This window comes from Callithrix jacchus, chromosome 5, assembly GCF_049354715.1.
Source record: "Callithrix jacchus isolate 240 chromosome 5, calJac240_pri, whole genome shotgun sequence".
NCBI classification, from domain to species: domain Eukaryota; kingdom Metazoa; phylum Chordata; class Mammalia; order Primates; family Cebidae; genus Callithrix; species Callithrix jacchus.
Window position 1 is genome coordinate 15,044,635 of NC_133506.1, and position 67,244 is coordinate 15,111,878.

The window sequence follows — 67,244 nt, forward strand, 5'->3', positions numbered from 1 at the left end:
CTTGAGGGTTGATTAGGTCATGAGGGTAGAGCCCTCATTAATAGGATTGGTGCCCTTGTGAGAGAGACCCTAAAGAGCTCTCTCATTCTCTTTCAACCATAAAGGAATATAACAGGAAGTAGGCGGTCTGCAACCTGCAAGGGGCCCTTGGCAAAACTTGACCATGCTGCCATCCAGATCTCGGGCTTCTAAGAACTCTGAAGCTGTAAGAAATTAATTTCTGTTGTTGACAAACCACTCGGTCTATGGTACTTTGTTATGGGAACCTGAACTTACTAAGAAAATGTTCCAGTATTTTTTGCATTTATCATAGCACTGCAGAGGAACTGTACTGGGGCCTGTTTAGAAGGAACACTGGAGGAATCCAAATGAATAGAATCTGGAAAGTATGCCACATGAAAAAAGGAATTAAGGTGAGACATAGTAAATAGTAGTCTCAGCTGCTGACAGCTTCCTTCATCTTCTGGAAAGTCACCACAAGCTATCATTTACCAGAGAATTTTCACACACCTGCCCAGAGTGTGTGTTCTCCCATTCTTTCTTTGTTCAACTCTTTATTTATCCTCTAAGTCTTTGCTAGAATGTTACTTTCTTGGAGAAATTGCCCCAGATCCACAGCTAAACTAGTCTCCTGCACTTTCATAGCATACTCCGTAATGGACCCTCACAATGCCTGTTCAAATTTAGCATTTAATTATTTTGTGATTCTTTACATCTTCCTCCATTCCCACTACACTATGACTTTTATGATATCAGAAACCATGAAATGTGTTTCAGTGTGAACCCAATTCCAATGTGTTCAGTGCTGTATCTTCTCAAACACCTAACATACCTCATTAGGATGGCAGCAAATTACCCATAGGAAGAAATAATCTTCTCATGCATAACGTTCTAAGTCAGAGAGATATAAACCTCAAAGGCAAATCTTTTAATACCAGTAAATCAAAGAACAGATGAGGAGAGTCATGAAACAAAAATAGCAGGTGTAGACTTTAGCAAATGGCCTGAAAAGAGTCCTGGGAAAAAGTTATTATTGTATAAGGAAACAAGGAAATTGAACCTGAAAACTTACTTCCTTACCAAGTTCACAAAACTAGCAAGTGACAGGGTGTATACTAGATTCCAAACAACTATTTGGTGAATGAATGAATGAATTCACAAGATAAGTTGCCACTATCAAGATGAGGTAGGACACATGTCCTCAGGACAGAGCTCATCATGGAACAAACATTTTTGAAAGTAGTAGGGCATTTTGATATATAATAATGCTCTTTTACTTTCAACAAAGTTATGTTTTATAACATCAATACATTGAATGTTATATTTGAATACCCTTTATTTCTTTCACTTGCCTGATTGCCTTGGCCAGAACTTCCAACACTGTGTTGACTAGGAGTGGTAAGAGAGGGCATCCTTGTCTTGTGCCAGCTTTTGAAGGGAATGCTTCCAGCTTTGCTCATTTAGTATGATACTGGCTGTGGGTTTGTCATAAATAGCTCTTATTATTTTGAGATACGTTCCATCAATACCTAGGTTATTGAGAGATTTTAGCATGAAGCAGTGTTGAATTCTATCAAAGGCCTTTTCTGCATCTATTGAGGTAATCTTGTGGTATTTGTCATTGATTTTGTTTATATGATGGATTACATTTATTGATTTGCATGTTGAACTAGCCTTGCATCCCAGGGTGAAGCTGACTGGATCGTGGTGGATAAGCTTTTTGATGTGCTGCTGAATTCAGGTTGCCAGTATTTTATTGAGGATTTTTGCATCGATGTCCATCAGGGATATTGGCCTGAAATTTTCTTTTTTAGTTGTATCTGTGCCAGGTTTTGGTATCAGGAAGATGCTGGCCTCATAAAATGAGTTAGGGAGGAGTCTCTCTTTTTCTGATTATTATTTGGAATCATTTCGGAAGGAATGGCACCAGCTCCTCTTTGTACCTCTGGTAAAATTTGGCTATGAATCTGTGTGGTCCTGGACTTTTTTGGTTGGTAGGCTATTAATTACTGCCTAAATTTCAGAATTTGTTATTGGTCTATTCAGGGATTTGACTTCTTTCTGGTTTAGTCTTAGGAGGTTGTATGTGTCCAGGAATTGGTCCATCTCTTCCAGATTTTCCAGTTTATTTGTGTAGAGGTCTTTATAGTATTCTCTGATGGTAGTTTGTATTTCTGTGGGATCAGACGTGCTATCCCCTTTATCATTTTTATTGTGTCTATTTGATTCTTCTCTCTTTTCTTATTTATTAGTCTGGCTAGCAGTCTATTTTGTTAATATTTTAAAAAATAACATCTCCTGGATTCATTGATTTTTTTGAAGGGTTTTTAATGTCTCTTCTTCAGTTCTGCTCTGATCTTAGTTATTTCTTGTCTTCTGCCAGCTTTTGAATTTGTATGCTCTCACTTCTCTGGTTCTTTAATTGTGATGTTGGGGTGTCAATTTTAGATCTTTCCTGCTTTCTCCTGTGGGCATTTAGTGGTATAAATTTCCCTGTAAACACTCTGTCCCAGAGATTCTGGTATGTTGTGATCTTTTCCATTTAGATCTTTCCTGCTTTATCCTGTGGGTATTTAGGACTATAAATTTCCCTCTAAACACTGTGTCCCAGAGATTCTGGTATGCTGTGTCTTTGTTCTCATTGGTTTCAAATAAGTTATTTATTTCAGCCTTAATTTCATTATGTACCCAACAGTCATTCAGGATCAGGTTGTTCCATTTCCATGTATTTGTGTGGTTTTGAGTGAGTTTCTTAATCCTGAGTTCTAATTTGATTGTACTGTGGTCTGAGAGACGGTTTGTTGATTTCCATTCTTTTGCATTGGCTGAGGAGTGTTTTACCTCCAATTATGTGGTCAATTTTAGAATAAGTGCAATGTGGTACTTAGAAGAATGTATATACTGTTGATATGGGGTGGAGAGTTCTATAGATGTCTATTAGGTCCACTTGGTCCACAGCTGAGTTCAAGTCCTGAATATCCTTGGTAATTTTCTGTCTTGTTGATCTAATATTGACAGCGGGGTGTTAAAATCTCCCATTATTATTGTGTGGGAGTCTGAGTCTCTTTGTAGACCTCTAAGAACTTGCTTTATGAATCTGGGTGCTCCTATATTGGATGCATATGTATTTAGCATAGTTAACTCTTCTTGTTGCATTGATCCCTTTACCATTATGTAATGCCCTTCCTTGTCTCTTTTAATCTTTGTTGGTTTTAAGTCTATTTTGTCAGAGACTAGGATTGCAACCCTGCTTTTTTTGCTTTCCATTTGCTTGTTAAATATTTCTCCATTCCTTTATTTTGAGCCTATGTGTGTCTTTCTGTGTGAGATGGGTCTCCTGAATACAGCACACTGATGTCTTGACTCTTTATCCAATTTGCCACTCTGCGTCTTTTAATTGGGGCATTTAGCTCATTTATATTTAAGGTTAATATTGTTATGTGTGAGTTTGATCCTGTCATTATGATGCTAGCTGGTTATTTTGCTGGTTACTTCATGCGATTTCTTCATAGTATCAATGTTCTTTACAATTTGAAATGTTTTTGCAGTGGCTGGTGCCAGTTTTTCCTTTCCATATTTAGTGCTTCCTTTAAGAGCTCTTGTAAGGCAGGTCTGGTGGTGGCAAAATCTCTAAGCATTTGCTTGTCTGTAAAGGATTTTATTTTTCCTTCTCTTCTGAAAATTAGTTTGGCTGGATATAAAATTCTGGGTTGAAAATTATTTTCTTTAAGAATGTTGAATATTGGCCCCCACTCTCTTCTGGCTTGTAGGGTTTCTGCAGATAGATGCTCTGTTAATCTGATGAGTTTCCCTTTGTGGGTAACCTAACCTTTCTGTCTGGCTGCCCTTAACATTTTTTTCTTCAGTTCAACCTTGGTGAATCTGATGATTATGTGTGTTGGGGTTGCTCTTCTCAAGGAGTACCTTTGTGGTGTTCTCTGTATTTCCTGAATTTGAATGTTGGCCTGCCTTGCTAGGTTGGGGAAGTTCTCCTGGATAATTTCCTCAAGAGTGTTTTCCAGCTTGGTTCCATTCTCCCTGTCACTGTCAGATACACCAACCAAAAGTAGGTTTGGTCTTTTCACATTGTCCCATATTTCTTGGAGGCTTTGTTAGTTCCTTTTCATTCTTTTTCTCTAATAATGTCTTCAAGCTTTATTTTATTAAGCTGATCTTCAATCTCTGATATCCTTTCTTCTGCTTGATCTATTCAGCTATTGATACTTGTGTATACCTCATGAAGTTCTTGTGCTGTGTTTTTCAGCTCCATCAGGTCATTTATGTTCTTCTCTGAACTGGTAATTCTAGTTAGCAATTCCTCTAACCTTTTTTCAAGGTCCTTAGCTTCCTTGCATTGGGTTAGAACATGCTCCTTTAGCTTGGAGAAGTTTGTTATTACCCACCTCCTGAAGCCTACTTCTGTTCATTCGTCAAACTCATTCTCCATCCAGTTTTGTTCCCTTTCTGGTGAGGAGTTGTGATCCTTTGGAGGAAAAGAGGCATTCTGGTTTTTTGAATTTTCAGCCTATTTGTGCTGTTTTCTTCTCATCTTTGTGGATTTATCTACCCTTGGTCTTCAATGTTGGTGACCTTTGGATGGAGTTTCTTTGTGGACAAGCTTTCTGTTGATGCTGATGCTGTTTCTTTCTGTTAGTTTTCCTTCTAACAGTCAGGTCTGCTGCCATCCCCTCTGCTTCAGGTCTCCTGCAGTTTGCTGGACGTCCACTCTAGATCCTGTTTGTCTGAGTATCACCAGCAGAGGCTGCAGAACAGCAAAGATTGCTGCCTGTTCCTTCCTCTGGAAGCTTCCTCCCAGATTCACACTGCCAGATGCCTGTGAGAACTCTCCTGTATGAGGTGTTTGTCAACCTCTTCTGGGATGTGTCTCCCAGTCAGGAGGCAGCAGGGTCAGGGACCCACTTCAGAAGGCAGTCTGTTCCTTAGCAGAGCTCAAGATCTATAATGGGAGATCCATTGTTCTCGTCAGCAGCAGGCAGGAACATTTAAGTCTGCTGAAGCAGTGCCCACAGCTGCTCCTTCCCCCAGGTGCCTTATTTATTTTTCTGTTGATGGACACTTAGGTTGCTTCCAAATTTTGGCAATTGTGAGCAGTACTGCAACAAACATGAAAGTATAGATATCTTTTAGATACACTGATTTCCTTTCTTTTGTGTATATATCCAGCAGTGGGATTTCAGGATCAAATGGTAGCTCTATTTCTAGTTTTCTGAAGAACTGCCAAACTGCTCTCCACAGTGGTTTTACTAATCTACATTCCCACCATCAGTGTAAGACAGTTTCCTTTTCTCTACATCCTCTCCAGCATTTGTTATTGCCTATAAAAAACCACAATGAGAAACCACTTCACACTCACTAGAATGGCTATAATCAAAATGACAGATAATAACAAGTGTTGGCAGGATGTGGAGAAATTGAAACCTTCATACATTATTGGTGGGAATGTAAAATGATGCAGCCAACATTATTTGAAGTCAGTCTGGCAGTCCTTCTAAAGGTTAAACATACAGTTGCCATATAAGCTGGCAATTCCACTCCTGGTTATATGCTCAGAAGAAATGAAAACATATGTCCACAAAATATTGTTCACAAATATTCATCTCAAGCATTATTCATAATAGCCATAATGTAGAAACAACCCAAATGTCCCTCAATTGATGAATGGATAAATAAATTGCATTATATCCATATAATCACATATTACAATTTTATTTAGCAGTAAAAGTAATGAAGTAGTGATGCATTCTATAATGTGGTTGAACACTGAAAACATGCAAAGTAAAAGTGAGGCATATATATATGTATATATACACACACACATATACATTATATATACACATACATATATATACATATATATATGTGTGTGTGTGTATATATATATGTGTGTGTATATATATATATATGAAGTGATTTGACTCATAGGAAAAGTCCAGAATAAGCAAATATATAGAAATTCAAGTAGAGTTTGCCTAGGGTTTGGGAAAGAATGGCTAATGATGCTAAATAGATACAGAAATTTCTTTGTGGGATGATTAAAATGTTCTAAAATTAGATAGTAGTATAAGTCTGTGAATATGTTAAGAATCACAAATATTCACTTGTGAATTTCATGGTATGTAAATTAAATCTTTTTTTTTTTTTTTTTTTCTGAGTTGGAGTCTCACTGTTTCGCCCAGGCTGGAGTGCAGTGGCATGATCTCGGCTCATTGCAACCTCTGCCTCCCGGGTTCAAGTGATTTTCCTGCCTCAGCCTCCCAAGTAGCTGGGATTACAGGCATCTGCAGCTACGCCTGGCTAATTTTTGTTTTTTAGTAGAGACGGGGTTTTGCCATGTTGGCCAGGCTGGTCTTGAACTCCTGACGTCAAGTGATCTGCCAGCCTTGGCCTCCCAAAATGCTGAGATTACAGGCATGCAGTACCATGCCTGGCCATGAATTAAATCTTGATAAAATGTTTAAAAATCAAAAGAGAAGAAACTGACATTTCTTTGCCCATCAAATTGCAAAACCCTACAACCGTATCAGTGGGCTTGTAGTTCCTAAATGTGTCATTCCTCCCTGCCTCAGCCTAGAAGCTCTCTGTCTATCCACATTCTTAGCCAGAGTTTTCCTCTTCTTGATCTGATAATACCATTTGCCTGGTTCTCAGAGACCCCAGGGTCCTAACTGTCTCTTTTTACTTTTCTGTCCCAGCAAATTGTGACCAACTACATAGTAATGATGGAATTTTATCTCAAGATTTCCAGACATTTTAATCCAAATTTCTGTTTAAAATATACTTGTCTGTTTGTAAAACATTAATAAAAAATCAAAATAAATATTTAATTTATACTATAAAGCAGATATATTGGAATAATCATTTGCATTCAGGTTAATTTCTTTTACATGAAATTTAAATGCATCTCCTTCTACCTTCTCTCTACAAATATTTAAAATGCTTGCAAATGAATCATTAGTTAAGACTTGCACTACCCTAGGGCTTCTAAACTGGCTTTTGTGCTACCTCTGGCCTATATATATTTATACAGTTATAATATCCAAGTGCATGGACTTCCAGCCCAGCTCCCCCTCAATTTGGAGCTGCATCAAGATCACACAGATGACTTGTTAAAACACTGATTGCTGGGCCCCACTCTCAGGGATTCTGATTCAGTTTTCTGCAGGCAGGGCCTGAGATTCCGACTAGTTCCCAGGCAATACTGATGTTGCTGTCCCCAACATCAGCGCTGTAGCCCCTTGATACTTTGTATCTTATACGACTGAGGCCTAAGTATAAGATACAGAGTATCAAGGGGCTACAGCGCTGATGCTGATACTCTGCATCTTACACTCTGGCCTCAGTCAAGGCTTACATTTATCCCTCAAAGGAAGCTTCTGTCAAGGCAGTTGTTTAATAATAAGTTCACAGATAGCAGTCCATCGTGTTTTAGTAATTGCACATTACTACATTACCTTTATATGATATGTTTTGACCTTTTGTTCTTTGACTTTTTCAAGTACAATAAGGAATGCCACTAATTATAAGATATTGTTTGCAATTTATGACAAAATATTGTCCTAATAATTCACTTTCAGGTTTTTAGTTCAGTTAATCTTAACACTATAAAACAATATTTTGGTTTATTTTTTTTAAGTTAATACATGTAATTATGGTTTCAAATAAGTGAAATTTTCTTGACTTTTTAATCAAAACAAATAATATAAATAAATTGAATGCTGACACATTTAATGAATTAAATGCTATAACTGCTAACCATAAAAGCCAGTAACCAATATCACACATATCATTATGGCCCTACTATTATTATAATATTATTTTAAAAGTAATTGTTTTTTATTTGAATTCATACAGGAAATTGTAGGAATAAAATGTCACATTAACAGTTTTATATACCAAGTTCTCTATAAACTTTATTTTTAAAAATGTTCTGTTTGAGAAAGAGGAAGAGGGGAAAGAAGATGTGAAAGGAGAAGGAAGGAAAGGAAAATCATTGACCCAGAGCAGTGCTTCTCAAGCGTCTCAAGTATTGATGTGCTTGGGATCTCATAAATATTTTTTGGGATTCTGGTCAAATGCAGATTCTGAGTTAGTAGGGTCTGGAGAGGGTCCACAATTCTAGCAAGCTTGCAGGGGATGCTGATGCAGCTTATCACAGGATCACATATTGCATAGCAAAAATCTAGATGATCACATGGCTTCAGAATCTCTGATGGACTCTCAGAAGGGAGATAAGAAAGCATAGCATTATTGGAATGGGAGTAGGCAATAAACAATGAAGTATGTTTTCTATAACCCATTGAAGAGCACATTTGCTTAAAATGAAAATATAAAGTTAAAATTATAGCAATCTTATTATCAGGATGGTTGAACACCTATTCTGATATTGCTCATCCATTCATTCATTCATTCATGCAACAAGCATTTACTAAGTAGCTGTGATATGTCAGGAATTACCATAATCCCCACCGTTAAGTTGACTGTAACATTGCATTGGATATAAGACAATAAAAATCTAAGGTATAGTGTGGTCTGCATTTTAGAAGTATGAGCAAAATGTCAAGCGAGTTTACAAGAAGGTGGAAAATATCTTGTCTAGGACTTGATTGAAGCCTTCACCATCAATGTGAACCTAAAGCCCTGAACTAATTTGATTCTTACTTAAATTGTGACAACTCTTACTGAAGAGATGATCACCTCCCAGATTCCACTTTCATAACAAATAAAGGCATCAAATTTAGAGTTGCAAATAATAGTACATGAAATTCCATAAGATTTGACAATTTCAAATAACTTGATGATTAACTCCAAGGTTTTAGATTCTCTGTGGAAGGCCATGATATTTATCATGCATATTATTTTATGCATTGACCTAAATAATTTTAATTAACCTCATAGGTATCTCCTTATGTATATCACTTTTGAAAATGTAGAGATATGGAAGAAATTAAGCTTCTCTTTTTATGGTAAAACTCAATTTCTGAAACATTGTTTTGATGACACTGGTTCAATCTCACACTTGAGAAAGCTCCACTGTTATTGTAATATTGTGCAGATGCAAGCAGAGAAAGGTGCTACTATATTTGGGAAAGAATAGGGAAGTTAATAATATTTTTAAAAGAAAAATAATTAAGACCTAAAGTCACTAGTCTCTGCTTCTCCTCTTGGTCCAGCGGGTTAAAAACAAAAAAAGAGTTCTGTTCTGCCATGGACATGTACACGTGCTCAAAGGAAGAGGAAAACCCCACCCATGCAGTGGGCCCGCAGTCTCAGTAGAGGTCCAAGAAGGATTTCAAAGGAGTTCATGTTATGAAAGGCAAATGACAACTGTGCCCATTTTTGCTGTTTCTAATTAAACAAATAATTTAACTTTGTGACTATGTTTCCCCTGAAATTACTCAAGAGCACAAGAGTATGTGTCAAATGCTCAAATTCAGACATCAAGGATGGCAGAACATCATCACGTCTGCAATACTCAAGTGGGTTTGTTACAGAGCCAAACATTTACAGTGGTTTTCACTATTATACACTTCTGAATTGACTAGTTTTGTACTAATGAGCTATAGCTGTATAAGAAATTATTCCAGAATTCAATGACATATAACAATATGTATTTATTTCTTGTTTTCATCCTCCATAAAAAACCAAGAGGCTCTCAAAGGCCAGTTTTCCTCATGGTGAAAGGCAGTAAAAGAATCAAAAATATATGCCCAACTACACAAGTAAATTTCAAGTGTTTATTCATATCTTCTTGTCTGCTGACATTCCATTGGCCAAAGGAAGTTCCATGGGACAGAAAATTTGCACTCACCAGGAAGCTGAAATGTGATAAGACTAATGGACCAACAATATGATGGGGAAATATCACAAGTAGAGGGCAGGAGTGGAGGGGAATAAATACTTTCTGAACACTAAACTCTACCCCAGTTCTTAACATATGCTTATGTTAAGAACTGATAGCTGCCTGAAGTCAAGAAGCAAAAAATTGTCAATTATAATAGAGAGATCACATAAATTACACTAATTATATAAATTTTCACAACATGACCAGCACTAAATCAGGACATTTAATTTTTCTGAATAAAAGTTCTACAGACCAAATGAAAGTAGTTTTAGCTATTAGAAAATTCATGATTAAAAAAAGAACATATGTATCTTATAACTTAGAAATAAACACACTTTTTAGAAAAATATGCCAGCTGATTTCTATTGCAAAAATAATATTCCAAAAATCAGATCACAAAAGTGATTGTATTTATGATGATATAAATATATAACTACATTTCAAAATATATTCTAATGAACATCTGTCCTCCAGCAAAACATGATATAGCAAGCCATTTTTAATTAGCTTGCCATCCAGTCATACTTTAAATTTTATAATTTTATAACCACTTTTAAATTTTGTAATACTGTAATTTTACTTTTATAAGTAAATAGCATCTGTTCTCAGTTTAAATGATATAACATTTATGCAGTTTGGATTTGAAGACTATTAAAGATTCAACTTAAAGAATCTAATAAAACTTTATTAGTAACACAAACTACTACTTAAAATACATTATTGCGGGGGAGGACTCAAGATGGCGCTGTGAGAACAACCCAGGATTGGAGTTCTCGTTGTGTCGGCGGAGAGGTGAGTCTGAGCTGCATTTCCAGACTGATATTTGTTGCTCACGGAACGGGGAAATTCCCAAGTGAAGAGGAGACGCGGGACGCCAGGCAGATATTCCGCCTGGTGAAGCCGGCAGCCGGGGTGGCGGCGGCCGGCCCTACCCAGCGCTCCCCACAGGGCGCACTTGTCCGGGTGCCCCGTTGCACCGGCAACTGGAGACGTGAGAGGGCTGGACTTGAGACTGAGCTAGACTTGAACAGTGGGCCAGCCCAGGGGATTGCAGGAACAGAGCGTTAGGATTGGCCCAGTGGGACGAACAAAACCGTGATTTCAAACAAGCCCCGTGCAGACGGCTGGAGACGCTCTGAGGGGGAGGGGCGGCCACCATTACCGAGGTAACCCGCCCCAACTGAGATACACGCCCATTGCTGACGCAGCCAGCCGTTGCCGAGGCAACCCGTCCCTACTGAGATACACGCCCACTGCTGAAGCAGCCTGCCATTACCGAGGCAACCCGCTACAACAGAGAGACTCCGCCGCAGGGCTTGGCGGAGAACAGCAGAACAGCGGAGCCAGGGCGAGCCTCACAACAGCAGGGCGGAGCCTCGGCAGGCAAACAGTGGCTAGTCTGCATCCTAGCTGGGCAGGACCTCAACGGACATCCAAAAATAAAGCCCAAACCCCTCAACACAGCATTTGAGAAAAAAAAGGGTTTTTTTAATGAGCTCTGTTGCAGCAGAATCAAACATAGCAGCCTAACAGCCCTGAATGAACAACAGAGATCACAGCTCAGCAATTAAACCCCTATAAAGTACAAACTGTCTCCTCAAGCAGCTCCCTGACCCCTCTATATCCAAAAGACTGACATTAGGCAGGCACCATCCTGGGACAAAGATAGCAGAAAAAGAAACTGGTAGCATCCCTCGCTGTGCCACAGCTGCTAGAGGTGCACCCCAGACAAGCAGGGTCTGGAGCGGACCTCAGCACTCGTACAGCGAAGGGGCTAGACTGGTAGAAGGAAAACCAAGCAACAGAAATACTTCATCATCAACATTCAGGGTGTCCACTCAGAGACCCAATTGAAAAGTCAGCAACTACGCAGACGACTAGCGGACAAATCCGCAAAGATGGGAAGAAACCAGCGCAAAAAGGAGGAAAACACCCGAAACCAGAACACCTCGCCTCCTAGAAAGGACCAAAACTCCTCACCAGCAAGGGAACAAAGCTGGACGGAGAATGAATGTGACGAAATGACGGAATTAGACTTCAGAAGATGGATAATGAGAAACTTTGGTGAGCTAAAAGATCATGTATTAAATCAATGCAAAGAAACTAAGAACCTTGAGAAAAGATTTGAAAAAAGATTTGAGGAAATGATAACAAGAATGGATAACTTAGAGAGGAATATGAATGAATTAAAGGAGCTGAGAAACACAATACGAGAACTTCGCGAAGCATGCACAAGTTTCAATAGCCGAATTGACCAAGCAGAAGAAAGAATATCGGAAGTCGAAGACCAACTCAATGAAATAAAACGAGAAACCAAGACTAGAGAAAAAAACGCAAAAAGGAATGAACAAAGTCTCCAAGAAATGTGGGACTATGTGAAAAGACCTAACCTACGTTTGATAGGTGTACCAGAATGTGACGAAGAGAATGAATCCAAGCTGGAAAATACTCTTCAGGACATCATCCAGGAAAATTTCCCCCACCTAGCAAGACAGGCCAACACTCAATTGCAGGAAATTCAGAGAACACCACAAAGATATTCCGCAAGAAGAGCAACCCCAAGGCACATAATCGTCAGATTCAATAGGGTTGAAATAAAGGAGAGAATACTAAGGGCAGCCAGAGAGAAAGGTCAGGTCACCCACAAAGGGAAGCCCATCAGACTCACAGCAGATCTCTCGGCAGAAACACTACAAGCCAGAAGAGAGTGGGGGCCAATATTCAACAATCTTAAAGAAAAGAACTTTCAACCCAGAATTTCATATCCAGCCAAACTGAGCTTCAGAAGTGAAGGAAAAATAAAATCCTTTGCGAACAAGCAAGTACTCAGAGATTTTGTCACCACCAGGCCTGCTTTACAAGAGCTCCTAAAAGAGGCACTACACATAGAAAGGAACAACCAGTACCAGCCATTCCAAAATCACACTGAATGCTAAAGAGCATCAACATAATGAAGAATCTACAACAACTAACAGGCAAAACAGCCACTTAGCATCAAAATGGCAGTATCAAATTCACACATAACAATATTAACCCTAAATGTAAATGGACTAAATGCACCAATCAAAAGACACAGACTGGCAAATTGGATAAAAATCCAAAACCCATCAGTGTGCTGTATCCAGGAAACCCATCTCACATGCAAGGATACACAAAGGCTCAAAATAAAGGGATGGAGGAAGATTTACCAAGCAAATGGAAAGCAAAAAAAAGCAGGAGTTGCAATTCTCATCTCCGATAAAATAGACTTTAAAGCAACAAAGATCAAAAGAGACAAAGAAGGCCATTACATAATGGTAAAAGGATCGATACAACAAGAAGAGCTAACGATCCTAAACATATATGGACCCAATGCAGGAGCACCCAGATACATAAGACAAGTTCTTAAGGACTTACAAAAGGACTTAGACTCTCACACAATAATAGTGGGAGACTTTAACACTCCACTGTCAATACTAGACAGATCTACCAGACAAAAAATCAACAAGGATATCCAGGGCTTGAACTCAGACCTGGAGCAAGCAAACCTGATAGACATTTACAGAACTCTCCACCCCAAATCCACAGAATACACAGTCTTCTCAGCACCACATCACACCTACTCTAAAATTGACCACATAATTGGAAGTAAAGCACTGCTCAACAAATGCAAAACAACTGAAATCATAACAAACAGCCTCTCAGACCATAGTGCAATCAAGTTAGAACTCAGAATTCAGAAACAGACCCAGAACCGCACAGCTGCATGGAAACTGAACAACTGGCTCTTGAATGTTGACTGGGTAAACAACGAAATGAAGGTAGAAATAAAGAAGTTCTTCGAAACCAATGAGAACGAAGACACAACGTGCCAGAACCTCTGGGACACATTTAAAGCAGTTTCTAGAGGAAAGTATATAGCAATAAGTGCCCATATGAGGAGAATGGAGAGATCCAAAATTGACACCCTATCGTCAAAATTGAAAGAGCTAGAGGACCAAGACCAAAAAAACTCAAAACCCAGCAGAAGACAAGAAATAACTAAGATCAGAGCTGAGCTGAAGGAGATTGAGACACGAAAAACCCTCCAAAAAATCAATAAATCCAAGAGCTGGTTTTTTGAAAAGATCAACAAAATAGACAGACCACTAGCCAGATTGATTAAAAATAAAAGAGAGAACAATCAAATAGATGCAATAAAAAATGATAAAGGGGAAATCACCACAGATTCCACAGAAATTCAAACCATCATCAGAGAATATTACAAACAACTCTATGCGCTTAAACTAGTAAACCTGGAAGAAATGGAAAAATTCCTGGATTCCTGTGTCCTCCCAAGCCTAAACCAGGAGGAAGCTGAAACTATGAATAGACCAATAACAAGGTCTGAAGTTGAGGCAGCAATTAAGAGCCTACCACACAAAAAAAGCCCAGGTCCAGACGGGTTCACAGCCGAATTCTACCAGACACACAAGGAAGAGCTGGCACCATTTCTTCTAAAACTATTTCAAACAATCCAAAAAGAGGGAATCCTACCCAAATCATTTTATGAGACCAACATCATTCTGATACCAAAACCTGGCAGAGACCCAACAAGAAAAGAAAACTTCAGGCCAATATCCATGATGAACATAGATGCAAAAATCTTCAATAAAATATTGGCAAGCCGATTGCAACAGCAAATCAAAAAACTTATTCATCATGATCAAGTAGGATTCATCCCGGGGATGCAAGGCTGGTTCAACATACGCAAGTCTATAAATGTAATTCACCACATAAACAGAACCAAAAACAAAAACCACATGATTATCTCAATTGATGCAGAGAAGGCATTCGACAAAATTCAACAGCCCTTTATGCTAAAAACCCTCAATAAACTCGGTATCGATGGAACGTATCTCAAAGTAATAAAAGCTATTTATGACAAACCAACAGCCAATATCATACTGAATGGGCAAAAACTGGAAGCATTCCCTTTGAAATCTGGCACTAGACAAGGATGCCCTCTTTCACCACTCCTATTCAATATAGTACTGGAAGTTCTAGCCAGAGCAATCAGGCAAGAAAAAGAAATAAAGGGTATTCACATAGGAAAGGTGGAAGCCAAATTGTCTCTATTTGCAGACGACATGATAGTATACCTAGAAGACCCCATCGCCTCAGCCCAAAAACTCCTGAAACTGATAAGCAACTTCAGCAAAGTCTCAGGATATAAAATCAATGTGCAAAAATCACAAGCATTCGTCTACACCAATAACAGACTTAAAGAAAGCCAAATCAAGAGCGAACTGCCATTCGCAATTGCTACAAAAAGAATAAAATACCTTGGAATACAACTCACAAGGAACGTAAGAGACCTCTTCAAGGAGAACTACAAACCACTGCTCAACGAAATCAGAGAGGACACAAACAGATGGAGAAACATTCCATGTTCATGGTTAGGAAGAATTAATATCGTGAAAATGGCTATACTGCCCAAAGTAATTTACAGAATCAACGCTATCCCCATCAAGCTACCATTGACTTTCTTCACAGAACTGGAAAAAACCACCATGAACTTCATATGGAACCAAAAGAAAGCCCGCATAGCCAAGTCAATTCTAAGCAAAAAGAACACAGAAGGGGGCATCACACTACCGGATTTCAAACTATACTACAAGGCTACAGTAATCAAAACAGCATGGTACTGGTACCAAAACAGAGATATAGACCAATGGAACAAAACAGAGGCACCGGAGGCAACACAACATACATACAACTATACAATCTTTGATAAACCTGACAAAAACAAGCAATGGGGCAAGGATTCCATGTTTAACAAATGGTGTTGGGAAAACTGGCTAGCCATGTGCAGAAAGCAGAAACTGGACCCCTTCCTGACACCTTACACTAAAATTAACTCCAGATGGATTAAAGACTTAAACATAAGACCTGGCACCATAAAAACCCTAGAAGAAAATCTAGGCAAAACTATCCAGGACATAGGAGTAGGCAAGGACTTCATGAACAAAACACCAAAAGCATTGGCAACAAAAGCCAAAATAGACAAATGGGACCTAATGAAACTCCACAGCTTCTGCACGGCAAAAGAAACAGTCACTAGAGTGGATCGGCAACCAACAGAATGGGAAAAAATTTTTGCAGTTTACCCATCTGACAAAGGGCTGATATCCAGAATTTACAAAGAACTCAAACAGATTTACAGGAAAAAAACAAACAAGCCCATTCAAAAGTGGGCAAAGGATATGAACAGATACTTTACGAAAGAAGACATATATGAGGTCAACAATCATATGAAAAAATGCTCATCGTCACTGATCATCAGAGAGATGCAAATCAAAACCACATTGAGATACCATCTCACGCCAGTTAGAATGGCGATCATTAAAAAATCTGGAGACAACAGATGCTGGAGAGGATGTGGAGAAAAAGGAACACTTTTACACTGTTGGTGGGAGTGTAAATTAGTTCAACCATTGTGGAAGACGGTGTGGCGATTCCTCAAGGCCTTAGAAATAGAAATTCCATTTGACCCAGCAATCCCATTACTGGGTATATATCCAAAAGACTATAAATCCTTCTACTATAAGGACACATGTACACGAATGTTCATTGCAGCACTGTTTACAATAGCAAAGACCTGGAATCAACCCAAATGCCCATTGATAATAGACTGGATTGGAAAAATGTGGCACATATACACCATGGAATATTATGCAGCAATCAGAAATGATGAGTTTGTGTCGTTTGTAGGGACATGGATGAATCTGGAGAACATCATCCTCAGCAAACTGACACAAGAACAGAAAATGAAACACCGCATATTCTCACTCATAGGTGGGTGATGAAAAATGAGAACACATGGACACAGAAAGGGGAGTACTAAACACTGGGGTCTATTGGGGGGATAAGGGGAGGGCCAGTGGGAGGGGGAGGTGGGGAGGGATAGCCTGGGGAGAAAAGCCAAATGTGGGTGAAGGGGAGAAGAAAAGAAAGCACACTGCCATGTGTGTACTTACGCAACTGTCTTGCATGCTCTGCTCATGTACCCCAAAACCTATAATCCAATAAAAAATAAAAAAAATAAAAAATAAAAAAAATAAAATAAAATAAAATTAAATTAAAAAAATAAATAAAAAATACATTATTGCATACCATATAAGTATGCAATAATGATTTTGAGTACTAATTTTAAAAGTCAGAGTCATTATTTACTCACTTATTCATTTCATAAATAAAAATATTTTGACATTGTTCTAGATAACAGGGATACAGGATACTAAAAACAGGAAAAAAAATTCCTGTCTTCTTGGAGATTATGTGACAGTTCAAGAGGATATTAAGTGAATACGGGGAACACAGATAGGAAGTGCTACAAGGGGAAGGAGTTGTAGTCGTAAATGATATGGTCAGAAAAGTTCTAACTGACAAAGTGACATTGGCGTGTGTGTGTGTGTGTGTGTGTGTGTCTATATATAATATAATATATATTAATAATGTATAAATACAATATTAGAGAGAGAGCTTTTAAGAAATTGGCTCACATAGTTATGGAGGTTGGTAAGTCTGAAATCCATAGGACATGTGGGCAGGCTGAAAATTCAGGTAAAAGTGGACGTGGCAGTCTTATTTGGAGGCAAGAAGCACAGGTGGTATTTTTATGTTAAAGCCTGGATAAATAATTCCTTCTTTCTTGGGAAGCCTCCATCTTTGTTCTTAAGATCTTCAACTGATAGGATGAGAACCACTTACATTATGGAAGGTAGTTTGCCTTACATGAAGTCTGTTCATTGTAAATGTTAATCACATCTACAAAATACCTTTACAGTAACACATAGACTAGTGTTTGGCCTAACAACTGCTTACCATAGCCCAGCCAAGTTAACACACACAATTAACAATTACAGATAGTGAAAAGAAAGATACAGGGTTGTAGCTGGAGGATGCTGGATTGTTTAATTAACATTTCATATGGGAAAGTTAAGCCTATTCAAAGATCAATGGGAATGATCCAGGCTAAATATTTAAGGGAGAAAGGGATAAATAATCCAAGTGAATAAAGAATGACTGGAAGAGATAAGATGCAAAAGCATCTTATCAAGGGATAGGACTTAATTTTAAGTGACATCATCTGATAAGGTATAAGGGAGAAGAGGGGTTAGACATTGAGAAGAGTGGAGCTTATTTGAAATGACCCTCATGGAGAGTAAAAAGAATGAGATGACCATAAATCATAACAACATGGCTAGGAAAATGGAGCTACTGAGACTGGTGGCCAGGAGTGTGTAATTCATAAAATAGCATAGCATGTCTGCCATGTGGATTTGTTCAAATGTAAACACAAAGATGGCAAATAAATGGGGTCAAAATTAAGATATTACAGTGTAGTAATGAACAAAGGAGCCAGTGCCAGCTGCGTTGCTGGCACAAATATTATTACAATAATACTGTTGGGAACATAAGATTTAAATTGAGAGAAATAAAAAAATGAGTGAATTGAAAGAAAGACTGGATAGGGGCCTATTGAGATAGAGAAAAATAACAGTCATTGTTGAAGTTGGATAGAAAATTGGGAAGGAGACAACACTGTGCTCAGGGTATGACTGGTAGCTCATGAAAGTTGAGCAGTTTGAAGTCCTGACAAAGTTCAAGGAGCGACCGTGGGAAGGGGAAGCTAAGGCAGCTTGGAAGAGATGAGAATAAGAAAAGATACGTGGATGCTAAAGAATTGGGATGAAGAAATCTATAGGCCAGTTGCCAAAGTCTTTGATAAATGAAGGGAGTAATCTGGGTAGATGAGAAAATCAGAGGGTGGAGAAGGTGCTATTCCAGGAGAGCATGGGTTCAAAGTGGCCGTGAGAAGCAAGGTGCACACCAGTACGCTTCCAAACTCAGAGGCACATAGAGCCAGCGAAAAGAAATGTCACTGCTTTAAGACGATTACAAGGAAAGAAGTGCTCTCTGAGGAATTACAGGTTACATTCAAGGCAAGGAGGTGGAAGAAACTCCACGGTGAAAAACCCTTTTCCAAACTTAAATGATGTTCTTCTCGAAGTTCCTGAGAGTTCATCTTTTCCTGCAACCCTATTCATACCTACCTCATTTAGTCCTCAGCCACCCTTTCTCACTCTCACATACAATCACATATTAATCTCTGTGAGCATCTTCATGATTCTGTCCAGTTTTATTTAGTATTAATATTTTCCCTTCACGTGCCCATCTGAAGACGTTGCCTTTTGTCTTGACCTAAGTACAGAAATAAGACCATGCCCTCAGTACAGTGATTCCACTAGAATTGCTGCTGATGATCCAGCGGCCTTCTACTGAGTTGATTTAGAAAAATAAAATAAATGCAGAGTCCAAAGGGCAAAGAGAAAACCAGGACCCACTCTGACTTTCACAGCTATTAGCATGTCTCTCAGAAAGGTCTGTTTGAACCAAATACCAAAACCCTGAGTTCTTTTGCACAGCTTGTAAGCAAATGTTAGCGTGTGGATTCGATTTACATCTTCCTTGCAAAGAAAGAAAATAGGTTATAAGGCAGAGGAGACAGAAGAACAAAGATTTATTTTGTAGAAATGGAATCACCACTGCCTGGTTAGAGATGGACTTGACTGATGAGTTTTCCGTGATGGCCTCCCAGCACTTAATCTTAGCCAAATATTAATGTACTGAATTTATTACGGTTGAGTTCTGAAATTAAAAATGACCATCTGTGGCACATGTGTGTGATACATAGAACAGTAATATATTGTAGGCCAGCCTACAATAAGCAAAGGATAAGCAAAGGATATTGTGATTGTGACAAGGTGGGCAAACTCACTCAGACACCAAGACAGCTTAGTGAATCTAGTGGACACTGGTGTTGGTCCTCTCTGCAGGTATCTGCTTTCTGAAACAATGCACACATATATGAGATATTTATTAATAATTCCTTCAACAGACCTCTATAACAGATGGTGTGCTCCAAATCTGGAAATGCAGTTTGCTTCACTGAAACAGAGCAATCAATTGAACACCACCAAATTATCTACAGGAAAAGATCACAAGTGTCAGACAAAAGAAAAAAGTGGTTTTTGTTGTTGTTTTATCTTGTGGATATCAACACTGTAATGAAGCTCAACATTGCAAAATTGGCCCTCTAGAATTTTCATGTGAATGTCAAATTAAGAAAGTGCGTATATACGTTTTTTGACCCCCAAAGTATGTATGTGTATATATATATGTCTACACACACAGACACACACACACATAAATATAGAGCATTTTCACCAGGAAATAGAATGCACCTGAAATTAGCTCTTCCTGCAAAATCCAAAGAGAACAAGATTTATATTTTAAGGCTAAAGATGAAAAAGCTTAATAGAAAACTTACTTTGTGACTTTTTATAGAGGGACCCCTTATAGAAATAAAAGGATGCATTTGACCAGAAGTGGGAACCACAAAGCATAGATAAATATACTTTTGAATGAGTTTATTCACACTTTGAATTATTTGGGTCCATAGAATAGAAAACAATTAGGTTACAATTAATTTTGTTATGCCATGTCCTATGTATCATAACAGAATTTAGGCTAATGTATATGTGGTCTTGGTTTGTGCATGCATGCCTGAGTTTAGTTCGTTTGGTGAATTGACAGCTAGACAAGATGGATAGTATCAGAGTTCTAGAGTATTGGGCACTTGATAATGCCTTCACAGTCCGAATACTGTCCTGTTAGTCACCTGGGTCTCCGCGTGGGAGTCTTATAAATACTCTGCAGAAGGAAAATTAGTAGACTAGAAGTCAAGTATTTCCTTATTACTAGCTGCCCAATGCCTTTAATATTGTCAAGTTAGTGATTTTGACACTCAGAATGTTCTGGAAAAGGTAAAAAGTAACAGATACCCAGAGAGAAGTGGCATGCAATGTCCACAGAGCAGAACAAAGCTGAATAGATTCAGTATTTTACATTATTCAGTATCCTTTCAATTATAAGTGATTTAAACCCAACTCAAATTGAGCAAATAATATGAACAGGCCACAAGAAATATAAATGACTAATGAAGCAATGAAAATACTTTATACTTTGAAAGAAATTAAAATTAAAACAATGAGCAATGAGGTAGATTTATTTCTAAAATGGGCAAGCTATTGATACAGGTTAAGAGGAATGATCATTTTTATGCAATATAGTATGAAATCTTTTCAGAGATCATTTTGTGTAGAAAATGATAAAACTTAGAAATGTGTCTTGATGTTTATTCATTCATTAAGCAAATAATTTATTGAGTGATTATTATGTGCCAAGCACTTTGTAAGATATCTACCTCCCACAGTGGATATGATCTATAAGACAAGATACACATTACAAAATAGAAATAGACATATTAATAAAGTAAACAATGCAAAACTGCAATTTTGGCAAGCACTGAGAGAGTTGGGTGGACTTAAAAGTGCCTATAATATAGATAAATTGGGCAGTACCAGAATTTTGGCAAAATTTCCTAGGGTGCAGTGTGCCTTAAATCATTGAGTAAGTAAATATTTACTAGCAAAGGAAGGAAAGTGGCAGGCAAATGTAATAATATGTACAAATAACATAAGGAAGGAAAAGCAATGATGCATATAAAGGCCAGTGTATCAGTCAGGGTAAGCCATGTTATATTGCAATAACAAGCCTAATATTTCAGTTATTATTTAAAGAGTTTTACAAATATTTAATATTCAAATAGTTTACTTAAATATTTAATAAGATCTAATAAAAATAATAAAAATTAGATCTAGTATGGGATAATACAATGAGGTGAATATAGTCAAAAATAATTTAATTGTGCATTTTAAAATAACTAAAAGAGCATAACTGAATTGTTTGTAATATAAAAGATAAAAACATGGGAGTATGGATTTCCATTTACCATGAAGTGTTTATTATGCATCGTGTGCCTGTATCAAACTATCTCATATACTCCATAAATAAATACATTTACTATGTATCTAAAAATAATAAGACTAGTCATGGGATCTCAACAAAGGACCCCAGGAAATGCACTGGTACTAAGTGTCCAGCTTGAAGAAAGCCAAACTCTCAATGAATAGACTAATCACATGTCCAGTGTGGCTGGACCTGAGTAGAGGAAATATGAGCCCAAGTGAGAAAACCTGTCTTTATCCTGTACCCAATGGGAAGTCATTGAAGGCTTTACACTTTCAAGAATTTTTCCTGAGGAGAAAAATTACATAGTTTATGTAATATTTAGTTTACAAGCTGGTTTATCATAATAGTGTTTATTCATTTTTTCAAATGGCCAATAAACCTCCATATTCAATAGCAAGTTCTTACTCAAAAGTCAGTTGCTGTATCTTTATAATAAAGATATAACTTTCTGGTTATAAAGCATATAACCAGAAGTAATGTACTTAGAAAAATGTGACATGAATAATATATATTACCCAAAAAAGTATGCAGTAAGATACACTACAAAATGAGATCTACTTAATTTATCTACTCAATAGTTGTAAAGTTCTGTATATTTAATATATGTGCATAAAAACTCTTAGAGGTACTATATAAATTAGATATATTTTATTAGTAATTATTTAAGCTAGAATCATGGTGTGCTTGGGTATTACATTTGTTGTTGATGTTTCATTTGTTATTACCTGTGCTTTATTTATGTCTAATTTTCTACAAATAATGTTATTCCTTATTAGTAGAAATTTTTTAACTGGCCAGGACTTTATTTGTCATCATTAAAAAATAAATTCTTGGGCCGGGCGCGGTGGCTCAAGGCTGTAATCCCAGCACTTTGGGAGGCCGAGGCGGGTGGATCACGAGGTTGAGAGATCGAGACCATCCTGGTCAACAAGGTGAAACACCGTCTCTATTAAAAATACAAAAAATTAGCTGGGCATGGTGGCGCGTGCCTGTAATCCCAGCTACTCAGGAGGCTGAAGTAGGAGAATTGCCTGAACCCAGGAGGCGGAGGTTGCGGTGAGCTGAGATCGCGCCATTGCACTCCAGCCTGGGTAACAAGAGCGAAACTCCGTCTCAAATAAATAAATAAATAAATTCTTTTTTTTTCTTTTCTTTTTCCATTAGTGAACATGACTACACTTCCTGTAGTCTCTTGTAAATTCCATGAAAGTTATCAGCATGTTTTTCTTGCTGTTTCATGTCATCTGAACACGCCGAAAATTGTGTATACATTACCACTAGTTCAGACGCAGTCTCTAGAAAGAGGAAGTTTAACATTTGTTCTCATCTTTTCAGTTGCCTCTTGACACGAGTGGCCCCATGACTCAGGTTCCGGATCCATAATTGCTACTCTGAGACAATGAAACGGCAAGTTTTTACCCAACCAAAGTATCCCAGTATTTTTCAGATCACAATTCTAGAGACTAGTCAAACATCCCAAACTTATCAAGGAATAATGACCTCAGGAGAATCTTCCCTGCATCCTCTTTTTGACAGTCTTTTGGTTATTGTGATAGTATGGCTGTAACCCCCAGTAATGATTCAAGAATAATACAGGATATTTGTCACTGATGCTTTAAGAAGAGCACATATATTGCTGAAAAACAGGCTGCCATATTGTACGCTCTTACTCCATCACTGGGCATTTTACAGCCGTAAATTCTGTGATTTTTCAAGAAAATAGGAGCAAACATGCAAACCATATTTCAGCTTTTTCAGCTTCCAAAAAAGTAAATAATCTATCTAATCAGACTTTGCACACATTGGCCAAATGTTGGCCTGAACTCTGAGTATATACCCGGACGGGTTGATACATCGATACAATTGGGTTACCGCAAACCAGGCTGTACATGAAAGGTCTAAAGAAGTTTAAAATTAGCCTAGGGTGGAAATATTCCACCAGAAAGAGTGTTGGTGAAGAAGAATATTCGCACTTCTTGCAGGGATTGTTTTATAGTTTTGTTGCAAATGTGTATGTTTTTGTTCTTTAAAGGGGAACAAGTTAAAAAATGAGATAAGAGTCTCATTACAATCCTTGAAAACCAGCATGTTGTTTATCTGAATTATCAATTTGTATGTTCCCGTCCATGGGTCCATTAATAAGTACCTTTTTAGCTCTCATGACTCTTAATGGCACTTTGGATATCAAGGGGAAGTTCTAATTAAGGTAATAATTTATAATAATAAATTTTTTTTATTACGTGTTTATTCTCTCAAGCTATAGCTGGTGCTTTTTCTCACCAAGAGGTCTCCTATTTTGGTCTAGTAAATGAAAGTAGAAGTTGAGATAAAATTAAGGTCAAAATATGAAAATATGACGAGTATTTACTGTGCAAGTGGCAGATTATACTTTATAAACAAAATCATCTTTGAAAGTACTGGCTAATTCCTCTTTGAGAGGTACAAGTAGATCTTTACTTATTCCTACAGCAGTAAAGCAGCAACCAGGAATTCTGGGAAATATTATGCAAATATTTCCCAAAAAGCACTAAAGAAGTAAAAGATAATTAAAATTGGAAAAATAAATGGTGGAAAAGGCAAGTCATCGATTACTATTTCTATTTTCTTCATCATAAGATAAGATAAAAAGAGCAGAGAAAAAACATCAAGAAAGGATTCAAGTCTGATTAACTCTACCAAATATTTAGTTGTTTAGAGGCTACTCTAAAAAAACATAGATGTTTTTCCTCAAGTGAGAAAAAAATCTATGAGAAACAAAGTTCTTTTACTAGAATCTCTAAAGGGTGATTAGTAATAGGTTGATCTCAGCAATGTGGTGGGGAGATTGTCAGCATCTCCTAGGGACATCAAGATAAATCTAGGTTGGGCTGATGTCAGATGCATTAAGAAGTACAAAAAGGGCTAAAACCTAGTTATGGTAGCAGAATTAGTCTTAGGGTATGGCCAGAGTCAGATATCAGGAGAACTCAAAGGGCACATCCAACTCTAGTGGGCAAATGAGAGCAACAGTTAGGTATGAATCAAGGCTCTTAGAAGTTATCAAAATGACGAATAACAGGAACCAGCACATATATATGGTCCTCAGTGGTTGTTGGAATTGAGATTCTGCTAAGAGTTAGGTCTCCGTCCGGATGAGCATAACTTCATATTTCTGTAAGGCACAACACTCCAAGTTTATCTGTCATCAAACACAGTGTTTACATTTAAATTTTTATTTCAATAGATATTTCTACCCAAGACAAGCGTAGAAGCACCCATTGTCTGAGCTTGTCAATTGCATGCCTGGTCTTTTCATGGCCTTACCACTGGCCTAAACTAGCTGAACTCTCCTGATTTATGTATTTATGTTCATAATTTTTAATAAATTACTTTAGCTTTGCATTTCTCATAACATCCTGTACATGTGTGTGTAAAATTATACTAAAAATCCCTTATGTGATAGTACCAGCAAATAATGTCAAGAAAGCTCAGATATTTATGCCAAATTTTTAGAAGATAACATCTAAATTCTCTATTTCTCTTAAAAACCTTACCATCAGTAATTAACCTAAAATCAGAGATTTCAAGCTGGAAGTTAAGAGGTTATCTGTGGCAGTTTTTTTTTTTAATGTCCACAAATTTTGGACACTCCTTCCCTCAAAAGTGGGATTACATCCCTCTTTCATCCATCTATATGGGCTTCTGACTCATGAAATGATCTAATGGTCTAAAGATGTATGCAAATGGTATAAAGATATGGCACAATTTCTGAGGCTATATTATAGTGGGTAATGCAGCTTCTGTCTTGAGTGCTGGGACATATGATTTTATTTATATCCATAAGCAGACATATAAAAACCTTAAATATCCCAAAGCAACTATAATGTGCAGAAGTTGATAACACATTAAAAAAAATCACATATACGTGCTCCAGTGGCTGCCCTAGGTGAGCTCTAAGACAAATGTGAGAAAAACCTGAGTGAGGTACCTTGGACATCCAGCCCAGTAAGCCTTCTTTATATGGTTGCAACTATAGTCAATATATAACTGCAACTGCATGAGACACCCCAAGTGAGAACTACCCAGGCAAACCTTTCTGAGTTCCTGACCCATAAAGAGCTAAGGCAAAATAAATTTCTTAGGCCTATAAGTTTAGGGGTAATTTTTATGTAGTGATAGATAACTAACTGATATACCATCTAATCCAAGTCCCTACTCTGGGATGAATCTTTTGGATTAAATGGCTCTAGTACAAGGTATCTTCCTTCACATTAGCCATGAACCAGTAGGTTTGGACAACACAAGTTTGTTCCTCGTGTTAGATCAAAATCTTCATTTCTCTAACTTTAAACCAATATTCTAGATTAGCATTCTCTGGCTTCTTAAATATGAAAGTTTACCATGTAGACAAAAACACTCTGCAAATATCTCCTTGCTCTTTTCTCCTGCAGAAAAACAATACTCTTTTACTTTCAGTCTTGCCTCAAAAGATAGAATTTTCAAAGTTCTGTGTGTCTTTTTCTGAACACATTCCAATTGGAGAAGCCATAAAAATATAATGCAAGGAGTTTGACACTTCATCCCATAAATCATCTCACAGAATTTGGTGAAATCTTTTTTTCTATTGCCTCTATTGTGCTAGACACAATATTTCATTAATGCAACCCAAGATTGTGCTAGTCTGTTTTCTGAACAGCCACATCATTCCATTGGCTTATTTTACAGTTGTCATCAAATGGAAATCTCAGACCTCTGCCATCTGTACTGTGGCCAAACAAGCTCACTCATGCAGCTGACTTTCTGAACCTAAACAGAACTTGAAACTTGTTTCTGCTTAATCTCATTTCAATGGTTTTGGCTCCGTGTATTTCTGTCAGTTGATCACTTTTATTCTTGAGTCTGTCACTTATAGTTTCAGCTATCGATGCATCCTTACTTCTAAAATTCTATCAAAATTATCCATAGAAATACTGAGTCAACTCAGACCTAAGAGTATAGCCAGTCAAAATCTATTAGAAAACTACAGGGCCACTTGCCAACAAATAGCAGGCATATGTTTAAGACACTACATATCAACACTTCTATCATTCCATCTACTATTTATGTATGATGTTCTTGAAAAAAAAATACTGTTATCTGCACTGATATAATTGAAACAACTGATAAGCATTTTATGCATGGCATTTTCTGTTCCCCAGAGATTCTAACAAAATGAGAAATCATATGAATTTGACGTGACTTGTCTTGAACAAATGTATGCTAGCTCCTAGAGATTAGCTATATTATTTTCCAAAGATTCATAAATCACATGCATGATAATCTATGCTAGAATATTGTACTAAGCTGAGAAAGAAAAGACAATAATCCCCATGATAAGTCATCATCACCATTTTTGAGAGACAGTACATAATTTTTACAGTTCAGACTTCTATAAGAAATCTTCTCTGATACTTAAACATTAGTATGTAGTTATCTTATACTAGTAGAGAATAAATATTTATTGAATGAATGAACTAATTATTACATGAATGAAGAAATACATGAATCATTCTATTATCCTGTTTTATTTTCTTCATTTCAACACATCACCGGATGGAGGTAATCTATTGTTCAATTCATTTGTAGTTCTATCTATCCCTGCTCATAAGTATAGAACTTGATCTATCTTTATAATGTATTCACACTGTCTACAGTATAGCCCAATGCATAATATACTCACTGCATGGAGATATGTTAAATTAAAGAAGAATATTTAATCCCACTAGGCTTAGGTCTCAAACTCTGTCATTACTCAATAGTTTCTTGCAGTATTCATTCTACTTCTTCCAGTTAGAAAAGCCTCTTCCTTAATGAAGAAGACTAATTCAGAATAGGAGTTCCATTTGTTCCGTCATTTGTTAATGTATTTCCAAGAAACACTTAATTTGCTCTTATTCTTATGCCAAATATTCTTTCCAAACTAGATGCTTTAAGTTTCCATGCAAGCAATTTATTTTGGAGGTGACCCCAGGCAGGAAATACTGGGAAGGAAATTCGGGAAACAAGACAGGCAAAGGAGGAACGAAGAGTTTAACTCTTCCATCTAGAACATTTAAGAATGCCTCCTTGTGTCTTCAGAACTGAAATAGTCATTCGGATAGACCTCAAGAGGTTGGTGGAGTGACAATTGATTCAGTGGCTTCACATTCAAGCATTTTCCCCACTTTTCCAAACCAAAGTTCTCCCCTTTGGCTCCCTAGAGAAGACTGACTTCTCCCCAGCAGACTGATGTAAAGTTAAGTGAAATGTCTGTGTACATCTTACTCTTATTTCAAATAGAAAGATTCTCATTGTAATCTTTTACATCTATTTATTTTCCCCATTTTGCCATTGACTCATTATTTGTCAAAAAATGCTTCTAGAATTAGTATATTAAAATTAGAATATTAATATATGATAAATGTATATCAAATGTTCTAAAAACTTGATAATTATAATTATCTTTGTTACTATTGTGTAAAGTATCAGACATTTAATGGCCTGAAATATAATTACTGTTCTTTTATTTTAAATAAAAAATAATTTCAAGGTAGTATATGCTCATTTTAATAAAAATGTCTGTGCATATGTGCATGTGTGTGTGTAAAAGTAATCAGTATAGATGGTAGAATTTTGATTGTTTTTCTACTTTTTTGTGATACTATAAAACTTATTTATTCACTATACACAGAACATGTTCCCTATAAAATATACCTGTAAATCACTAAAAAGTATAATCTGATAAACATCTTCTCAATTACAGTACCTACTAAATCAGTTGGGATAACAGCTCTTTGTCCACCTCAAAATAATCTAATTATAGCACCCAGTCTCCTTTAAATCTAATGCAAATTTAAATATTCATTTTGGGGTGATTTCCTAGTATATGTTTGGTGAGGCAGGGTAAACGATTTAATATAAATCTAGCATATGACAGTCAGTGCATAGTAAACCAGTTTATTACAGATTAAAATGAATCACTTTTTCATTATTTATAATGATGGTATCAAAGAAATGCTGGATACTTTTAAATGGCAGATAACCACACAATTACTTATCTTTGATAGTATATTGGGTTCTATAATTGCATTAAGATATGAATGATATAAAATATTGTTACAAATAATATACCTCAAACAAAACGAGGCCATATGGTAATGATTTACTAGATTGTGTTCTATAGACATTTATTGGATAAGGGAATTATCTATTTTTCTGTTATTCAGTACAATGTTTTGCCCACAGTAAGGGTTCAGTAAATGTTTGTTGAACATACTGACTAGGAAAGAGGCGAGAAGAGATGGGCCCTGTTAGCTGGATGTCAAAAATAATTGGAATTTACCTGAGAAGTAGAGTAGTTAAGGAAGATGTAAACTGCATGTGGTATACAAGTAAATAAATGCAGATACCAACACAGCAAATCATTAAGCAGAAATCTCTGGTACCAAAATAAACAGAGGCAGGATTTGCTGATAATGGCAACAATGGAACTGTTATATTGGACCATACTTTTTCCCACCCAATTCAGTTTGAGACAGACCAACAGAGACACTGTAAAAGACTATGACTGTCTTCCTTGATGTTCAGACATCCTAGTTTCCAATAATTTATTATAGACCTATTACCTGTGAATCAATATGAACATATGCATATTTAGGAATTAATTTCCAAAAGTACAACGTTGAATTTCCTTTTGTTTGTTCTAAAACCATACTTTAAAACTTGAAGGGATTTCAATTATTCCATGTAGTTTTTGATAAAATTCTTTTGTCTTTACTGACCAGAGTCAAAATATTCATACAGTATTCATACTACAGCACCTTCCACCTACTCTTTGGTCACTTGAGCTGCCCTTTTTTTGGTTCTTTTTCTGCTTTCTTGAAATGTAGTAAGCGGAACTGTACTGGGCATTCCAGCTGTCATTTGTTCTATCACTGTTGGAATGGCTTCTGCTATGCCGACGTCTTCCAGTCGGTCTGTTTCTAGGACTGCACAGTCTTCTATACGTGTAATCAAAAGACGGACTTCTTGATCTCCGTCTTTCATAACTTCGGCTTCTAAAACGTCTGTATCTGTCATAATAATCACGGCATGAAGAACCGTACATATTCCTCCCTTCCTTGGCTTTCATCTGATTTGGTGTCTTCCGATGCCTCTGGACAAACTGTACTTCATTCTGCCATCCACAAGTCCACTTTCTGCCCAGAAACGTAAAGGGTCTTCAGCATCACTGACATCCTCAAACTGAACAGAAGCAAATCATCTTGGACGGCGAGTGTAAGAAATCAAGTGAACACACACATCAACTATAGGACCATAAGGACCAAATTCACGCCGTAAATCTTCAGATGGTTTGCTGAGCCTGTTGGTGTGCCCGGCCGAGACACACCACTGCCATGTCCTGCTACCTGTGTCCCCCACAACACGTCTCTGGCACAGACAGCCAGAGGGCTCCACGATCGCCTGTTCTCGTGAGACTTCACTCCCCACTCCTACTCTGTGCAAAGCCCTTTTTTTCCTACTTTTAATGATCTATATGTCTGATTTTCTTTTTCTAAAATAAAATCAAATTATTTTGTGATGAGCACAAAATATTGGCAATTGATATAAGCAAATGTCTAAAACAAGATCAAGTAAAAGATATTTATGGATGCCTATTGGCAGCAAATATCCCTTACTTTATCAAAGAACATGCCACTCACTACTAATTACATTAACAATGCATTCTTACCATTTTTCCTATTAAAATAACCTTAGAGGATTATAAACTAGCACTATTTCACCGTCCATTTTAAGTAAAATTCAGGTTGCAATATTTAGTTTACCCCCACTTTTTCATATATGTTCTACATCTTTTGAATAAGGTAGACAGCAAAAAAGGTGCCAGGAATTTCTATTACCTTACTTCTGTACCCTAGTTTTGATCATTTATGCTGATTAAATACAAAAACTATAGAAATACTAGAGATTAGAAACATAATGAATTCACTTGATTCAAAATAATTGATATTAATAGTTATCACTGTTTTCATTACCACACCATCATAAATAAGCAACAACAATAAAATATCAGAAATTATAAGCAGATTATGTTGGTGGTAGATTATGTAGAATTCTTCCCAAGCATATCTTATGATATCTAGTTACTTTTTATAAGATGAGCAAAATAAATAAGATGGGCAGCTGGCAGGAAAAAAGACCTTTTTGGAAAGCAGTTCATTGAGTATCTACAACACAGATAATTGTGCTCTGACAATATCTTAAAGTTCCTCTCAAATTCCGGTATAAATGTATTTGTTGTTATAGAGTCTGAATTTGGTTGCATCTTGGATATACACAATACTGTGTGATCCGTTTCTTTGTTGTTTGTCACCCTTCACTTCAAAACACACGTATTTGGGGGTAAAATAGGAAGCATTTTAATTCACTATTCCACAGATAAACTGTTCCCCTTACTGAGTTTTCCACCTCTCAGTTCCTAACTTTACAAACTAGAGCTGAACATTTTTGTCATCTCTATATTCTTCCCCAGAAATGTATAGAATTGTTCTATCAATATGGTAGCTGTGATTTCAAATTAAATAAAATGAAAATTTCAGTGTAGCAATTGCCCTAGCTAGATTTCCAGTGCTCAATAGCAAACTATAACTAGTGGCTACCATAATTGGGGAACATTTTTTAAATTCAGCGAGTTCTATTGGATAGCGCTGAACCATATATCAAATGTTGTCCAGTTACTTGTTAAAAACTAATTTAAAACTAACATTTTAATAACAGTGTAGTTTTGCCATAACCTTTAATATTTGGCTTATAAGGTAGCTGATGTAATTTAAGGTAGAATTAAATGCAACTTGTTGCTAAAATATTCCATCCGGTTGCCACACTCCAGAAGTGATCTACATATATGGTCCCAATGAGGCTGCTTTACTGGGTAACCAGGGTTTGAATTAGCCCTGCAGCATTTATTACTGTGTAAGGAATCATTTCAAAATCTAATAGTATGGAAAGGCAATAGTCATTAATTATCTCTTATGGTCTCTATAGGCCAAGAATTCGCGAGCAGTTGAATTGAGCAGTTCTGACGACTCAGAATCTCTCATGAGGTTGCCGTCAGAGACCAGCTGGGGCTTAGTCATCTGAAGACTCAGTGGTGCTGGATAACCCATTTCTAAGGTGGCTCACACAAATGGCAAATTGATTCCTCTCCATGGGACTTCTTGAGTGTTTTCACAACATGGCTGGCTTCTGGAAGAGCTAGTGATCCAAAATATTAAAGCAAAAGCTGTAATATCTTCTATGACCTAGCTGTAAATGTCTCATACCATCGCTTCTACCAAATTCTATTGGTCAAACAGGTAAGCTCCAAGTGATTCAGTGTGGTGAGAAACATACAAGGACATGAGCATCAGAGCACAATTGTCAATGGAGGCTAGGTTGGAGGCTGGCTACTACCCTACACTCAGCCCACAGTGTTTCTTGCTAGGTGTAGGGGTTAAGCAGAAAGAGTGAAAAACGTTACCAATGAATTTAATCACAGTCTCTCATGCCTCAACATAGATTTGCCTAGTGATTCCCCAAAACGAAGCTCCATGTTTCATTCACCCTTCGAGCTTTCCTCAAATGATAAGGTACTGGAATACTTCCTACTCACCAGACTTCTCCACACGAAAACATTTACTACATAAGGACAGGAAACTTTACAAAATCAGACTTTTAATTATTTTGACCATAGTTGCAAAATGGAATGTCTTGGAGGTCTTTAAGAAAAAATGACTGATACCTAGGTCTCAACAGAAATTGTAACTTAATTCGTCTGCATCAGCCCAGGAATTAGAAAGCTAAAAAAGCTCCACAGGTGATTCCAATGTGCAGTGACAGTTCAGAACCACCGATTAGAGGAAGCCCCTTCTGAAAGTTCTCTTCGGCGACTCCTCTCCTTCTTTAAGTGCTTCATCATACTTCACAACCCTTCGTTTCCAAATTCTGGCTCTTGTTTTTCAACTCAATCCCTGAGAAAAGTCTTCACTTCCCACAAAAGTTGGAGACTATCTTTGTCCCTTACAGCATCTGGTTACCTCTGTTAACCCAAGATGCAGCTCATCCTTACAGAACCCTAAGGGGCAAAAACTGGTTCTAGTTTTAAGACCAGGAAAGAAAGTAAAATGTTTGAATACACTTCAGGATCTTGACTGTAGGATACTGCAAATAATTTTCTCATTATTTACCTAAGAAATAAGCACACCTTGTCAAAGGGAAAATTAATATTTACCTGAAACAACACAGTCTTATCTAACATAAGAAAACAAGTTCCTCCTGTTAACAAGAACTCACCCCTGCTCCTTGTGAAAAAATAAATAAATCGCCTCAGCATGATGATGTGAAGGCTCATCTGATCCTTTCAAGACCTGGCTTATTTTGCAAGAGAAACAACAGTCGTAGAAAAAGGCTCCTGTTTTAGCCATCTGTACTAGTGCTAGCAGTTCTACCTATGTGGTTCCAGACCCTCATAATCTTTGCTCTTATAAACAGGAGAGAGGTGTCTTACTTTATGACAGCACATCATCAGAGACACTCCATATGTCTACCTTCATAGGCATTTACAGAAAAAAAGGTCTAGATATCAGCAATTCTCTAAATTTTGCTTGCATATGAATTACCTGGGATCTTGTTAAAATGCAAATTCTGAGTCATGAGTGGGAACTGAAATTCTGCATTTTTAACAAGCTACGGGGAGACATCCACGTTGCCCGTTCACAGGACTCTGAGTATCAAGGATCTAGATATTATAGACAAATAAGAATAATGACTACAAAGCACTTTTCATCCCTTCCCTTTGGTCTCATGCTTGTCCACAGAATTAAAATGGTTTTATCTCACCCCTCCTCCCACTTTTTTACTCACAAAGTCTATAATATTTACAGAATTCTATTATACTTTTCACTTCATCTCCTTTTACTGTGGCAAAATGTCTTCTGAACTTCTTTGTGTTAGAAGAGTAGAGATGAGTTTGTGAAAGACTGGTAGAAAACATATCCTAAATCCCAAAAACAGGAATTAAATCTTCTTTACCAACCAGAATAAATATTTCACAAATATGTGTTCTTCTAGAAGTGTTATCATAAAACATATGGAACACAATACTTACAAAATGACTCATGCCTGAGAGTATTGTGGTTACATGTTAGTCTGTAGTTTACTGAGATGTATTGATTTGTTTTATTCTAGTAGTCAATCTGTTATTCAGGTCTTTAGGACACAGAAAAAAAAATATGCTCATTAGAAACATAGTACCTTCTACCTTTGGAATGAGGAGTGTATATGTAGTCTAATTCGCTATAGCGACCTAGAAATTATGTTCATTGTTTTACTATTTCTTTGAAGAATCCTTTGTCATGCTCCTCGGCCATGCCAGCATGTTATCTTCAGTGATAAACCCAACTAAAATATCTTCTTGAAGCTTCTTTGTACATTAATACCCATTCAAGAAATTACTGAAATATTTTGAATAGTAAATTCTTGAGTTAATCACAAGACAGTGAATAAAATTACACCATTCTTTTGTCTTTTAGACAGAAGTCTTTCAGTAGAGAAAGTCTACTGAAAGAAAGAGCAGAGCAAAATATTGAAAACAACTGAAAACATACAAAATGTGTCCTTATAATCTTGGCCACTTACTACAACCAGGTTAAGCTTTTTAAAAATCCACTTTTATCCCAAAATTATTTTAACTATAAAAAGGCACCAAATAATTATGACTCAGTATTTAACAAATTATATCATTCTTAGAACTGTTAGGCTAAAATTACTCCAAAATGTTTCCAATTAAAGTTTCTATAATTAATTCACATTTGAGCAGACAAAAACTTTACCCCAAAATTACTATAAAAGTAGTTCAGTACACAATGTATCACCCTGGAGCGGGGAAAAATGACTGCTTCTTTTGCCTCCATCAGGCAGTCTAATCCTACAATGCTTCCAAACCTTGCCCAGCCCAGAATAAATAAATGTATGAGATGGCATTGCAAGTTGGATGCCCAGTGTTCACGAAAGCTGACTCCTTCATAAGCATCACCCTTACCACAGTCTTTACCTTGGAAATTACATCGAAGTGGCTGTATCAATCCCTTCAAGCAGCATATGTTGAAATTTTAGTCTAACTCCATGGTAACTATAGCAATGTTTATTTCATTACTAACTATAATAATGAACATAAAAAACTTTGGGGCTGGGCATCGTGGCTCATGCTTGTAATCCCAGTACTTTGGGAGACCAAGATGGGTAGATCACGAGATCAGGAGTTCAAGACCAGCCTGGCCAAGATGGTGAAACCCCGTCTCTACTAAAAATATGAAAATTAGCCAGGAGCGGTGGTGGGCACCTGTTTCCCAGCTCCTCAAGAGGCAGAGGCAGAGACTTGTTTGCACCGGGGAGGCAGAGGTTGCAGTGAGCCAAGATCGCACCACAGCAGGGAGGCAGAGGTTGCAGTGAGCCAAGATCGCACCACCGCACTCTAGTTTGGGTGACAGAGCAAGACTCCGGAAAAAAAGAAAAAACAACGTTAGACATAAATATATTTGGTATCAATAGTGAAACTGCCTAAATCTGGTGACTGTTGTTCTGTTGGCTCCTGGAAGGCCATGAAGAAATATAAAGAACACGTAACGATCCTCATTTAAACTCCAGAATTAAACTATGGCTTAATAGGCTTCCTTCCATTTGCCTAGAAGTTAGAAGATACAGACTCTTGTCCCACTTGTCACTGACCAATCTTTTGAATTTGAGCAGGACAATCAACATAACTGAGCCCTAGTGAATGTATCTATGAAATAAAAAATGGTTAGTTCCAATATATCTGAAGTCCTTTACATCAATAAAAATATAAATTGTCTACTTGTATTTTTAAAGCAAAATTATATTGTGCATCTTACCCATTTTCCTTTCTCCAGTGATCTCATTCTTGATCTGAAACTTTTTGGAAAAATTCAGCCACTAGCTCTGAATTGCTAATTATACTCCTGGCCTTTTCCAGACAAGGGAATATACAATAGCCTATGAATGTGGTAAACAAATTATTACTGAGAAACTACTAGAGACAAAGTAATATATAAAACTGATTAGTATTAGAGCTTCACTGGAACTAGCTATGGAACATAACTGGTAATATTAGTGAAGCTCACAGGTAATGGATCAGAGTAGAGATGTACAGTGTCACCTTAAAGAAGCAGGAGACCCTTCATCTAAGCCTAAATAGTACCCACAGGGACAGCGTTAGCATACTTGAGAAAGAAATGCATTTGACAGAAACAGCTTTGGTCAGCCTTGGAAGCCCAGAGATATAGCCTTGAGAACCTGTCTCTAGCACAGTTTAGATCCACTAGCGCCCCTTGCGAAGGGTCCTCAAGTATAAAAGACATATAGCTATCAGGCTAAGTTGTAACTGGAATATAGTTCTTCCAACTAATTTCATTTTCATGGTATCCATGCCCATGAAACTACCTTCTGATTCCAATCTGACATCCCACATGCCTGTCACTGTTAAGCATGGAAAATATGATCCCCCTAGAATAAAAATAAGAGAATTTTTTTCTGACTTGGATTAACAGCTCTTGGTGGACTGATAAATCTGTATTCTGAGCTTCCTGAAATGTTGGCAGGACGAAGGGGCTGCCTATAATGAACTCCTTATAATAATGCCAGACTTTCCCAAGGAAACCACATATCACAACTGGGTTTCTTTCCCCCTCAAACTTCAGCACATTTATTTATTCTTTCTCTCTGTTCTCTCTTATTCCTTCTTGTTCTTATCCTCTCCCCTCTCCTTCCTTTTCCTCCAACAAAGGTAATCAACTGACATGGGCTTGGGTTTTAAAAATAGTTGGGATTAGACAGATGTTAGAAGAAGGCATTTCAAAGACAGGTACAATTAAATTAGGTTGGGGGACGAAGTAAACCAGCCCAGCCAGTTTAAGGAGTGATGCCAAGTGAGGTGAGACTAGAAGCTTAAGTTGTGTCCAGATCATGAAGATTTCCAGTTAACGAATCTGGCCCCAGACAGTTGACCATGAAAGTTCTTAGGATTTCTTGAAAAATAATGACAGAGAAAAAAGTTAAATTTTAGGAAGATCGTGTATATTAAATAGAATTATACATGAAGGAGTATGTATGTGGTTTTAACTATAAACTACACTTAACACAAAAGTACATGGGTCAGTACAATGAGCTTCAAAGAGATTACACATTTCTCTTTAGTGAATGGAGGTAAGGAACTTGTAGAAAAATGACTAATGTTTACTCATAAGGAAACAACTGGAAGGAGGTGGAGGGATGTGGGTATGTCCATGAGTAATGCAAGGAGGAAATAAAAGAAAGAATAGAGATCTCTCTAATTCATCCAGTACCTTTCCTCAGGGACAGAGTCTGGCTTTCAAATGACCAGCAAGTCAACATTGGCAGCAACTCAGCCACCAGAGCAATATCCAGGAAGCTACTGGAATCACGGAGGATTTTGAAACACTGCGTCTGGATTTCAGTGTTAGTCCTGAATAAGTCTGTATTCTTCCCTCAACACCTCCTTCTATGAGAAATGGAAACTCGGGAGACACAAGGCAAGGAGGGACAACTGGACACACCAGCTGAATCATAACTTCTAATGAAGACCTCTTTGCTATCATAGAATCTGAGAGGTGGCTAATAATCAGACCAGCTCCCAAAAGTAACTTTTCCTACAGGAGGATAAAACAGCCTCAGGATTTCAGCTCAGGGGGAAATATGTCTGTATGAGTAGGAGACAAATGGAGTTGTGTGTAAGCATATGTGTGTGGTTTTCAAAGCAGACGACAAACACAAAATCACATAGCGTCCTGGTCTGATGGATTTCCCTGACTTGGATGTTTTAGTGATGCAGTTTGACCCTCGAGCCTTCCTCTGAGCTAAGGTTCCCTCCCTCTCTTCTTGCTTCAGCTCAGTGTTTTGCTTGAATCTGAGTCATAAGCTCCTTAAGCTGGCAGGAAGCGGATAGTCGGGCTGGCAGCTCACTCTCTCCCAAGCAGAGGGAGTGTCTTGGCTGACACCTAAGCAACCTTTTCCATCCCCAGACTCTGTAACAGAACCAATGAGCATTAGAAGAATGGAAGGCTGGGCTATACTCGCAGAGTAGAAGAGAAAAACCATCCTATAGAAATCCATTAGCTCAAGCCATGGTTAAAAATAACCCCTCATTCACTCGAGGTCCTTAGCATATTTTGTGTTCATCCCACAAAGCTGCTTTATATACACTCTCAATCTAGCTCCCATCCCAGCCCCACGCGTCTTTATTCTCCATCAGGTTTCTGAATGACTTCCCCCCCTAGCAAACTCTATCCTTTCCTCTACTTATTCTAAACCACAGCCACCCTAACAACTAAGCTCATACTCACAAATGTTGCCATGTAGGGACTTAGAAGAGAATACTACCAAGCATGACACGTTGGCATGCTGAGTACTTTGAAATGGAGGACATTGGAAAAGCCTCTGCAGGAAGATCTCTTTTCCCTCTTCCCTCTCTCTCGCCTAAGACATGTCATAGAAACCAGAATTCCTCTCCCGAAGGTGGGTCATAGAAATTGGAATGCCTCTACCCCAAAGCAAACCACAAAACTTAGAAGGGCCACTCTCTGACCTACCTTTTCTGAAAATAGCTCAACATACCCTCATTCCAGAAGGCCCTGCCCCATGCCCAGGAAGAAATAATGCTACAAAGATATCAGGAAGAAGCTAAACAAACAGGTCCTGCTGGGGTCTCTTCTTTCCCCCAGTTTATTGCCGTTAGATCATACTTTTTTGGTCCAATTGTTTTTCTCCACAGCTATCCACTTCTTTCCTTAGACTTAGCATAAAAACACGCAGCTTTCCCTGGGTCTTCAGGTATTCATTTCTGAAGACTCCCATGTCAGGTAAAACTTTGTTAAATAAATGTGTGATGTGTTTCTCTTGCTAACCTGTCTTTTGTTATAGGAGTGTTAGTCCTGACTCTTGTGAAGGATGAGGGAAAAGCATTATTTTTTTTTTATCCTTTCAGCCCCCACTCATGGGTAAAGTAATAAGCTGCAATCTGAAGGAATTAAGGAAAGACATCTCTGCTGCCCAGTTCAAGAATTCCCACTTTACTGCATGAAGAAGAGTACAGATACGATCAGAGAGGAAGGAAACACTGAGACATTATCAATCATTGATATTTCAGTTCCCGTAAGTTGTCAAATTAACTTCAACAAAGATCAAGGGCACAAGCAAAGAAGGAACCTGATTTGGGGGAAACAGAAAAACTAGGAGAGAAAAGTCTGGCATATGAAGCTTGTCAAACCTAATGATTACTACAATGTGGGTGACCTTGGAAGCTGTAGTTCAGGAAAAGGGAGGGTGGGGGTCTGAACACCTGGATGGAGAGAATCTGCCAAAAGAGCTAAGGGGTGTTGAAAAGTCATGGCAGAATGTTGGCAGCAAACCTTACCTCCTTCATAGTTTTTCCTTCCACCAACCTGGTTAAGTTTAGGACTGAGACTTGGCAGGCTTTCTGCATGCAGACCCCAGTAGAAAAAGTCTCTCACCCAAGACAGATCCAACACTCTGTATGCCCCTTTCCCAATTCCTTCTGACTCCCTTGCGACCTCCCACCATCGTGTGCCTTCCCCTGGCCCTCATCCCAGCCTACTCAGACTTCTGACATGGGGCAAGACTTCAAGCCCAGGGCCCCTGGCCTGTTTTCCACCCGATGCTTCTCTGCTTCTTCCTCTCTGCACCATTGCCTGATACCTTCTGATTGCTCAGACCAGACCTCTGCTGTCAATCAAGTGCTTGACCTCCAGAAGCAGTCTTTGGCTATCCAATTTAAGGAAAGTAAAAACTAAACAGAACAAAAAAAAGAATCCCTAAAATATTTGAAACAGGTTCTGTTTGGAAAGTTAAAGCTGGTGAGTGCTGAATGTGTAAAATAACGTCTCCCACTGTCCTAGAGAGAACTTTGCAAAGCAGCTCTAGTTCCTATATTAGAAATGTATGCAGTTTTGTTATGAATTGAGCTCTTTCTTTTTACAGACACTGGCTCTTTGTTTATTTCAGATATGAGCAGCTACACAGCTGCTCCCCCGTTCAATATTTGCAGCATATTAGTTATGAGAGATAACATTGAATTATTAATATAAATAATGTGTAAATACTGACCCACCTGTATGTAGAAGGGGTCTTGGAAAATAGTTCTTATGCTTATTTTAAAATGATACTCAGAATGAAATTTTTACAGGGAAGAAGAGGACACATATTCATAAGCACCAGGCTCAAGAAAGTCCATTTCTTTTTTTCACATCTGTTCAGATGAGATGTGCTCTTCAGTCTTTCCCCACATGCCCATTCTGAACATTTCAATGCCAGTCTCCTTGAAGACAGATTGATTTAGAGAAACTCAACCAAACTAAGATCTTGTGGCTTAGTGTTTGAGCACTGCAGATTTTATCTGCTGGTTTGGGTTTAGAAACGTAAGGAATGGAAGCAATCCATCAGAAAGCAAGAAATTAAATAAAGAAGGCAGGTAGGAAACAGAAGTGACTTCAGGAAAACTGTATTCATTCAAAGAGTTGAAGAAAGACTAAAATGATGAAATGTGACTTACAGAGGAAAGAGTTAGGTGAGAATCTAAATTCTGACAATAATTCTGTCTCTAATGAGATATGTCACCTGAAGCTGAACTAAATGTTTTCTAAAGTCTTATAATATGTTCTAATATCCCATGAATGATGTACTATTCTATGCTTCTTTCTGAGTTCAGCCTCAAAGAAGTGATGCAAAGGGAAGCAGTTCATACAAAAATAATACTAAATAGTTCATATAAAAATAGTTCTCCTCAAAATAATTTCTTTATTTGCATTTTTTGAAATTCTTGACAAGAACAGAGAATCTCCAGTAATACTTCTTTTTAAAAAATCCACTTTACTTTTATCCACAGAAAGACAAGAGGCTTCCAAGACACTTTCTTCAAAATAGCCAAAGAATGCCTCCCTCTAACCCTCCTGCCTTCCAGACACTGACTCCTACTTTTGGCCCTTCACCATTTCACCACATTATTATAACAACTGGTTGGCTGCTTTTTTCTAATCCTTTCCCCTCTCCTCCTACTTCTCAGGTCCCATCCTTCTATGGTTCATACACTGGTTCCCCATCACAAATGCCAGAGGGACAGTGCAGACCCTCCTCAGACAACAGAACTAAAGGGGCCAGATTCTTATTTGTCCTGCAGTGGATGTGAGAGACTGAACGTGCAGAGCAGAATGCTTCTCATTGTCATGTCACCTCTATTGATTCCAGCAGGGATGGCACCATGTACAAGAGGCTGAAGAAAAGACTGAGTCAGAAAATGAGACATAGAATTTTTTAGGGAAACTTACATAAAGGGACAGTCCAGTGGCAGTGGACTGGACAAGAGAATTGCTAATATTTGTAAAAAGAATGCAGGTTATATAGCATTTTCACTTAGCAACTTCTACCTAGCAACCTCCATTTAACCCAAACAAAGGCCCTCTCTCCCCATTTTGATAATGGCTCATGCATAGTCTTAAGTAGAAACAATATTTTAAAATAACATAGTATATTCCAAAGGGTTTTCCAGATAGAAACCCTAAACCTTGATGAGTTGTGAAGTGTTCTATCTTGAAGTAGACTATATGGCATTCAATGGAAATTAATGCATTAGAGCAACATGCATTGGTGTAGACGATTCTCATGCATATCTTCCTCTCCTCCAGTACTCTGTTCTTTGAATACCTTGGTCTCCCCAGACTTTCAGCTATCTCTCCTCTACCCAGGTTGTCCACCAAGCCCTGCCTGGGCTCTCCCCTCATGAACCATAGCCCAGAAACTTACTCAAGACAGTAAGCTGTGGCAATCACCGGACTTATCATACTTATTTGCCATTTCTCAAGAATCATTGTCCTGTGGCACCTGGTGACCAATGTCTTTATGAAAAACATTTTTCCCATATATTTTGCCCGACTTGTTTTATTTATTTATTTATTTATTTATTTATTTATTTATTTGAGAAGGAGTCTCACTATGTCACCCAGGCTGGAGTGCAGTGGCACAATCTCGGCTCACTGCAACCTCTGCCTCCTGGGTTCAGCAATTCTTTTGCCTCAGCCTCCTGAATACCTGAGATTACAGAAGTGCACCACCACCTCTGGCTAATTGTTTTTGTATTTTTAGTAGAGATGGGGGTCTCACCAGGTTGGCCAACCTGGTCTCGAACTCCTGACTTCAAGTGATGTGCCTGCCTCAGCCTCCCAAAGTGCTGGGATTACAGGTGTGAGCCACCCCATCTGGCAATGTGATTGTTATTATTTCAGTTAAGCGGGTTAATACAGTTCTTAATTGATCTCAACCAGAAGGAAATTCCCAACAGCTATGGGTTTAACAGAAACTCAGACTATTTGGTAAACCAAATTGCTAAAGATCCACAGCTTCAGATATATAACAGCCTTTCTGCCAGCAAAACCAGGTCTCAAAGAAAATCCCACAACCTTCACTGTGTTTTGTGCTTTCAGCACGGTGTACAGCCTCACTCAGGGTGAGCAACTTCTTCTTGGGCCTATTAGTTTCCAAGGACTGCTATCCCAAATTTCCAGAAACCACAGAAATCCATTCTTTCACAGTTCTGAAGGCTAGAAGTCCAAAAGCATGGAGTCAATGTATAATTATCTGGAGGCAATTAGGATGTCTTCATTTTATTCTAACACACAGCATCCAGCATTGTACTTTCTTCCTCAGAAAATATATATGGTGTCTATATAATGATCAATTTAATTGTAATAGATAAAAGGCTTTTCTGTGAAGGTGATTTCAGCCTCCAGTTTTCAATTTAGAAATGCCTAAAAACAGCACCAGGTGTACAATTCTCACATGCTTGTAAGGAACACCTGACTAAGGAACAAACTATTTTTCCCACCTGTGTGGAAGTTACCGGCATGCTAAACTGAAGAAATTTCATTATCTTATTAGCCATAGAGAAAGAAAAAGTGGTTGGTATAAAACTTTTAGCTAGAGCTAAGACAGAGTCATTCATAAAATGCATTCCTGACTTCAGAGATAATTAAAAAGTGAAAGATAGTGGATTCAGAATAAAAAAAACCACACATACAGTGTAGATATAACCTTTGTGAACAAATGGAGATTGCTATCTTGCAAGTGACCTTTCACCCTGTCCAGAAAGTTGCCCAAACTTTCTACACTATGAGATTTGCCCATCTTCTAATCCTTTCACCCACAGACATCCAGTCACATACTGCATCTCACAGGTCCAACCTAGCTTGGCCCATCATATTTAAAATTTAAAACAGAAACACCAGAGGCTGGGATTCTTTGTAGCCAAGTCATACTAATGGCAATTGTCTGACACATGGTGCTGGGGTGTCTCACAACTTTCCTTCAGACTACTCTTTCCAAAGGCTAAGGGGTTTAATCCTCCCTCAATTCCGTGAAACACCCCAACATCATTCCAGTAAATTCTTTTTTGTGGCTTAAGTCAGCCAGAGTTTATTTTTTGTTTCCTGAAACTCAGAGAACCTTAACTAACACAATGCCCTAAGAACATTTTTGGAAAGATATGCAAGAAATTAACCTGAATTATCTCTGAGAAATGAACTACGTGTCCTAATGGTGTAGAAGGCAACCTCTGCTATTACTTTATAACAATCTTTGTGATTGGATGTTGTGTTGTTACGGTTTGGAGCAAGTCCTTGGAGCTAAGTGTTTTCAGTTCAGAGTTTAGTCTGTTTTGGGGTGTTCATTTTTACAACAGGAGCATGTATTACTTGCATACGTTTTTAAGCTAGGTTTTGTGTGTGTGTGTGTGTGTGTGTGTGTGTGTGTGTGTGTGTGTTCACTGTCATATTTGAAAAGGAATAATATGATGGTAGCTTTCTGATTTTTCATGGCTTATGTTTCTCCTTATTCTGGTCTCGCCCCCTTATTTCACAGACATACAAACTGACCTGAGAATAGTTAAGACAGGGCCAACCATTTTACAGCTACCATGAGATCATTGCTTTAGACTAGCCTAGAATTACTCTTATTGATAATGATCTTGTCTTAAAAATAATGATCTTATTTTTAAGTGCAGTAGATACTAAGTGATCAAACATCTTCCTATGAAGTTGCCTTACATGTTCTCCTATGTAATATGCCAAATTTACTCAACTTGAAACTTTTGCTGGTTAATAATCTCCTACTTTGAAAAGAAGGTTAGATGGATTTGTTATTGATCACACTTGAATGTGAATTGTCTTAACTGGGTTATAGGTAGGCAGAGACTTGGATAAAATCACTCTCACTGAATAAGCTGGGTGTTCTGATGAAACTGTGATAAATTGAGACTATTGGATGTCACACGGGAATACTCCTGTAGCTCCGTTCTTCATCTTTCCCCACCGTTACCACCTACAAAGAAAAAAAAAATTAATATGGTCAGACAAATGTTATCCCCTGAAAGGAAATTAGCACAAGTCAAGACAAATAGACTGAATTAGCCATTTGTGGAAATAGTTCATTCTGGGAGTTGACCTGCAAATATCTTGTTGTTGAAGCAAAGGGCTTTGAGTTCAAAGAGGGCTGGGGAAAACCGGCCGGCATGTTGTAATTATAAAGCAGTAAACTCTGCAGTTGTATTTTACCTTGCTTAGGATGATGTCATGGTGCTTTAGCAACTGATTTTACAGTAAGAATCAGAGTGTAAGAATGTATTATTGTTCGTCCAGGACTGTCTTGAGAATCAGAGAACCACCCAGGATCACTCTGATTCTACACGAGGGATCACAGTAATTTAAACAACAACAGGTGCCTCCTAGTCCACTAAACTTAGTGGAAATAGGGTCACAAAGACAGAGAAAGGAAGGAGGGAGAAATGAATAGAGGAATGGAAAACGGAAGTGACAAATGAAGCGGGGGAAGAGTAAAGGCAAAGAAATTAGGCAGGAGAAAGAAAAGGCTCCCTCTCCAAAAACAAACATAATTCAGCCCCTCAAAGTGTTAGAATGTTGGGGCAGGGTAATGATCCTTTCTTCTTGTATATTGTAATAATGTTTTTAACCAATTTTCCTGATACAAACTTACATTATTTTGTAGTGTGAATCTAAATATGGAAGTTACCAGCTCATTCCTGCTTGAAATTCACAACTAGTCCTCCATCTCCTTTAGCGCAATGTGGTTTATCAGTTAAGTCTGCCTTTCTTAGCTCAGAACTACACTTCCCAGCAATGTTCCTTCATAGTGCCCTGGATTTTTGTTGATATGTGCAGTATGCCTTGCTTTTTCATACCTCCGAGCCTTTTGGTATTCTAGTCCCTCTAGATAGAAAGAAAAGTCTACCTTTTAACCCCCCCAACCATTACCCCCTTTGTCTTGTTGTCCCAACTAGTGAGACTCTGCTCAAACAATATTTCTTCTGTAGAGCCACATGGTGCCTCTTCATAAGAGAATGATTCATTAAGATTTTATTGGCATATATCAAATAAACTGTGGTTATCTGAGTGAATCTCTCTCTTTCTTTGTTAATATTGAGCTCCTAAGGAACAAACACCTTCTTGTATTTACCAGCATATATATACACCAGTCTCCCATGTGTACTCATAAGTCGATCCTCAAAAGTACTTGAATTAATGAAGAAGGCAATAGAAACGATTTTCTGGAAAATGTACTCAAGACTTGAAAATGACATGAAAAAAATTCTTGGCTATTTTAAAATTCTTTAGGGATGGCTATTAATTTGTAGAAAATAAGTGGCAGTGCTCCTGTCCATAGCAATGCAAATGAATTATATAAATCCCTGCAAGTCAAATTTTCATTTGAACCATTCAAGATCTTACTGTTCTCCTTATTTATTAATGAGTCAAATAAAATCTTTGACATGCATTCATTTTATATTTGCATGAGTCATGATTTTACTATTTTTTGAAAATTATGCTTTAAAACTGTAATAGATTATTTTTATTAATTTTGTCTGCCCATAAATGGCCAAATAGCATAGGTTGAGTGTGTGTTAATAGAATATAGAGAATGTTTTCTATTAAACTTAACAAAATAACTGTAAGGCAGCATGGAAGAGAAATTAATGTATCTGTAAAAATCATAATACTAAATTAGAACACCAACAGAATAACATAATAGGGTCCTTTAAAGCAGATGGTTGCCAAGTTTACGTACACACACATGCACACATGCTACATATATACCTACAAAGAAATATATGCACTTATGTGTGTTAAAATGTAACTGATACATTGTAGTCAATATGTATTCCATAAAGTAATTACAAGTTTATAGATTTCTGCATCACAAGTATGTATCACACTCTATTAAACATGTGGTCATGAGAGCACAATGTTAACTCTATTGCTTAACTCTTTTAATCACTATTACTCACCCTTGCCTGTTATTTGCTTTTCCATCATTTTCCTTAACTAAAGCCTATGTATCATCTCCCCGCCAGACATCCCCCTTCCACTTATTTGAGTGGAAATAGGAACCTTTTCCAATGAAGGGCTGATGAACAGACCACATTAAGCAAAACCATTTCAAATCTAATGTCCCATTAGTCATATTCAACTGATGACCCACTGAAATGACTGACCAGGTAACTAGGTCAGCTAGCTCAAGGGAAGCATTTATTATACTGCTCTCACTTTTCCAAACCCAAGGACCACAGCTTCAACCTCCTTTCACAAAGACAGGATATGGACCCAGGAGACATGTGGCTCTTTACCTGTGCAGTGGGAGTTTCTTGTGGACACATGCATGCTTCAGAGGATTGGGAATACACCCTTTCTCTAAGACTGAAGTTTAGATTCTCTCTTAAAAGAAGGGCACTGCAAGGTTGCCAGTCCAGCATCTTTTTTTAAAGCCGTACATCATTTCTTAAGATACATATTACGTATGATTAGAACTTTATCCTATTTTCCTCCCTCTCTTAGCTGGCATACCTTTGGAGTGGAAAAAAAATCAAAGGCATTCCCACACAAAGGTCCACATTGAAGTATGTTTAAGTGTCAGAGTAAAAACTAACAACAGACAGGAAATAAGGAGTTAGACTTTAACTCAGTCCTGAACTCACCCTATTGTGCCTAGGTACCAAGGGGTCAGGAAAGAACTTCTAGGTTCAGAATTAGCTGCTTCTGTTTCCTTTCACTGCTGAAATGTTATACGTCAAAAAAAAATATGAAATTGACAAGAAGCCCCCAAGGGCTTATAACCCCCATAGGGTGGTAATCTGTGCATATCTCTAGCTTTAAAAAGCATGATTCAAGCTTACACCTCTTCAAAAGTACAAAAACATCTGTTACCTTTGGTAAATCCCCTTTCGTATGTATCTGTTTTTTGGCTGTACTGAGATATTTCCTTTTTAAAAAAATATGTAAATAAGAAAAAGAAAAGATGCCAGAAGTGGGGAAAAACAAGGATTTCTTAGCAGATAACAACCGGCAACTTACTTATTTCTGCTTTTCTCTTCTAAAGAAAGTGCTAATTTCATATCCAAACTTAATTTTCTAATCTAGGATGACTTCCAGTACCAGGTATAATTGTGATTCTTCCTGATTGTTTTTCAAAATTGTCCTATGGTAATAATTGCAGCTGCCTCCAGCTTATTCGCAGATGGATAGTGCAACTCCTCTGCAAAGGGAGACTGCCTTTGGGACCTAGAGCATGTCTGCCTAGAGTTCTCTGACAGCAGTGCTGGCATAGACACTACTCAAGTATACATGTAAATCTGCTGATAGGAACTGGGAATGCATTTTATATTTTGCATAATATAAACCATAGTTAGCTCCTGTGATCCACAGTATTGTTGAGGAAATTAGCAAGGGTTATTAAGACTGCAGGTACCACAAGTGCAAAAGACATCTTTGGGGAGAAATACTCAGGTTCCAACAACTCTTGTTCTTGGATGCTCTTCTCTCATGCTCCATGACTTCAGACAGATAGATGTTCTAGCAGATTCATCTCCCCAGATATGAAAAACTACAGATGACTGAAAGTTCCTGCTAGCAAAAATCTCCCAGATGAATTTGCAGAGCAAGCCTGCACCTGCCACCCAAGAGACGAGAGAACTGGTCCTCTTTTCTCATCACATCCATCAGTTTATATTCTTCTTCAGCCCCTAAAAGAAGTGAGCAAATCATCATTCTTCCTTTGACCAAGAAGAACAAAGCGTTTCTTTACCCTTAATAGTAGGAGGAACATTATGGAGTACAAATGAAAACCATCAAAGCAGTCACAATGTTTAAATAAGAATTGTTGGTGCACTGTCTCCCTCAGTTGGTTAAAAGTTTAAAATTGTTTCCCGCTGGCTGGTTCACACCTCTCACTCTCTTCTCCCCTCATGCAAACACACATCTTTCATTTTCACTTAAGTCTTATAAGAGAGAAACTCAGGTATTGAGAATACTGTTTCGTATAAGTGTTTCCAGTAAATAACTCAGTAATTTCAGAGAATAATAAAGGCTATAAAAAAGGAAATAGTAAAAAGTGTCATTTAATTTATCATCCCAACTTGTTAAGATTTGAGAGTGACAGGGGTCAGAACAAATGCTATACTGGACTGGGCACCAAGACAACAGCCTCCTTCTGGGACTCTCGGAAACAAACCCGAAGGTGGGAGGTCTCGCTCAAGATAAAGCGATAAAAATTTGTGGAGTGACTTTCAGACATTTGTACTTAGAGAGGCAGTGGGAGGCAGAGGATTGAGCCCAACAGTGCCTGGGTGAAGTGAGCTTTGGAAAGAATGCAGGCTGGATCTGAGGGGACACAGAAAATAGATAGGTACTTAGCTTACTACACTAGATCTTTGAGAGGTAATAGAGGCTTACACTGGCTGATACCGACAGGATGAATGTGAGGGATTATTGATGTGAAATGAATGGATCTCAAAACCTCATGTCTATAAACAGGATGAATCAGAGGTGATTTTTCTGAGTAACTGAGTGATGGCTTTAGCAGTATTTTGGGAAAAACTGAGGCCAAAAAGTTGAGTAATATGCACAATTTCGCCAACTAATAATGTGACCTCCAGATCTACTTTTTAGTAAAAAGATGACTCTATTTTAGTGTGATAAGAGCCCTAAAGGGGACATAAACAAGAAACTCTGACATCCTGTGAATTAATTCTACTTTTTCCAGGTGTGGTAAGACCCTGAACTACAATCTAAAGATGGACCCTGCTCACTCAGTCTTTAGTTGTATTACCTTTGATGAATAACTACCCTTTTACAAGCCTCAATTATGGATTTGAAGCTCTCATATAGGAATGTTCCTCCATTGCTCTGTACCTTGGAATATGCAGCTGTCTCTAGCAGAATGCCCTTCTCCATCTTGCCTACCAGAGAAGCCGTTTGTCATGCCCAAAGTTACCACCTCTGTGAGACTTCCTGGAAACACAGCCTACCAATCACCACCCGTTTATTTCTTGTGGCAGATAACAACTCCCTCCTTCCTAAACACCTTCCAGCCGAGGATAGCCATGTAGCATGCTTAACCCAATGATACAAAATCAGAAATCTTTTGAAATGGGGACTCAAGAAGACCTTTTATTTCTCTGGTTAAAAGGAACAGCCATCACACTCTTTTGCCCTTTTCCCTTCTTTCTTCAAACCGCCTTGAACACCATTATAATTTCGAAGATGAAGCAGCCGTCTGGCAACCATGTTGCTACCAATGACAGAATGAAATGCAGAAAACTAAGGTGCAGAAGATGTGATTAGTGGATTCATTTATGTCATTTCGAAGCACTGACCCAGCCCTGTATCTAATTTTATTCTTCCTATTATAAAGATAAATAAGCCCCTGCTTTCCAACCCCTGTGAGCAAGTTTTTTTCTTAAAACTAAGGGCATGCATAATTGACACACTACCAGTTAGCTATTGCTGAGTAACAACCCCCAAATCTGCAGGTCGCCTGTGTAGTCTGCTGATCCGGTCCATGTTTCTGTTGAGCTTTTCAAACATCTAGAGGCTACACTGCCAGGCTGGCTAGACCAGGAAAGCCTCATCTGGGACATCTGAGCTCCATTCCATGTTCTCTGTCGTCTCCTACCTGGCTAGCCTAAGCTTTCGCATGTGGGAGCCAAAGAGTTTAAAGAGAATGTGGAGCAAGCAAGTCTCTACCATCACTATCATGTTGTCGGCCAAAACGAGTAACCAGGCCAGCCAGATGCAAGGGGAGCAGTGGAGAATTGGAGGCATGACTGCTTGCACTTAATCTGTCAAACAATTGTAAGGTATGGGAGTTTGAGAACAAGGATTGTGAGGTATTTGTAACTTCTATAGAGTAAGTCTTCCCTAACCTTATTTTTAGCCAAATATTTGCTCTGCTTAATTCACAGGGCTATTGAAAGAACCCTTTATTTATGAGTTCACAGTAGATCAAGTGGGAGGCCTTTGGAGATGCAGGGAAACAGATACTTTACCACATACTAAATTACTGCTGGTATAATTAGATTTTTGAATGCATACTTGCGGAGCAAGGTTTTCATCCATCTCCAGGGGCTTTGGAAGAAGACAAAAAGGAAACGAATACATAGACAAGCTTTAGCTCCTGGCTGAATTTGAAAGTTGAGTTAACACAGAGTGATTCTTATTCTTGCCATCCAGTTATCATTGCTCGTTACTAGTGAATAGCATGTTGTACTTCAGTCACCTACTTGAGATAATACTTATTTTTTTCCTGGGAGCAAACCCTCCCACCTGGTCTACATAGGCTCTTTTGAGACGATTTTCAGCAAATCATCCTCATTGTTCCCCAGAATCAAGAGTAAAGAAGCTTAGAAAACTTGTGAGATCATGTCTTCTAAAGGAAAATTTTTGACTTTGAACAAGTTGGAAGTAGAGAATAGTGTGTCCACCGTCTGGGAAATAATCAATAAACATCCTACTCCTAATTTGTGATACATCGGAGACTGGCTAAATGCTCCCCAGTTTCTTAGGCACACACCTAAAATACATTTCCTTGACACTCTGTATCTGGGTGGGGACATATGATTGTTTTTTGCCAATGGAATGTGAATGGAAGACACACCTTTTGGTGTAAGGCAGGGATCTGCAATCTATAGCCTACAAGGCAAAGGTGGCCAATCACCTGTCTTTGTAAATAGTTTCATCTGAACATAGCCACCCCTACTCATTTATGTATTGTCTAAAGCTCCTTTCACATTATAAAGCCAGAGTTGTGTTGTTTTTAACAGAGATTAGGTGACCCTCAGACCCTAAAATATGTACTACCTGTTTCCTCACAGAAAAAAGTTAGTTGACTCTTGGTTTAAGGCCTATTAAAGTGAATGCCTGTTCCACTTGCTCCTTATCTGCTATCTGAAAGATGTCAGGCCAGTTTCTGAAGCCATGACTGGATCTTGCAGTGGCTCATTATGAAAATAATTCTATCTCTGAATGGATGCACAAAGCACAGGCTCTTGTCCAAACAACAGACCCATCCTCATTCTCTTGGAATTCACATTGGACCATGACACAAGCAAAGAATAAAACTTTATTGTTTTGAGGTACTGAGACCTGGGGATTATTTGTCATAGCAGCAAACACTACTTACCTTGACTAATGTAAATGAGCAAAGCACAGTGCTCTACACAAATATGATATTTAAAAATTGAGTAATTGCATCACAGAAAAACAAAGACATTTGCCTAAGACCTATAGCAAAGCTTGGATGAGACAAGAGTGGTTATCATTTCCCCCAGCATTGTGATGAATGGGCAGACAGTCACCGGAGATCAAGTCTCGCACCAACCCTAAGGTTTTCCCACGTGAGATGTGACTCAAGGAAAATTGAAGATTCAAGCCCAAAAGAATATCCCCTTGCTGGCTTGTCACTGACGCCTAACTAATTTGCTTTTTGTTAATAAAGGCTGCCATGTTGAAATGTGAAAACCCCAGAAGATCATTAGCTATTCAGTATTAGAAATGATCTCATTATACTCTTTTTAAAGGAGAACCAGTTAAATAAGCCAGAAATATATTTTTATTCTCTCAATACGGTTAAAATTCTAGACCTGGAAGAAAGGGCTATAAAAAGAAGGGTTGGTACTTCTGGCAGAAATAGATGGTTGTCTAACTTTGCCCCCTTCATTGGTATAAGGCATGACTCAGGAACCTGGTAATCATCTTGAACTCAGAGGCCAAGATGTTTTCCTAACTACCGTTCCCTGTATTCCTTACCTGCTTTGTCACTTCCTCTTCAATGTGAGTCACTTCCTCTGAGAATTCTTCAGATCCATTTCAGATTTATTCTTTTTTATTCTTTCACAACCCCTGCAATTAATAAATGCCTCGGGAAAGCACTTGTTATACTACATGGCAAGTGTAATTTTACACATCTGTCTCTCCTACGAGACTTCAGTCCAGGGCCATTTCCTGGCATAATTTCTGAAATACAGAATATAGCCAATAAATATTTGTTGAATTAAAGGAAAACTGTTCTCTAGACCAATGGGCCTCCAGATCTGGTTAAGACTTAAAATTTCTTGAGGAATACATACATATGGATTTCCAGACCTTCTGAGTCAGAATCTAGAATTTAGACCATCAAACTGTATTTTTCACGGAGTGATGGTGGAGCATTGAGTTTTATTCTCCAAGAATCTAGTCAAGCATTAGTCTTTTTCTTCGGTGGTTGGTACTTGCAAAGCCTCACACGTACCATGAAAACAAGGTGGAGAATGCATTCATTTATTTATTTAGTCACAGTTATTGAGTCAAGCACCGCTCTGGGCTTGGGAGATAGAGTAATGAATTAAATAGCCAAGAATTCCTGCCCTCATGAAGTTTATATTCTAGGAAGTTAAGCAAGACAAGTTAAGTGCAAATTGTGTTCGTAGTAAGTGCTGAAGGAAAAAAATTAAGCTAGGCAAGGCTCAGAAAGTGTTAGAGAGGATCCCATTTTAAGTAGAGCAGCCAGGGAAGGCCACAGTAAGAAGGTGATGTTGAGTCAAGATGTGAAGGAAATGAGAGTGAGAATCATATTTGGGGGAGGAGCATTTAAGGCTAAAGAACAAGTGAATAGATACTAAGAGAGAAGCTCTCCTGGAACATCTGAGGAGCAGTCAGGAGAACAGCAGTGAGTAAGAGAGAGTCAGTGACAGGAAATATTATCCCAAAGTATAGAAGACGTCACATCACACAGGACTGCATAGGCCACTGTTAAGGTCTTTGCACTTCCTCAATGTGAGATGAAAAGCCTCTAAGGGTTCTAGGCCAAGACTTGACAAAGTCCAATTTACCTATTAACAGCATTTCTATGGCTGCTGTGCTGAAATTAAAGTGGGGACAGGGGCTGCTACAGGGAATTCTATTAGAAAACTTTTGTCCTAATTCATGTAAGTGATGATAGTGGATCAGACCAAGGTGTACCAACGGAGGTAGTGAGAAGTTTTTGGATTCCGAATACACTGTATTTTAAAGGCAATTCCAACAGCTTTTGCTGGTAGCTCAGGTGTAGAGTAAGAAACAGGAGAATCAAAGATAACTCCAAAGCTTGGGGGCTGAGCAAATAAAAGGATGGCATTTTTAAGTATCCAGATGGAGAAGACAGGAAATTGAGTGGATAGGGGATGGATGTAGAGGCTCATTGTGTTAAGTGGCAACACCCAAATGGAGACCTAAATGAGAAGAGATGTCATCAGTAACCGATGTGTTTCTTCCTCACTGACCTTTTCTGGCTTTGACCTCCAATGCCCTAATTCAAATATCTACTTTCTAAGCAAGGGATAATTGCATGTGTTGGTAAAAATTACTTTTTGAAACCATAAAGCACTATCAAATGAACATTATTATTATTTATACATGGAAATCCCAGGATGATGCCATAAACCCCAAGAAGGGCCTTTCATTTGGTCTTTTGAAAACCAGGCTCTAGGAAACATGAGTCCACAGCACCCTCAGGGTTTTTGGGCCAGAGGAATACAGACTGGATTTTTTTGCAAGCAAATATAGTGCCCTTTATGGAAACCTTCGCAGTTTGCTAAACTTGTGGAAAATTAAACGCCCATCATTAAATTGTAACCTAAGGGGACATGAAGAAATAACTATCCATGCACACCCACCTCTTCTCTCCCGGGAAGTAAAAGCATTATGTGCAACTAAAGGAACGACAAGTTCAATTGAGAATACGTAAAAACCCATGGATTTCCTTTTTAAAGAAACCAGAGTCCATAGTTGCAATCCATCTCCCACTTCCATCCCATCTCGCAACCACCAGCTCTGCCCTCGTTCCCACCCGTCAAATCTTGGTAGAAACAGCTGTCACCACAAAAGTCATACTGGGCCAGGCAGACAGCTGGCTCTGTGATTCACAAACAAATTAACCTCAGTATTTTATTTTGAGCAAAGGGGCTTCCTATCCTATGTTCTTCGGGGCCATCCATTTTTTGTCCTTGTGTAAACACACACCGACTCAAATTTCACACAAGACTGAGGGACATTTGGGGTTTTCAGGGTCACTACCCACTATTGCTTTTTAAAAATATTTCTTAATCAAAGGCCTTTATCTCTTGACAGATTTTCCAGTGAAGAAGTGTACCTAGTTTAAGTAGCCAGACTCATGGCTGGAGTTTCACTTCTCAAAGAGGGAGGGGTGTGAACATCGTTGTTCCATTAACAATTTAAGGATCAGTTCTCAAAGTGTATTCATAGGCGTAGAATTAACAGATGACATAATAGGATATTTAAAAACTTAAGAAACCAGCAAATATATGTCTTGCAGCACAGCACCATCTACTGACCAGATAGAGAAAGAATATGGGGGTTGGGGAAGAAGGGAGGGAGAAAGAAAGGGTGAGAAGGGTTGAGAAGGCTGGGGGAAGGGGAAAGGGAAAAGAAGCGAAGAGGAAAAGAAGAAAAAAATAGGACTTTAGATTTCTGTTAATGCAATTCCACATTCCACAGATAAAGAAACAGAGCTCAGAAAGTTTAGCTGAATTCGTCAAGGATACAAAAGGCTCTCCAGTCCCCTTTTATAGGAAAAGTTATTTTTACATTTTTGAAATTCAAAAAAGAATTATCCTGCTGTAGAATTTGAGAAATGAATCAACATATACCAATGGAACTGATTAGGGATCGCAGATATAGACCCATACATTGAGTCCATTATTTTTCTGCCTTCCACAAAGGCAATTCAATAGCGAAATGCTAATATTTTCAACAAATTTTGTTGAAATGATTATTCAAAACACATGTAACTTCAACTCAGAGTTCTCATCTCGTGTGAAATTTTTATACACTTTGTGTAAAAGTTAAATATATATCATAAACCTGAATAAAAACCATAGAAACTTAGCCAGGCATGGTGACACATGCCTGTCATCCCAGCAACTTGGGAGACTGCAGCAGAAGAATCACTTGAACTTGGAGGCCGAAGTTGCAATTAGCCAAGATTGCGCCATTGCACTCCAGCCTGGGCAACAAGAGTGAAACTTCATCTCAAAATAAAAAAAAATAATAATAAAATAAACCATAGAACTATAAAACTTCCAGGAGAAAACATAAGAGGAAAACTTCATGATCTTGAGTTAGGCAAAGAAATCTTGGATAGAACATCAAAAGTGTAATCATTAAAGAAAAGAAGTAATAAATAGAAACTATCAAAAATTAAGAATCTCAGCTGTTTAACAGACCCTGCAAAGAGAGTGAAAAGACAAGCTATGAACTGGGAAAAATATTTGTAAATCACGTATCTGATAAAGAACTTGTATCCCCAACGTATATGCAACTTTTAAAACACAATAATAAGAAAGCCGACAACTGAATTTAAAAATGGTCAAAAGACTTGAATAGACAAAATGTTGTACAATAGTACTAAAGAGGAAAGTGGAAATTAAAATCACAATGAGATGCCACTACGTACCCATAAGAATGTTTAAATCTTTAATGTCCTTACAATATTAAAGTATTCAAAATGATTGTAAATCTTTTATATTGCTGGTGGGAATAAAAAAATAACAAACCACTTTAGAAAACAGTCTGACGATTTCTTTATATAGTTAAATATACACTCAATATGACACAGGAATCCTACTTCTAGGTATTTACACAAGAGCAATGAAAATTTATGTTTAAAAAACAAAACTATGCACCAAGTATGGTGGCTCACACCTGTAACTCCAGCACTTTAAGAGGCTGAGACAGAGGATTGCTTGAGCCCAAGAGTTCAAGACGAGCCTGGGAAACATAGCAAGATGCCATCTGTACAAAAATTAAGAGATAGACAGTGATGGTGTGCACCTGTAGTCCCAGCTACTTGGGGCACTGAGATGGGAGGATCACTTGAGCCCAGGAGGCCAAGGCTGCAGTGAGCTGTGATCATACCACTGCACTTCAGCCTGAGCAACAGAGAGAAAGCCTGTCTCAAAAAACAAAACAGAACAAAATAAAATTATGCATGACCATTTATAATTCCTTTAGGTGTGATCACCAAAACCTTGTCTTCAACAGGTAAAAGATACATAAACGACGGCATAAGAAATACTACTCAACAATAAAAACAAAGGAACTAGTGATTCATCTAACAATGCAGAGGAATCTCAAAGGCATTATGACGTTACATGAAAGAAGCCAGTCTCAAAGGGCTACATACTGTATTATTCCATTTAGTGGCATTCTTGAAATGGGATATCTTATAGGGTTACAAAACAGATCAGTGGTGGGTAGGGCTGGGGTGGGAGAAGAGGTTGGCCACAAAAGGACATATGGGAATTTAGGGGACTAGGAGGTGAGAAAACTTTCATATCTTGATTGAGATGATGATTACACAGCCATAAGCATTAGTAAAAACTCTCACAGCTGTACAACAGAAAGAGTAAATTTTTCTGTATGTAGATTATAACAACAAAAAATGTTTAAATGGTCTGTAGTCTGGAATATATTTTTCAAAAACATAGAATTAAAATTATTTTGCCCTCATACATGATTTGTTTATATAAATGAATTTGTTCCCCCCAAAAAAAAAGTAAAGAAAGAAAATAAAATGAATAGTGACTTCTGACTCAAATATCTTATATTTTTAAATAATGGAAACTTAATGGTTAAGTTTTTAGTGGAATATGAATAGTTGGTTATATTATGAATATTTTAAGGATCAAAATTTATTACAGAGAGTAAGGCTAGGCACAGTGGCTCATGCCTGTAATAACACCACTTTAGGAAGTTGAGACAGGAGATTTGCTTGAGGCCAGGAGTTTGAGACCAGCCTGACAAAATCGAGATCCCCATCTCTACAAAAAATGAAAATGTTCCAGTCATGGTGGCTCAGCTGCTGCTCGAGATGCTGAAGCAGGATTGCCAGAACCCAGAAGTGCAAAGGAGCTGTGACCCTTCTACTACACTCTAGGTTATCTGACACAGCAAGACCCTGTCTCAAAAAATGATGGACAGTGGACTGGGCTTACATTTGATACAATCTTTGAATATGGTTTTAACATGAATGTTTATCCTCATGAAACGCCTCTAAAATTTTTTTCTGGTAGCTTACATAATACAAATAAGTGAATTCACAGTTCAGAGCACTGTCTCTTTCTTTTCAAGCTTAAAAATTATATTCCTATCAACCTTCATACAGCCATACATTTGTTCTCACAACCTAGGTGACATCTCTGCTCCAAAGAGTTCAAATATTGCCCCGTATAGGCAGAACACTTATTGACTAGAATTTATGATGCCAGAAGTAATGGTAAACTGAGAAGGGGGAGAAAAACTGTTAAAAACCTTCACAACAATGAAAGCCAGTTTTCCACATTAATATTTATCTTATCAGTGGTTTCCTTACTGCTTTTCTGTAGGCTTCTAGTCCACTAATAAAATTTACTTATTTAACAATTATTTTCTATATGTCTGTTATGTAAGGTACTGTGCTAAAAATAAACTCAGAATATTGTGGAAAACCGAAAGACAAAAACAGCTTATCATCCTGGGGAGGATATATAGGTACATAAAGTCAGAAATTATGGCACAATAGTATCGGATGGTGATGGGAAGCTTCAGGAGCACAAGAAAGGGGGGTCACCAAAGGCAGGGGTATGGAGCATAGTCAGTAAGAAAAAACAATTATGAGAGCATAAGCATTAACCTGATTGATGCCCACTAACCATCCATTCACCAGGTTGATTGAGGAAAATGGGCAGTAAGAGAAGAAAATATGAGCAAAACCCTAAAGGCTTAGAAGTCTTTAGCTTTCTGTAATCTTGTAATTAAAGCTTTGCCACATGATAAAGATTATGCTTGGAAAATATAAAAACTCAGCAAAACTTTAAAAAACTTCACAGCTTGGTTTAGTTGATCTGCAGCTATCCATTTGAAGTAATCATCCAGTTGGTGTTAAGAGGAAACAGAGAGGCCAGATTTTATCTAGAGAAAATGCTATCCCTAAATGATATAATTACTTGGTCTTTAATGGTGGAAAATACTTTGATTTTAGAGTGACAGCCTGGACAACTAAATTTTCACAGAATGTCGTCAGTTGAGTAGAAAGCAAAGTGTGTTAGTCTTTATAACCGTTGTAGTTCTGACACTGCACATTTGAAGGTAGAATCCGAGCAGACCGATTTCTGACAGATGCTGTTTTAGAAATGGTTGCTCTCCTTTCATGTATTACCTGCAACAGGAGAATCTTCAACAGTTAGTCATGCCATTTCTTTGCATCTAAATTCATCGTTGGCAGAAAAAATATCCATTCATTCAACAAGTCTTCATTTTCTGCATAAAATCTGTCGTAATTCAAAATCTTCATTTGTATTAAGTACTTGGGCAATTATTCTCATCAGTCATATAAAGTCTTAAGATGTACATAAAATTTATTAACTAGTAGCTTAATTGCTTAGGTAAGCTCTCTCTCAGACCTCAAAAGCATATTAAATAAGAACTTAAATGTCACAAAGCTAGCCATATTTTTGATCTGTACCATTTTTAAGATGGCATTTCAGTAATTATTATTATTTTACCATGCCATAAATTCACTTCTCTATGTCTTTAATAGCTTAGTCATAATTTTATGGTTCTCAATTTTAGTGCATTTGTATGTCTTCAACCACCAGTATTTGCCCTTCCAAAATATTCATATTAAGTAATTCAGAAAGAGCATCTTCACACCAACAACGAGCTGGTCTTCAACAAAGTCAACAAAAATAAACAATGGGAAAGGCACATCAAGAAAAAAAACTAATTAAAAAGTGAGTTAATGCCATGAATAGACACTTCTCAAAAGAAGACATGCAAGTGGCCAAGAAATGAAAAGAATATTTCAGCATCACTAATCATCAGAAGGATGAAAATCAAAACCGTAATGGGATACCACCCTAAACAAATCAGAATGGCTATTATAAGAAAGTCAAAAATAACAGTTGTTGGCAAGGTTTCAGAGAAAGGGAATGCTTATATACTTTGGTGTAAATGCAAATTAGTTTATCCACTGTGGAGAGCAGCTTGGAGATTTCCAAAAGAATGAAAAATAGAATTACTACTTGACCCAGAAATCCCGTCCTGGATATACACTCAACAGAAAATAAATTGTTCTACCAGAAAGAAACCTGCACTTGCATGTTAATCAGATCTCTATTCACAATAGCAAAGGCATGGAAGCACCCCAGATGCCCATCAGTGATGGACTGAACAAATTAAATGTGTACTACATACACACCATGGAATACTACACAACCATAAACAAGAACAAAACCATGTACTTTGCACCAACAGGAATGCATTGGTGCAATTGGTGCAAAGTTGGAGGCCATTATTCTAAATGAATTAACACAGAAACAGAAAACCAAATACTTCAAGTTCTCACTTATAAGTGGGAGCTAAATATTCAGTACACAGAGAAAGAAAGATGAGAACAATAAACACAAGAGATTTCAAAAGGGAAGAAGGAAAGGCGGGTAAGAGTTGAAAAACTACCTACTGGGTACTATGTTTACTGTTTGGGCAATTTTTCTACAGCTATTTAGCAAGAAACCATTTTTTCAGGTTCTTCTCTCTCCTCTGCAGTGATGCAGCATGGGCTGTGTGAGGTACCCTTTCATGTGGAAAATATATTGCATTGGACAGAAGAAAGTACTCCTACAATAAATCATCTAAGTGAGCTGCTCCATAAAGAACTTGAAAAATTGGGCAAAACAATGCAAGAAGCAAGCACAAAACCTGAGGCTGTTATCATTGCTAACATACAAAGTTAAATACATGCAACCATTACCAAGTATGTCTGCCCAGCCAGTCAGTGGATCAACCTATCACTCACCATCTTTTATTTTTATAAGCCAAGAGAGAAACCCAAGTAAAATATCTCACCTTTATATTTATAAGGCAAGAACAGAGGACATGAAAAAGGTAAATTTGGAAGAATATTCGCTATTTACTTAGGGTAGTTATTGTTAACTCTTAGAAATTAAATCAAAAGAAATGTGGGATTCTACCAATCCTGGGCAATGCTAGAGAATGTTCACCCTCAATTTTCATTACATATATGCCATGTGCCTCCAGAATTGAACCTCGCAGTAGCCTGAGAAGCAGCATGTCAAGACTCAGTGATGGGCAATTGCTTCATTACCTCCTACCCACTTGATAATTACAGAGATTTTGTTCAAGTCTACTCTGTAAATTTCACACTTACAGGCTGGTAGCCAACTTAATTCAGGTGCTAATGCTCCCTTTACAAATTTGCTGGGAAGTCTTGACTAGTCCTGAACCTACATAGCATAGTCCTTAAGTCCCACTAGGATTAAGAATTTGACATACAGAATGAAATGCATTCCTCATCTGCAACTCCTGTCCTCAAGCCCACATCTGCAATAGTCTCCATCAACCCCATGTTGTTTCTTAGAAAACTGGGTAGAGGATAGAGTCTGCTACAGGGAAGGTGGCTGAGCTCCATTCAGAGGCTCTTGTTGTGTCTATATGCCCATCCACAGGCTTTAATAGACATGTTTCACATGGCTTACACCTGTAACTCCATTCAGAAGACTGATAATTAGGCAGCTGGAGCCACTTTGCTGCCCAGAGAGTCAGAGGTACCTGGGGATTTATACCCTTCAAGGATGACCAACAATTCCAGATTGCTTAAGACTAAAAGGTTTCTCAAGGTGATTTAGTGCTGAAAGCAGGACAGTGCCAGGCAAACCAGGACAGCTGGTCACCCAGTGCACCCCCAAACTCCAAAATGGAAGTGCTTAGCTTCAAATGGGGATGAATTTTGGGGTGAAACTATACCCCAGAGCTCCTTGCAGGACCCAGCTCAGGTTGGCATTTCCTTTGCTTGTCATCTTCCATTCTGTGTTTGGTTTCCTCCCTCTCACCTCTCTGCATTTGCTGGAAGTACCTTCTTCATAAGTCTTAGGCACCCCTTATCACAGGGGAACATTTCTGGGGATCCCCACTGAGGACACCTGCCTCTCCATAAATGTTAGAAAATTCCAGGATGTGTCTTCCACTGAAATCCATGAGGCAGTCACAGATTTCATTTCAGCCAAATTTTTGAGCCTCCTCTCCTAAAACAAAACTGATAGTGGAAATATTGGCAAGTAGAAAAATCTCCCATCTTGTCTTTTTGTTCGTTTGTTTGTTTGTTTCCATAGTCTCAGGTCAACCTGGATGTGGCGGTGACGGCAGCAGAGGGTGAAAGCAGTACTGATGGCCCAAGAAAAGTAAAAGAAGAAAAACAATTTAAATAATGAACACCAAGCCATCAAGATGTGATTATTTCCTCTACCATGGGGCTTGAAGGCTATTTTTCCTGAAATAAGACTAAAATCTAGAGTACATTTTATAAAATAACTTGCTTTACTATGATATGTAGTAATATATTTATATTATTTATACAGACTTTAAAATATTTTTAGAAACTGTAACTCTGTAAAATATTAACCTGAACTGGAATGGCCCTCTTTAGAAAATATATAATTTGTTTTAACTCTCCTTCACTGACTTGCTCTTTCAATGAACCACTGAAGTCACTATATGATGAGGAGCAATTTGCAATAATTTACCAAAATAATAATAAGGTAGCTCTATATCCTGTGTGTTTGATTTTTTTTTAAAAAGAGTTTCCCTTTCAGGACCCCATGAATGTACAAGGTTCAAACAAAGTGCGGGGCACTAATGAACAGACTGTTTTCCTGTGCAGGGCCCCTGTACAGAATGACTTCATTCAGGGCTACTGCTCGCGCATGGAAAGTGCTGGTAAAAAATCCCACAGAGTTCAGACGACCTTTTCCTAACTTTCGTTTTTTTTTCCCTTGTTTGTCTTTCGGGCCTAAGCCAGGGAAAACATAAATATTCATCAGCTGATATTTGCAGTAGCTGTGAAGTTATGAATGAGGCCATGCGGCTTTCCTCCTATCCCATCTACAGAATGGCAGCTCCTCCACTCAGCTCCCAGCCAAACGACACTTTCCGAAATCCCCAAAGTGTACTAGAAGGCTTTTCAAATTCAGTCTTCTTTTTTCCTTTAATGCTCAAAGCAGAAATGCTGTCTGCTTAATGTTTACCCTGGGAGTATAGAAGAAGCAAAAGAAAAACATTGCTGTGCCAAGCTTTAAACTTTCAGATGCCTTGACGTAACAGGCAAACGTGCTAGCAGCTCAAAATACTAGTAGTATGTATCAATGGATAGGAGGATGGTGCCAGGGTTTTTTAATATCAAACACTAGACAGATACCTGAGGTATTTATTGTGTGAAGAGCAGAGAAAATAACCATTAGTTTGATCTGGTTCCACTGCTTTGTTAACGTCCAGACAGGTGTTAGAGATGTTGGAAAACACTTTTGAATAAGATTTCAGATAGGTCCTCAAAGCTGTGATATAAAAAGAATGAAAATTTTGCCTGCCATAGGGCATTCCAGGAATGGAGCTGGTCTTTCTGTAGTCTAGATTCCTCACAAATTAGTGCTTTAAAATCTGGACTATTTCCATCTTCCAGGGTCTGTCACTCAAATAAAACTTTAGTAGAAGGTGAATTGTGAATCAAAGAGACCATAGGATAACAAACAGCAAATCGTCCATCAGTGTCTAAGGAACAAACAAAACCTCTTGTGGGCTTAGCATAACCGTATGTCTTTGAGTTTCCTGGATCTGGTCCCTGTAACACAGAGGTCTGAAGAACCACCTTCAGAAAGAGGAGGCATATTTGAAAGTGATGGTAATGACATTGTCTAAAACGCTTCTGAAAATTGCACTGTGCCAAGAGGCAACAAATGATGAGTAACAGTGAGAATGCAATTATGGAACAAATTGATTCAAATAGTATTACACCCCCTCTCAAGGATTCATTTCTACAGATGACTGCTGGACTGATTAGTGAATCCACAAGTAACCAGGATTGTGGCACAACTTTTGATACAGGAAATAAGTTTGTGATTCTAATAGAAATGTTTTTAAATAATATTTTCAATGTATGATTGTGAAATGAAAAATAGAACAGCAAAAAAAAAAAATCTACAGCGCAATGGTTAATCAATCAATCCCCAATGATTAATGAACATAAACAATGAGACATGTTTTTATAGATACAGAATATATGTGTCAATGTTCAATATTCCCCTTTTGACTTTGCTCATCAGTCTGTGTATTCAAAGCTCAATATTTGGTCTCTCCTTGTCTCCTTAGAAATGTTACCTGCCTGATGGGTTTATTGGGCAATTTTAGGGTTGGAGGATTATTTGTAAGAAGTGTCACTAACTACAAGGTCATACTTGGCGAAATGTTGTTAGGAATATTCTGTTTTTGAATTTTAAATCACTATTACAGATAAGGATCTCTTATAGTCATTGTTCTGCATTTTTTCTGGGGTTAGCCATATTGCCTATACCTGGCAGTGGATAGTCATTGTCTAAACCACCAAACCAATGAGATGAAGAAAAGGGTCTCAGGTGCTCAAGTAAGGACCAGATCCCATATTGGCAAGAAAACTGACCGGAACAAATGCTCATGGCTTGGTTTCTGTCTCTTTCTCTGTTCTGCAGTAGCCTTGCCAGGGCCAGAATGGAAGCCAAAGGCTAGTGAGCAACTGTGTTCTCCCTGGCTCCAACCCTCACCAGAATAAGGCCTGATGAAGAGCTGTGGGACAGTGTCAAAGGCAATGACCTTCTGCAGGAAAAACTAGACAGCATACAGGAGTGATGGATTGCCATGCATGCCCAGAGACATTTGGAGGGCTCGCTGAGTTAGCACAGGCAGGAAAACATTTCCTCTCCCTCTATTCCTTGCCCAGTACTGAGTATTTTGAGCTAGAAGTAGCAGAGGGCAGAATTAGTTGTTTATCTTTCTCTGTGACACTCATTTTGAAAGTCACATCATAATACAGCATCAAAAGGCATTCCAATTTGATACTCATTTCACTTATGTTATCAGAGAATAAAGTCACTTGGTTCAAAAGTGGCCCATAAAATCTCGTGTACAAGCGATTCTATGTTTTGATCTTCAACAGAAGTAAAAAACATCTCTCATTTGACGATTTTTCTTTGTTTTGAAAGGGATATTTCCATGTTAAAGCCGACTACCTGAGTTATACTTTTTTCTTTCATCCCTCTGCCTTTTCTGGAAATACTGCATTTTCCCCTGTGAATACCTCCTCTGTTCAGATACACAGCTAGCGCATTCAACAAGACCGGAGACCACTGAATACCCATAATCTGATCATTTGATGCATATCACAGGGATAGCTCATCGATGTGGCCTATGTAATTTATAACCTAAATTGAGGGATTTTGACAGTAAACAAGGTATTATTAATTACACTGGAAGAATGAGTATAAAACCAAGATTGTTATGAACACACTGTAACATATGACCACACTACACATGGAATCTTCTAGCTGATTCTCTCTACTTTTATCTTCAGTTTCCACTTTCGCTATATAGATAATAAGTTGCTTTCCTATGAGGAGATTTAATAACACCTTATTTGGCTGCTTGATCACAGCTATACCAAGTTTTCATCAATATGCTTAACTTGGCCTACATCTTCCTGAGGTTGTCTGGGAAATGTTATTTTCCTTCTATCTTCTCAATGATTTTAGTGATTTCAAAATAATATCATGGCTGGGCATGGTGGCTCATGCCTGTAATCCTAACTAAAAAAAAATAAAATTAAGTGGGCGTGGTGGCAAGTGCCTGTAATCTCAGCTACTCAGGAGGCTGAGGCAGGAGAATCACTTGAACCCAGGAGGCAGAGGTTGACGTGAGCCGAGATCATGCCATTGCACTCCAGTCAGGGAGGCAAGAGTGAGACTTGGTCTCCAAAAAAATAAATAAACAAATAAGCATATCACATAGACAACTGTGTGTTCTGCCTGTATGTAGAGCTGATACTAACTCAAGAAAAGTAGATTGTTTATTTCCATTGCTTCGAAGAGACTACTTGATGGATTCAAAGTATCCATTGTTGGCTCTCCATGCTGAAGTATGCTTGCTCCTGATGGAATCAATATGATCTGCAAGATGCAAAAGGGCCCCCAATCACTTCCATGAAGTCAGCATTTACACCTGTTAGAGAAGGGCACCTTTTAGAACAGCTGCTTTCACACATTGGGTTTGGATTTGAAGGTTCCATGATACCTGAGGATTTCCAACTCTTCTGTGGTTAATTCCTTTTACTGTTTGTTGATCTTGAGGTGCCCCACTGTACCCTTCTTGCCTCATATAGTTCCTTCTGCATTGTAATGTAGAAAACAAAATTGCACCACTTCAAAGATGACAATTTTTTGAAGTAATAATTGCCTGAAGTCTATAGTCAATTTAAACCGATTAAGAGAATTCTAACAGGAATTTGCATAAACAAACGTTTATCTTTCTTACCATTAAACTTTGATGAATTTGTTATTAAAACTTTATCAATTATCTCCAGCTCTGTGATCATTAGTTGACTGGCCTTGAGTAAATCATAATATTTCTGGTAAGTTCCCCAAACTACAGATGAAGGGGCTGGATTTTTAACATTTCTCACATAGCATTCCACAGAACTCTAGTTGTTTCCCATATTAATTGTACACATTCACAAAGGACTAACAGGAAATCCCTGGTTTAACAAATTAGATTTTCTTACTATAAGACTTAAGATATCCTACTGTGGAGAGTGTCTTTTCAAACCACAAGACTCAACTTTAAGTTTACATGATTAATTTATGCACTTCAATAATAAAGTAACCAAGTTAGTTAAATTTCCAAGAATAAACACATTAACTTTGGAATAACATGTTAAACTCCCATCAAATATTCTTGGTCTTAAACTGACGTTGTGGTTCTGTATCACTGATAGGTGGGTAAACAAACAAAATAAGACACTGCTCATAGTGGGTTCCAGGCAACTTCGCTAAAGCATGCAACATCCCAGTTGCAATGTGATGCTGTAGCCATCAGGTGTTATAAGATTAAGATCAAAGAACTAATGATTCCTCAGTCCCTTTTCTAATAAAAATATGGACAGGAAACATTAGTTGATTTGTAAGGAGGCCCACAGATAAGGTTGTTTTGTTTACCAATACATAAGACAAAATACACAGGGTACCAAGTACATCTGAATCCCAGAAAAAGAGGTAATTTTGTTTTTGCTGTTTTTGAGACATAGTTTCACTCTGTCACCCAGGCTGGAGTGCAGTGGCACTGTCTCAGCTCACTGCAATCTCTTCCTCCTGGGTTCAAGCAGTTCTCCTGCCTCAGCCTCCTGAGTAGCTAGGACTACAGGCATACACCACCATGCCAGGCTAATCTTTGTACTTAGTAGAGACTGGGTTTCACCATGTTGGTCAGAACGGTCTCAATCTCCTGACCTGGTGATCCACCTGCCTTGGCCTCCCAGAGTGCTGGGATTACAGGCATGAGCCACCGTGCCTGGCCAAAAAGAGGTAATATTTTAGTGCAAGTGTGTCCAAAATATTGCCAAAGTCCAAAATTTTTTCATATTAAAAAACATTTGTTGTTTCTGTTGGAAACACCTATTGTTTCATTTCCAATAAAACTTTCCTACTCTGGGAACTATGGTACTCCTCATCCCTCCTCTCCACATTACAACACTTAAAACACATGGTAGCCCCCAATTCATATAGCATCCCTTCTTTCTCACCAAATTTGATTGGTCAAGAGATGGGCAAGAGACTCAATTAGCATTCTGCTCTCAGATAATATTGAAGTTTAGCTGGCCAAAAGAGTGAATTCTTCCGGTGACAGAAGAGATATGAATCTGGGGAGCTGCAGACAGCCATGTGCCTCACTAAGAGGAGGATGCCAACCTAGAGTGGAAAAGTATAAAGCCTACATTCTGGGGAAACAAACATGGAAAAAATAAAACAAAAATAGTCCTGTTGCTTTCAAACTCCTGGTCCCAAGCTTCCCTGGGCCCAATTGCATCCACACTTTTACTGTGGCTTGGTGGTTCAACACTTTCTGTGATTGAGATACTAAACACTCCTTCTTTTCCTTCACCTGGTTCAAGTTGCATTTTG

The 67,244-nt window shown here is 38.0% G+C and overlaps 1 pseudogene; it reads right to left on the minus strand.

The window, feature by feature from the left end:
* Positions 1–29,552: 29,552 nt before the first annotated feature.
* LOC100390245 (uncharacterized) lies at positions 29,553–49,134 on the minus strand (annotated as a pseudogene).
* Positions 49,135–67,244: the final 18,110 nt, after the last annotated feature.